This window comes from Rutidosis leptorrhynchoides, chromosome 4, assembly GCF_046630445.1.
Source record: "Rutidosis leptorrhynchoides isolate AG116_Rl617_1_P2 chromosome 4, CSIRO_AGI_Rlap_v1, whole genome shotgun sequence".
Taxonomy (NCBI): Eukaryota; Viridiplantae; Streptophyta; class Magnoliopsida; order Asterales; family Asteraceae; genus Rutidosis; species Rutidosis leptorrhynchoides.
In genome coordinates, this window is record NC_092336.1 from 25,955,052 (window position 1) to 26,027,140 (window position 72,089).

The 72,089-nt window shown below is 33.8% G+C and overlaps 3 protein-coding genes across 3 annotated transcripts; 1 reads left to right on the forward strand and 2 right to left on the reverse strand.

Moving 5' to 3' along the window:
- Window positions 1-21,165: 21,165 nt before the first annotated feature.
- LOC139840512 (uncharacterized) lies at window positions 21,166-21,528 on the reverse strand. Its single transcript, XM_071830776.1, has one exon. It carries the CDS (start codon window positions 21,526-21,528, stop codon window positions 21,166-21,168), a length of 363 nt encoding a protein of 120 aa, XP_071686877.1.
- An 11,779-nt stretch (window positions 21,529-33,307) lies between these two features.
- LOC139840013 (uncharacterized) lies at window positions 33,308-35,998 on the reverse strand. The gene is made up of 2 exons (XM_071830234.1): window positions 34,849-35,998; window positions 33,308-34,083 (listed from the first exon to the last, which is right to left on the reverse strand). Exons 1-2 carry the CDS (start codon window positions 35,840-35,842, stop codon window positions 33,584-33,586), a joined length of 1,494 nt encoding a protein of 497 aa, XP_071686335.1. The 5' UTR covers window positions 35,843-35,998; the 3' UTR covers window positions 33,308-33,583.
- Window positions 35,999-37,916: 1,918 nt separating this feature from the next.
- On the forward strand, window positions 37,917-43,838 carry LOC139904611 (polyadenylate-binding protein 2-like). Its single transcript, XM_071886537.1, has 9 exons — window positions 37,917-38,402; window positions 39,260-39,378; window positions 39,462-40,118; window positions 40,296-40,373; window positions 40,451-40,540; window positions 40,648-40,788; window positions 40,877-41,053; window positions 41,725-41,937; window positions 43,368-43,838. The coding sequence occupies exons 1-9, from the start codon at window positions 38,102-38,104 to the stop codon at window positions 43,605-43,607; spliced, it is 2,016 nt and encodes a 671-aa protein (XP_071742638.1). The 5' UTR covers window positions 37,917-38,101; the 3' UTR covers window positions 43,608-43,838.
- The last annotated feature ends 28,251 nt before the right edge of the window (window positions 43,839-72,089 follow it).

Sequence of the window (72,089 nt, forward strand, 5' to 3'; positions counted from 1 at the left end):
ATATATATATATATATATATATATATATATATATATATATATATATATATATATATATATATATATATATATATTTATTTATTTTAATTTTAATTTTAAATCCTAATAATAAGGGTATGTTAGCGAATGTTGTAAGGGTGTAAGTCAAAATTCTGTCCGTGTAACGCTACGCTATTTTTAATCATTTTAAGTTATGTTCAACCTTTTTAATTTAATGTCTCGTATAAAAGAACGACACTTGTGGAAATTAGACTATGGGCTATTAATGGGCTTTATATTTGTTTAACTAAATGATAGTTTGTTAATTTTAATATAAAGATTTACAATTGGACGTCCCTATAAATAACCATATATACTCGATCGGACACGATGGACGGGGTATTTATATGTACGAATAATCGTTCATTTAACCGGACACGGGAATGGATTAATAGTCACTAGAATTATTAAAACAGGGGTGAAATTATGTACAAGGACACTTGGCATAATTGATAACAAAGTATTAAAACCTTGGGTTACACGCAGTCGATAACCTGGTGTAATTATTAAACAAAGTATTAAAATCTTGTTACAGTTTAAGTCCCCAATTAATTGGAATATTTGACTTCGGGAATAAGGATAATTTGACGAGGATACTCGCACTTTATATTTATGACTGATGGACTGTTATGGACAAAAACCGGACGGACATATTAAATAATCCAGGACAAAGGACAATTAACCCATGGGCATAAAACTAAAATCAACACGTCAAACATCATGATTACGGAAGTTTAAATAAGCATAATTCTTTTATTTCATATTTAATTTCCTTTATTTTATATTTAATTGCACTTTTAATTATCGTACTTTTATTTATTGTCATTGTATTTAATTGTACTTTTAATTATTGTACACTTTTTAATTATCGCAATTTTATTTCATCGCACTTTTATTTATCGCAATTTCATTATCGTTATTTACTTTACGCTTTAAATTAAGTTATATTTATTTTTAATATTTTACATTAGGTTTTAACTGCGACTAAAGTTTTAAAAATCGACAAACCGGTCATTAAACGGTAAAAACCCCCATTTATAATAATAATATTACTTATATATATATTTGTATTTTTATAAATTAAAACTAATATAGCGTTAAGCTTTGTTTAAAAGATTCCCTGTGGACGAACCGGACTTACTAAAAACTACACTACTGTACGATTAGGTACACTGCCTATAAGTGTTGTAGCAAGGTTTAAGTATATCCACTCGATAAATAAATAAATAACTTGTGTAAAATTGTAGCATATTTAATAGTATTTAGTTGTAAAAATAAAGTTATTTCATATACACCTCGCATAACATCAAGTATTTTTGGCGCCGCTGCCGGGGAACTTAAACGCCGAAAGCGCAATGCTAATGATATAAAAAATAATAATATAATTTTATAAAAGTTTTTATTAAGTCCTTCGTATAAAAATATAAGTTTTAAAAATATAAAAATATAAAAATACAAAAAGAGTTTGTTAAAAAAACATATAAATTTAAAAAGTATTTTTATTTTTGAGTTTAAATATAAGTATTTTATTGTTTTATAGAAATATTTATTTATATATATATATATATATATATATTATATTTTAGAAAAACAGAAAAAAAAAAAACTGAACCTGTGCAAAATCGACCCCTTTCTCAGCTGAAATTTAACCCTCCGCGACTCGCGGAGGTTTTGAACCGGGACCAACTGCACTCGCGGAGGTCCACTGACAGGCTAGGGTTTGACTCTGCAAACTGTAATAATTACGGAGTATTATTAATTATTACTATTAAACCTAATTAGGTTATTAATTATTTATTATTTAGTTTAGTTTTAATTATTTAATTTGTATTTTTAAGTTTTAATTAATTTTATAAATATATAAAAATTAATACTTTTATAAAATAAATAATATAAAAATAATATTTTTATAAAAATTGTACTTTTTACAACTTTTAGTATATTTTTATATTTTGTCTCTTTTCAATTGTTTTTAGCGTAATTTTTGTATTTTTCGCTCATTTTTACTTTTAAGATATAGTTTTTATCATAGTTATTTTTATTTCTAGATTTTTAGGCTTTGCCGTAAAATCCCTTAAGTGCTTTCTCTTTAGACTAAGATCTAGGTGCTTTAGAATTTTGCGACGCCTTTTTAAGTTTTAGTACCTTTTTAAGTTATTGCCATTTGGGATATAGTTTTTCTTTTAAGCTTTAATATTTTTAGACGCAACTTTTAATTTTTTTAGTTTTTAGTTCCTTTTTAAGTTTTAACGCGCTACTTTCTTATTTTTATTTTTCGACGACTTTTACCTATGTATCAATTATCACTCCAATTAGTAATCTCAATTTGCAAATTTAATTTTAAGTTAGTGATAATAATAAGGTTGGGTTAGTCGAGTGTTTTAACGTTTTATAAGTCACTCTTTTTCTTTCTTATTTCTCGACATTCTAGTTTTAGGACTTAGAATTTTTCTACTTCTTCTCTAAATTTCTTAAAATTACGAAAATTTATTTTAAGTGGTTAAATTGATAGACATCAAAATTTTCTGGTCCGTAGTAATAGTTGGATTTGTACGTGGACCGGGTTATTGGAGCCAAACAGTACTCAATTATATTGAGACCAAACGAATCCTGCCCCTCTGCTGCATCTTTTGGCTATTCGAAACGTGGGCAAAATCAGAAAAGTCTATTAATTGGATAACTTATATAATTTTTTTTTTCCTTTTAAAAACTAATAGGATATTCAGTGAATGCACCGAGCAAGACGTTCACCACCTTTTATACGTTCACCACCTGTAACTCGATCAAGACATCTAGCAAATATTGTCGCCGTTGATTTTTCTTTAGAATCGTCATCCAGTCGACCAAGTACTCCAATTCAAATTTCCGATAATCCATTTTTTGAACCCGACCTCACAATTGAGAATCCGGAGAATATTCAGGGACAATTCATAGATCCTGAACCATTAATTTTTCCTCCGGAATCACCAATCATTCAAACAGAGATTGTTGAGGAACGAACCATTAAATCAGAATCCTCTAGTGATTCAGATTCAACAAATTTAATCATGGAAAATCTGGAACCTCTAAGTATGGAAGACCGAATGAGAGCTAAACGCACTGGCCAAGGTCACGCAATTACTCATCCAGACATTAATGCGCCAGATTATGAAATCAAAGGACAAATTCTACACATGGTGACTAATCAATGCCAATTTAGTGGTGCGCCGAAGGAAGATCCAAATGAACATCTTCGTACCTTTAATAGGATCTGCACACTATTTAAAATCCGAGAAGTTGAGGATGAACAGATATATCTCATGTTATTTCCCTGGACTTTAAAGGGAGAAGCCAAAGATTGGTTGGAATCGTTACCTGAAGGGGCGATTGATACATGGGACGTTTTAGTTGAAAAATTTCTTAAACAATTCTTTCCGGTATCTAAAGCCGTAAGACTTTAAGGAGAAATTGTTACGTTCACACAGAAACTAAATGAAACTCTATATGAGGCATGGACCAGATTTGGAAAGTTATTGAGAGGATGTCCGCAACATGGTTTAGACACCTGTCAAATAGTACAAATATTCTACCAAGGATGCGACATCACTACAAGGAAAGACATCAATATAGCAGCTGGTGGTTCTATTATGAAGAAAACCGAAATTGATGCTTATAAAATTATTGATAACACTGCTTCCCACTCACATGAGTGGCACCAAGAAAAAGATATCGTTAGATCATCTAAAGCAGCTAGAGCCGATTCTAGCCATGACTTAGATTCCATTTCCGCAAAGATAGATGTTGTCGAGAGACGAATGGAAAAGATGACTAAAGATATACACTCAATACGAATTAGTTGTGAGCAGTGTGGAGGACCACATTTGACAAAAGATTGTCTCAGTATTGAACTAACAATGGAACAAAGAGAGAATGTTTCATACATAAACCAAAGGCCAGGAAATAATTATCAGAATAATTATCAACCGCCAAGACCAATTTACAATCAAAACCAGAATTATAACCGAAATGTTCCATACAACAATCAACAAGGTCCTAGCAATCAACAAGTATCCAATAATACTTACAATCAGCAAAGACCTAATTTTCAAAACAAACCACCACAAACCGATGATAAAAAGCCAAATTTAGAAGATATGATGACGAAGCTAGTTGAAACTCAAACGCAGTTTTTCACATCTCAGAAACAAACTAATGAACAAAATGCTCAAGCATTTAGAAATCAACAAGCTTCTATTCAAAATTTGGAACAAGAAGTAAGTAACCTAGCAAGGTTAATAGGTGAAAGAAAACCGGAAAGTTTACCTAGTGATACAAATGCTAACCCCCGGAATGAAACAGCTAAAGCCATTACCACAAGAAGTGGTACAACACTTAAACCACCTGAAATACCTGTAATTTCTGATGAAGCTATTCCTACTCCACAAGAACCACAACCTGAACAAGATAAGGAAAAAGAACCGGTAGTTGAAAAGGTTAATGAAGATAACACAGTTAAGGCTAAACCTTATGTTAAACCATACCAACCACCACTTCCTTACCTGAGTAAAATGAAAAAAGAGAAACTTGAAGCCGAGCAATACAAATTCTTGGATATGTTTAAACAAATAAATGTCAATCTTCCTTTCATTGATGTGATTTCAGGAATGCCTAGATATGCTAAATTTCTGAAAGATCTAATCTCGAATAGAAAGAAAATGGAAGAACTCTCAGTTGTTACTATGAATGCTAATTGTTCAGTAGTGCTGTTGAATAAGATACCAGAAAAACTATCCGATCCAGGAAGTTTCACAATTCCATGTTTTCTGGGTAGTCTTAGTTCAATAGAAGCATTGGCAGATTTAGGTGCTAGTATAAATTTAATGTCGTATTCACTATACGCTAAACTAGACCTTGGAGAATTGAAACCAAAAAGAATAAGCATACAACTAGCCGATAGATCAATAAAATATCCTAGAGGGATAATGGAGAACATGCTAGTTAAAGTTGGTACTTTAGTATTTCCAGTAGATTTTGTTATTCTGGACATGGAAGAAGATTCACAAGTTCCTGTCATATTAGGAAGACCATTCTTAAACACGGCTAAAGCAATGATAGACGTGTTCGGTAAGAAACTAACCCTAAGTATAGAGGACGAGAGTGTTACCTTTTCAGTTGATAGAGCTATGCAACAACCGCAATCTGCAGATGATACATGTTATTATATTCAAACTATAGAATCACATGCAGAATTGTTAGAAGAATTTCCAGAATTACAAGGAACAGGAGAATGTTCTTTAGGAGAAGGTAATGAACCAATTGATGAAACTGAAATGTTAGCTACACTAATGGCTAATGGATATGAACCAACAACAGAAGAAATTCAAATGCTAAAAGAAGAAGACAGATATCGATACAAATCATCGATAGAAGAACCTCCGACATTAGAGTTAAAGCCACTTCCAAACCATTTGGAATACGCTTATTTACATGGTGAATCTGAATTACCTGTAATAATATCGTCTTCTCTTACTGAAAATGAGAAATCACAACTCATTTCTGTGTTAAAAGCTCATAAACCAGCTATTGCGTGGAAGATTCATGATATTAAAGGAATAAGTCCTTCGTATTGCACACATAAAATCCTTATGGAAGAAGGTCATAAAACGTATGTGCAACACCAACGAAGACTAAATCCTAATATGCAAGATGTTGTTAAAAAAGAAATTATTAAACTGCTAGATGCAGGTTTAATTTATCCAATCTCTGATAGTCCATGGGTAAGCCCAGTTCAATGCGTACCTAAGAAGGGTGACATGACTGTCATTACAAATGAAAAAAATGAGCTTATTCCTACTAGGACTGTAACAGGATGGCGTGTTTGTATTGATTATAGAAAATTAAATGACGCCACCAGAAAAGATCACTTTCCCTTACCTTTCATTGATCAAATGTTAGAAAGATTAGCCGGAAATAGTTACTATTGTTTTCTTGATGGATTTTCCGGATATTTTCAAATTCCAATAGCACCCGAAGACCAAGAGAAAACCACATTCACATGCCCTTATGGTACTTTTACTTACAAATGTATGCCATTTGGACTTTGCAACGCCTCTGCAACCTTTCAAAGGTGCATGATAGCGATTTTTCACGACATGATAGAAGAATGCATGGAAGTTTTCATGGATGACTTTTCATTCTTCGGTGATACATTTGAATCATGTCTAGTTAATCTGGAACGAATGCTTATTAGATGCGAACAATCAAATCTAGTTCTTAATTGGGAGAAATGCCATTTCATGGTTAAAGAAGGCATCGTTCTTGGTCATAAAATCTCAAAGGAAGGAATTGAAGTGGATAGAGCTAAAGTAGATGTAATTGCTAAACTTCCACATCCCACCAATGTTAGAGGAGTTAGGAGTTTTCTAGGGCATGCCGGTTTTTACTGACGTTTCATTAAAGATTTTTTTAAAATTGCCACTCCTATGAATAAACTCCTAGAAAAGGATGCTCCATTCATCTTTTCAGAGGAATGTATCAAATCTTTTAATATTCTTAAAGAGAAACTCACTAATGCACCGATCATGATAACACCAAATTGGAATCTACCATTTGAACTAATGTGCGATGCAAGTGATTTTGCAATGGGAGCCGTTTTAGGACAAAGGATTGAAAAACGATTTCAACCTATTTATTACGCTAATAAGACGTTACAAGGAGCACAAACAAATTATACAACTACTGAAAAAGAACTCCTTGCTATTGTCTTTGCTTTTGACAAATTTCGTTCATATCTCGTTCTAGCTAAAACGGTGGTCTATACCGACCATTCTGCTCTTAGATACCTATTTTCGAAACAAAATGCCAAACCACGATTAATCCGTTGGATCTTACTATTACAAGAGTTTGATATTGAAATCCGAGATAAAAAGGGAGCAGAAAATCTCACAGCCGATCATCTTTCTCGTCTTGAAAATCCTGAATTAGAAGTTCTAAATGAATCGGCCATACAAGACAACTTTCCTGATGAATATCTATTGAAGATAGATTATAATGAAATTCCATGGTTTGCAGACTATGCAAACTATTTAGTATGTGGATTCCTTGAAAAAGGGTTGTCGTACCAAAAACGAAAAAAATTCTTCAGTGATATAAAACACTATTTCTGGGAAGATCCACATTTGTTTAAAAGTTGTCCTGATGAAATAATATGCCCCTTTTTATTAAGTCTGGTAATCTAAGAATTAGGGAACAGACACCCTAATTAACGCGAATCCTAAAGATAGATCTATTGGGCCTAACAAACCCCATCCAAAGTACCGGATGCTTTAGTACTTCGAAATTTATATCATATCCGAAGTCTAATGACCCGTCCTAATCCATCCGGACGAAGTCCATATTGATTATAAACGATTCACAACAGTTGATTACATCGCGAGGTACTTGACCTCTATATGATACATTTTACAAACATTGCATTCGTTTTTGAAAAGACAATCTTTCATTACATCGAAAGTTGACGGCATGCATACCATTTCATAATATGTCTAACTATAATTGACTTAATGATAATCTTCATGAACTCAATGACTCGAATGCAACGTCTTTTGAAATATGTCATGAATGACTCCAAGTAATATTCCTAAAATGAGCAAATGCACAGCGGAAGATTTCTTTCATACTTGAGAATAAACATGCTTTAAAGTGTCAACCAAAAGGTTGGTGAGTTCATTAGTTTAACATAAATAATTATTTCCAACATTTTAATAGACCACAAGATTTTCATATTTCCATTTCTCATAAACATACGTCCCATGCATAGAGACAAAAATATCATTCATATGGATTGAACACCTGGTAACCGACATTCACAATATGCATATAAGAATATCCCCATCATTTCGGGATCCTCCTTCAGACATGATATAAATTTCGAAGTACTAAAGCATTCGGTACTTTGGATGGGGCTCGTTGGGCCCGATAGATCTATCTTTAGGATTCGCGTCAATTAGGTTGTCTGTTCCCTAATTCTTATATTAACAGACTAAAAAAGGGGCATATTCAGTTTCGATCATTCAACCATAGAACGTAATTTCGATTACTTGTGTCTATTTCATAAAACAGTTATAAAAGTTGCGCATGTATTCTCAGCCCAAAAATATAAAGGGTAAAAAAGGCAAATGAAACTCACCTAATGTATTTTGTAGTAAAAATACATATGACTATATTGAACAATGCAGGGTTGGCCTCGGATTCACGAACCTATATCATTTGTATATACATTAATACATATAATGGAATCACATGATTTCCTTTATTAGAATGTATCAACTTTTATATTTTTAGTTATATAGGATTTATGCTAAACTCCACTAAAACAAATACTTATATAATATTTTAAATTATAGGTTATATGCTTTTATGTTGTATATATATAATTAAAATGATTAATATCTATATATTTAGTTATATTAATATATCTATACATATATGCTTAGTATTATATTTAAAAATCATTAGTTTGTTATATATAAGTTCTTATATACATATGTTAATAATAATAATAATAATGATATTAATGATAATAACTTATAAAAATATTGATTTTATTGTTAATGATAGTTATGAGAATGATTTTTCGTAATTGCATAATAATAATACTCATGATAATATAAATGATATTACTTTTAATCGTATTTGTGGTAATAATAATCTTAAAATTAATATTAATGATGATATTAATATTTATAGTCATGTTAATAATACTCATTTTAATGATAATAATATGAAATGGTATTCTTATAGTATTATTAATGATGATAATAATAATAATAATTGTATTGCTAATACTAACGCTTATAATAATAATAATAATAATGATTGTAATGATAATAAAAATTGTAAATATGATGATAACGCTAATTTTAATGCTAGTAATAATAATTTTAATCATATTAATAATAATAATAATAATACTTATAAGAATAATAATTATGATAATGGTTATAACACTTTTAGTTATGATAATGATAATAATAATAGTTACAATACTTGTAATAATTATAATACATAGCAATAATAGTAACAATTAATAATAACAATAATAATAATAACAATAATAATGATAATATAAATTTAAAAAAAAAGGCTACCTTTTAAAAAGCCATTAAAACAAAAACAGCCCAAAGCCGGGCTCGAACCCCCGACCTCTCGAATACTCGCAAACACATAAACCATTCAGCTGCTACACCTTTCTCTGTTTATTTATGTAATTTAATTTTATTTAAACCGTATGGCCATTACCATCTTCTTCTCATTAAACTGTAATCGACCAAAACTTTTATCAATCTATACCAGCTATATATCGATTTTAATTTAGAATAAAGAATATGAATTTTAACAAATTGAATATAGTTGAATTGATAAAAAATAAAAATAAAAGACTGTAGTAGCAGTCTGTTCTAAAAAAAATTAAACTTATAATCAAATCAATTGGAGACAAATCGAATATATAACAACTAAATAAAGTTTTCTTTAGAATGTAAAAATAAAACAGAAACGATCCATAATCAGTATTTGAATTAATTCATTCGGGAAAAAAATGTAACAGGTTCATAAATACATTCATGAACTTGAAATCAAACTTGGAATTTTAGAACGTTTTAGTCTTCGATTAAAACATGAAAGATGTTCTGAATCTATCATAGAAACTTTATGGACTGTCAATTTAATTTAAAACATTACACAGATTACGAATTTCTTCAAGAACATATTCTTTGACTTTTGTTTTTGAATGTTTGACTCTTAAATTCGTGGTGATATAAAGAATTGAAAGGTGAGATTTTAGATAACGCTTACATGAACGATTCCTAACACTTATGCATTATTGGATTTTGCTAATTGGTTTGATTTTAATTGTTGGCCAAAAAGTAGATTACAGGGGAAACCGTCAGGGTTTTTTTTTTAAAAAAAATGTTTCTGTTCTTGCATTGTGATTTTCAGAATGGTGAGAGTAAGTAGGTGATTAGTTGATTTTAGTGCAGTAACAAGAATTGATTGTCTCTTGGTTGTATCCTGAATTGGCTCGACATAAATCCACGAGGAAACAGAAGCAGAAAAAATAAAATAAATAAATAGATTGATAAATAATAACTGATAAAGGTGAAAAAGTCTGTTGTTATCTGAATCTATCTGACTTATCTGTATTTATATTTATATACGCCAGCAATTATATATTTAAATTTCTGTATTTATACTTTATAGTTAATCTATTAATTAATACATATAATAATAATAATAATACTCTTAATATTGTAAATAATAAATATAAAAGTTTATAATAATTTATTAGTAATAATAATAATATTACTATTATTGATAATGGTAATAATAACTATAAAACTTATATCAATAATATTATTAATGATAATAATAATAATACTAATTATAATGATACTAATATTATTAATGATAATAATAATATTAGTAATAATAATAATACTATATCAACTTATATATATATATATATATATATATATATATATATATATATATATATATATATATATATATATATATATATATATATATATATAAATCGTACCTAATATTAATAACACTAGTATTGATATTAATATTGAAGGTAATAACTATATTATTATAACAACTATATTTATACTTGTAATATTTAATAATCATATGATTTTATATCATAACTTTTATTGATTTATTATTACTTATAAACTATAATATACATGAACTGATTATGAAATCATATATATTTATATATAAATTTACTTTAAACTACACTTAATTAATTGTATCTTAATTCACATATTTGTTCTTATTATATCTTATTTCTTTCAATTATTATTTATACATTTACATTTATTTTCATATATATAAATATTTTATTTACAAACAATGGTTCGTGAATCGTCGGGAATAGTCAAGGTCAAATGTATTTATGATAAATAGTTCTAACATTTTGAGACTCGGTTTAATAGACATTGCTTTTTGTGTCGAAACTATATAAGATTTAAGTTTAAATTTGGTCAAAAATTCCCGGGTCATCACAGTACCTACCCGTTAAAGAAATTTCGTCCCGAAATTTGAGTGAGGTGGTCATGGCTAATAATAAAAATGTTTTCATGACGAATGTGAGTTGATAAGTAGAGTTTTATCATCATTGAGTAATATGGGTAAATTCGATTATTCGAAGAGCACGAATGAAGCTATCACAAAAGAGTGAAATGAATAGATAAAGTTTCATCTTAAGTTTTGACGTTGTCTTGGTTGAATTCCGAAATTCAAGGGATTTAAAGAAAATCTTCTAAATCTAACAGATTTGATTCTTCAGCGAATTAGGAAATTAAGATCTCTATAATTAAATACGGTGATCTGCCTCAATTACTTTGTCTGTTATTTCCATTATAAATTGAACTTTTTTCGTTCCATTAATCTCACCATTCCTATACTTTCTTTCTTAGCGCATACATCCAAAAGATTGTGAAAATGCTTAATCCCGTTCTAATCCTTGACAATTTTCTAACTATCATTTCTATCATCCTTCTTTTCAATTTTCCACCAGAAATCTGTTTACTTCTATTATGCTCTAGGGATTATTGTATTTATAATCCTCCCGTGTCTTTATATTGCTATACGTACCGATATCCACGGTTTGTAATTTCGGTGTTGTCATTGGGCTTTATATTTTCTCTTATATTTTGGATCTCTTTGCCTTTTTATTATCCTCTCGACCTCTAGTAAAGTGAGCAACGGTCCAGAATTCATAGATATGAATTTCGAAATGCATATAGTTAATGTTCTAAGAAAGAGATGGTAATAGCACGATCTTAATTCGTCAAATTACCAGAATATCCGGGAAAGATAGAACTATCAAGAAAATATGTTCTTGATATATTTATATATCAGATAAAATGTAAGAGTCGTGTAACATGGCACATGATGGCGTTATAATCTGTGTATCATCATGTCCCATTTAGAAACTCAGCATGACTTACTGTAATATAATCACGTTGATCAAGTGTCATTATATTATACTAACTCATGCATCAGTTCCGAACATTACTTCAATAACATTCATATTTGAGGCTCGAAGATTTACAGAATATAGAAACTAACAGTTTCTATATGATGTAACACTGATATCACGAAGAGATTAATGATTTCAGATAAGAATAGTTATGAAAATATCTTCAGAAATATGGAGGATATTTATAATGAAAGATACGATGATATCTTGGAATTTCTAATATCGGAGGATGGTGAAGAAAATTTTTCCTCAAGAGTTTGGAGTCAGAAGCAAGGTATTCGCTAAAGATTTCATCAGAAACAGAATCATCAGGATTCTTAATGTACAAGTTTAGTCCTTGTGATTTGTTCAGAGACTCCTTCGTAGTTGCTCAATCAGTTTTTCAGTTTCAAACTTTTTCTGAGCTTTGCCAACCTACAATTCTTTATCATCAACTTTTGGCTGTTGAGGTCGTTTATAGTTTTTGTTGCTTCATTTAACATTTTCAAAATTCAGAGCATTAATTTGCAGACTGGATGTTTTTCAGAATTTCAGAATTGGAATTTGTAAATCCAGGAGATAGAAGTTATATATATATATATATATATATATATATATATATATATATATATATATATATATATATATATATATATATATATATATATATATATATAAATTGTTGTCGTAGAATCACTGAGAATTTCGAGATTATCGATTGATGCCTTCTGGTACTTGGTATGGTAATTATCGTTGCAAGATACTGATGAGTTCATGATAAGACTTTAATAGATAAATATATTGATTTGTCGTAGAGATTTGAGTCAAGGAGCAGCGAGGTTGCTGGTACGTCTGTTGGTAATATAGTGGAATATAAAAGAATTCTCCGGTATCAAAAGGGTAATAGTATATATCAGGATTATAGTAAGGCTACTTCAAATGAAAAGTCAAAGTTGACTTGCTGGAGCTGTGACAAAATTGGCTACTTTGAAAACGGATCGCAAAGTTATTTTTGCTAATAAATGCCAAAGAATCTGACGCGGCTACGTGTTAAACTTTTACTCAGTTGCCGAGAGTTTCTCAGGTGCAATACTATATACATAAATCTTTCCTTCCGTAGATGAATTGCGGTTGGTTCATCCTCTCGATTGAGGTGTTTTCAAGAATCATGAAAGGTTTGAACGCAGATTGTAATTGACAAAATACAATGAGGTTTAAGATGAAATCAAGTGGCAAGCTTGAAGAATTGTTTAGTTTCATATGTTATAATCAATATTTTAATTCATTTTTAATTGTCCAATCTTGATAGTCCACAGTTAGCAATTCAACAATTCATATATAATTATATATATAATATTCAAATTAATACGTATCGTGACCCGTGTACATGTCTCAGACTCGATCACAACTCAAAATATATATATTATTATAGAATCAACCTCAACCCTGTATAGAGAACTCGATCATTACTGCATATAGAGTGTCTATGGTTATTCCAAATAATATATATATATATATATATATATATATATATATATATATATATATATATATATATATATATATATATATATATATATATATATATATATATATATATATGCGTCGATATGATATGTCAAAACCTTGTATACGTGTCCCGATATTTAAAGTGCGTAAAATAAATAACAAAAAAATAAATGACGATAATTAAAGTGCGTAAAGTAATTAACAGATGTTAAATGACAATAAATAAAATTGCAAGAATGTAAATTGCGATAATTAAATTACGATAAATAAAATGTAATTAGTTAGCTATGAACAATTAGCTAGGAACAGTTAGTGTGGATTCTTAACAAAATTTCTCATAGTTAATTTGTTTCTAACAAATTTTATTTCGTCAAATGTTTTCTTCATTATGCCACTTGTTGGATTTTGATTGGTCAAAATCCAAATATGAAATTGAATAAAAATAGTTATTCTGCGGTAAACGGATACGTATATCTTGTGGGTGTAAGTAGGATAGTAATTGACTGTCGAATCAGATTCGAAGATTGTACAGTGTAACTTATTAACGTGAAGTCTAAATATTCCTCGGGTATTACCTACCCGTTAAAATATTTTCACCATTATCAGTTTGTACAAAAGAATTTTAATTACAATCTTTATGAAAATATACTTACATATATATTTTCTTCATATGTAATCATGGATTTAATGAGTTAATGTGATATTAAACTCATCAGATTTACGGCTAGAACTAGAGTACCTAATCTCCAAAACATTAGAGATTACATAATCGCCATGAAGGACGAAGATAGTTTATCTAGAACGATTCGTAGAACGATGATTATGCTTGAGGTATAGATTGCGAGGTTGAGACGTGTGATGATGTTGTTGTTGTTGGTACTGGTTATGCTGCTGGTGCTACTGATGGTGGTACTGTTGCTGTCGGTGCTACAAGTGTTGTTGGTGCTGAGGTTGATGATGATGTTGGTGTAGTAAGTATAGCTTGTAAATCACGCACCATTCTTGTCAGGGTTTCTATCCTACCCTCTATCATTTCTATCCATCCACTCATCTGATTCGATTGATCTTGATTATCAATTCGAAGTTCCCTAACTTCTTCTAATATTCCCCTTCGATTGGTATTCGGAAGTAGAGGTTGAATATTTTCTGAGATTGCAGTAACGCGACATTCGAGGTGGAAAACTTTAGCAAGAAGGGTGAATACAGTGTTGCGCATAGGTTCACCGGTAAGTACATCATTTTCTCCGATGTTAGGAGGTAAGTTTGGTTCGCGGTAGGGCTCGCCTTCTTCATTTCTCCATCGAGTGAGTAAGTCTCGGACCCACCCCCATCTCCTTCAGAAAGAAAAATAACTAAATGGTTGAGGCACTTATGGTTCATTGACTTCGGAGTCTGCTTCAATATACATCTCGAAATCGCTTCCGGAACTAATGGAATTCAAGCTAAGTGTAGGATCCATCTCTCACGATTAGTTAAAGGGTTTTGATATGAAATGATTTTTGAATATCGAATGATATTCTAATTATATATAGAATATCTATACATACTTCCAAAGATCCCGTGAATTACGGAGAAAATTAAGGAAACGTGTCAGATAAAGTCTACAGTGATAGATACGTTAAGATATAGATTAGTAGATATGCTAAGATATGAATTTTGTCTATACACTATTCATGCAATCATTACAGTAAGATGTGTCTAGACTAAGAATGATAAGCAGGTAATTTCCTAAGGATGATAAGCAGATGATTTCTGACTAGAAATGATAAGCAAAACTTTTGACATGCAGACACGGTCGAAGTCCAGACTCACTAATGCATCCTATCGACTTATCAGTTAGACACATTAATGCATACCTGGTTCGCTAAGACCACCGCTCTGATACCAACTCTAATGACCCGTCCTAATCAATCCGGACGAAGTCCATATTGATTATAAACGATTCACAACAGTTGATTACATCGCGAGGTACTTGACCTCTATATGATACATTTTACAAACATTGCATTCGTTTTTGAAAAGACAATCTTTCATTACATCGAAAGTTGACGGCATGCATACCATTTCATAATATGTCTAACTATAATTGACTTAATGATAATCTTCATGAACTCAATGACTCGAATGCAACGTCTTTTGAAATATGCCATGAATGACTCCAAGTAATATTCCTAAAATGAGCAAATGCACAGCGGAAGATTTCTTTCGTACTTGAGAATAAACATGCTTTAAAGTGTCAACCAAAAGGTTGGTGAGTTCATTAGTTTAACATAAATAATCATTTCCAACATTTTAATAGACCACAAGATTTTCATATTTCCATTTCTCATAAACATACGTCCCATGCATAGAGACAAAAATATCATTCATATGGATTGAACACCTGGTAACCGACATTCACAATATGCATATAAGAATATCCCCATCATTCCAGGATCCTCCTTCGGACATGATATAAATTTCAAAGTACTAAAGCATCCGGTACTTTGGATGGGGCTCGTTGGGCCCGATAGATCTATCTTTAGGATTCGCGTCAATTAGGTTGTCTGTTCCCTAATTCTTAGATTAACAGACTAAAAAAGGGGCATATTCTGTTTTGATCATTCAACCATAGAACGTAATTTCGATTACTTGTGTCTATTTCGTAAAACAGTTATAAAAGTTGCGCATATATTCTCAGCCCAAAAATATAAAGGGTAAAAAAGGCAAATGAAACTCACCTAATGTATTTTGTAGTAAAAATACATATGACTATATTGAACAATGCAGGGTTGACCTCGGATTCACGAACCTATATCATTTGTATATACATTAACACATATAATGGAATCACATGATTTCCTTTATTAGAATGTATCAACTTTTATATTTTTAGTAATATAGGATTTATACTAAACTCCACTAAAACAAATACTTATATAATATTTTAAATTATAGGTTATATGCTTTTATGTTGTATATATATAATTAAAATGATTAATATCTATATATTTAGTTATATTAATATATCTATACATATATGCTTAGTATTATATTTAAAAATCATTAGTTTGTTATATATAAGTTCTTATATACATATGTTAATAATAATAATAATAATGATATTAATGATAATAACTTATAAAAATATTGATTTTATTGTTAATGATAGTTATGAGAATGATTTTTCGTAATTGCATAATAATAATACTCATGATAATATAAATGATATTACTTTTAATCGTATTTGTGGTAATAATAATCTTAAAATTAATATTAATGATGATATTAATATTTATAGTCATGTTAATAATACTCATTTTAATGATAATAATATGAAATGGTATTCTTATAGTATTATTAATAATAATAATTAACTTAACTATAATAATAATATTAACCATATTGATAATGATAATCATTTTAATAATAATAATTGTATTACTAATACTAACGCTTATAATAATAATAATAATAATGATTGTAATGATAATAAAAATTGTAAATATGATGATAACGCTAATTTTAATGCTAGTAATAATAATTTTAATCATATTAATAATAATAATAATAATAATACTTATAAGAATAATAATTATGATAATGGTTATAATACTTTTAGTTATGATAATGATAATAATAATAGTTACAATACTTGTAATAATTATAATACATAGCAATAATAGCAACAATTAATAATAACAATAATAATAATAACAATAATAATGATAATATAAATTTAAAAAAAAAGGCTACCTTTTAAAAAGCCATTAAAACAAAAACAGCCCAAAGCCGGGCTCGAACCCCCGACCTCTCGAATACTCGCAAACACATAAACCATTCAGCTGCTACACCTTTCTCTGTTTATTTATGTAATTTAATTTTATTTAAACCGTATGGCCATTACCATCTTCTTCTCATTAAACTGTAATCGACCAAAACTTTTATCAATCTATACCAGCTATATATCGATTTTAATTTAGAATAAAGAATATGAATTTTAACAAATTGAATATAGTTGAATTGATAAAAAATAAAAATAAAAGACTGCAGTAGCAGTCTGTTCTAAAAAAAATTAAACTTATAATCAAATCAATTGGAGACAAATCGAATATATAACAACTAAATCAAGTTTTCTTTAGAATGTAAAAACAAAACAGAAACGATCCATAATCAGTATTTGAATTAATTCATTCGGAAAAAAAAATGTAACAGGTTCATAAATACATTCATGAACTTGAAATCAAACTTGGAATTTTAGAACGTTTTAGTCTTCGATTAAAACATGAAAGATGTTCTAAATCTATCATAGAAACTTTATGGACCGTCAATTTAATTTAAAACATTACACAGATTACGAATTTCTTCAAGAACATATTCTTTGACTTTTGTTTTTGAATGTTTGACTCTTAAATTCGTGAGTGATATAAAGAATTGAAAGGTGAGATTTTAGATAACGCTTACATGAACGATTCCTAACACTTATGCATTATTGGATTTTGCTAATTGGTTTGATTTTAATTGTTGGCCAAAAAGTAGATTACAGGGGAAACCGTCGGGGTTTTTTTAAAAAAAAAATGTTTCTGTTCTTGCATTGTGATTTTCAGAATGGTGAGAGTAAGTAGGTGATTAGTTGATTTTAGTGCAGTAACAAGAATTGATTGTCTCTTGGTTGTATCCTGAATTGGCTCGACATAAATCCACGAGGAAACAGAAGCAGAAAAAATAAAATAAATAAATAGATAGATAAATAATAACTGATAAAGGTGAAAAAGTCTGTTGTTATCTGAATCTATCTGACTTATTTGTATTTATATTTATATACGCCAGCAATTATATATTTAAATTTCTGTATTTATACTTTATAGTTAATCTATTAATTAATACATATAATAATAATAATACTCTTAATATTGTAAATAATAAATATAAAAGTTTATAATAATTTATTAGTAATAATAATAATATTACTATTATTGATAATGGTAATAATAACTATAAAACTTATATCAATAATATTATTAATGATAATAATAATAATAATACTAATTATAATGATACTAATATTATTAATGATAATAATAATATTAATAATAATAATAATAATACTATATCAACTTATATATATATATATATATATATATATATATATATATATATATATATATATATATATATATATATATATATATATATAAATCGTACCTAATATTAATAACACTAGTATTGATATTAATATTGAAGGTAATAACTATATTATTATAACAACTATATTTATACTTGTAATATTTAATAATCATATGATTTTATATCATAACTTTTATTGATTTATTATTACTTATAAACTATAATATACATGAACTGATTATGAAATCATATATATTTATATATAAATTTACTTTAAACTACACTTAATTAATTGTATCTTAATTCACATATTTGTTCTTATTATATCTTATTTCTTTCAATTATTATTTATACATTTACATTTATTTTCATATATATAAATATTTTATTTACAAACAATGGTTCGTGAATCGTCGGGAATAGTCAAGGTCAAATGTATTTATGATAAATAGTTCTAACATTTTGAGACTCGATTTAATAGACTTTGCTTATCGTGTCGAAACTATATAAGATTTAAGTTTAAATTTGGTCAAAAATTCCCGGGTCATCACACGAAGGGTGTCCCGGAATGATGGGGATATTCTTATATATGCATCTTGTTAATGTCGGTTACCAGGTGTTCACCATATGAATGATTTTTATCTCTAGGTATGGGATGTGTATTGAAATATGAAATCTTGTGGTCTATTGTTACGATTTGATATATATAGGTTAAACCTATAACTCACCAACATTTTTGTTGACGTTTAAAGCATGTTTATTCTCAGGTGAATACTAAGATCTTCCGCTGTTACATACTAAAATAAGGAGAAGATTTGGAGTCCATGTTTGTATGATATTGTGTAAAAACTGCATTCAAGAAACATATGTCGATGTAATATATTTCTATTGTAAACCATTATGTAATGGTCGTGTGTAAATAGTATATTTTAGATTATCATTATTTGATAATCTACGTAATGTTTTTAAAACCTTTATTGATAAAATAAAGGTTATGGTTGTTTTAAAAATGAATGCAGTCTTTGAAAAACGTCTCATATAGAGGTCAAAACCTCGCAACGAAATCAATTAATATGGAACGTTTATAATCAATATGAACGGGACATTTCACCAATTGGGTCCCAATTTGCCAGTATCCTCGACCCGGCTGGTATTGTTGTTACGCCACACAAAGTCACCTGGCAGAAAGTACGTTCCTTCACACGTTGGTTGTTGTATTTAGCAATTTTCTGTTTGTTTGACGCTTCCCTGATAGCGGCGATGTCACGCCTTTCCTCCAAAAAGTCCAAATTTTCTTTCAAGCTAATGACATTGGACTCATCATTGAATTCCAGTACACGTTGGGTTGGGACAGCAATTTTAGCTGGTATCACCGCCTCCGTACCATAAACAAGGCTGAATGGCATTTCTCTATTGCTCCCTTTTGGTGTGGTCCGGAACGCCCATAAGACTTGTGGAAGCTCATCTGCCCAACCCTTCCTATCTGTGTCCAACCTTGCCCTTATCTTGGCAACGATATCTCTGTTGGTAACTTCGACCTGCCCATTTGCCTGCGGATGGGCAACAGAACTGAAGGTTTGTTTGATATTCAACCCGTCACACCATGACCGAAACGGATCGTGAGCGAACTTTTTACCGTTATCACTTACAATTTCATGTGGTATTCCAAAACGGCATACGATTTCCTCGCAAACAAAATACACAATCTGTTTACCGTTATGCTTTTCAATGGTTTGGCTTCAACCCACTTGGTTAAAAAGTCAATTGCAACGACCAAGTGTTTTCCATCCGGGAAGAGTCCCACCAAATCGATTGCCCACTTGTAAAAGGGCCAAGCAGACGTGACGGGAATTAGCTCATGCATCGGCATGTGAATTTGTGGAGCGTGACGTTGGCATGAAGCACAAGCTTTGATGATTTCTTTCGTGTCATGGTACATAGACGGCCAAAAATACCCTAGCCGCATTATGTTTCCCACAATGGTCCTAAATCCTGCATGCATGCCACAAGTCCCTTCATGCATCTCCCTTAATATTGTTTCCGCCTCGCTTGGACCGACACACCTTAAAAGTTGTGCCGTAAAGGATTTCTTGAACAGAACTCCATCCCTTAACATGTACAAAGGTGCTTTCATACAAATCTTACGGGTCGTTGCCCCGTCGACTGGCAACGTCCCGGTCTTAAGATACGTAATGATGGGACTCATCCATGTCTCGGCCTCCTCTACGGGGGCCACTTCCTGTAACATTATTTTGCAAGAAAATCAGTACATAATAGTGTACGTTGTGTTTTAAGCAGATTATGCGTATAGCGTATTTGTTATCGAAGCCAGTCGATACCTATACCACGTCAGTGGATTTTTGACTAACGACCTCCACCCAAACATCCTTGGCGAAGTGGCTGAACACGCTTGACGCGAGTTTGCTGAGTGCGTCGGCCTTTTTATTCAAGGATCGCGGCACTTGCGTTATCGAGAAAAGCTCAAATTTGTTGGCCATTTCTTACGCCAACCTCAAATAATTTTGCATGGCCGGATCTCTAGCTTCAAACATCCCGTTCATCTGATTCGCCACAAGTTGGGAATCAACCGACACCTTCAGGTTTTTAATTCCCATTTTCTCGACCATTCTTAAACCAGACAGGAATGCCTCATATTCTGCTTCATTATTGGAGGCAGGGAACTCGAAACGCAACGCGTAGGTATGTTCCTCACCGTCCGGGCCAATTAAAATTAGACCTGCACCCGCTCCGTTAGAACTTGACGCTCCGTCAGTAAATAGTTCCCACGTGACAGTATTTGGTACTTCTTCGACAACCGGCTTTGGTGGCGCGGCGCATATAAATTCAACCATAAAATTTGCCATGATCTGGCATTTGAAAGCGGTACGGGGGGCCTAATGGATTTCATGTTCTCCCAATTCGATTGCCCACTTAGCTAGCCTGCCAGAAACCTCCGGTTTTCTCAATACCTGCATAAAAAATCTGTTAGAATAAATTTCCTCCAACGTGCTCTGGTCTCAATCGTCGTACCGTACCTATTTAATAAGTGAATCAGTTAGCACCAACATTGGGTGTGCTTGAAAGTACCGTCTCAACCGTCTTGCGGTGGGGACTAATGCGAAAATAAGCTTCTCGATTGGCTTGTAATTAACTTCGCCATGTTGTAGCACTTTGCTCACAAAATAAACTGGCATTTGCGTTCCACCGCGTTTCGCGACGAGCATTGAGCTGATAGCCTCGGTTCCTGCCGCCAGATAAATTGTCAAAGTTTCCCCTGAAACCTTGACATGTTAGTATCACAAGATTTATAAATTCGTAAAAAATAATCACGGAACAATTATTTTACCCGGTACCAGTGCCATCAGTGTCGGCAACGTCCTGATCAAGGCCTTCATTTCCTGGAAAGTGTGATCCGCTTCAGGAGTCCAATCGAAATTCCGTCCGATGTTTTCCTTCAACACTTTGAAGAAGGGAAGTGACCGTTCTGCCGCCTTTGACAGGAATCTGGACAACGCTGCCAGCTTTCCGTTCAGACTTTGCACCTCCTTTCTAGTTCCCGACGCTGCCATCTCATCAATAGCTTGAATTTTCTTAGGATTTGCCCGGATACCACGCATCGTGACAACGTGCCCCAAGAATTTTATTAGGATTTGCCCGGATACCACACGTCGTGACACTTCTCCGGATTCAGCTTCATGTTGATTTTTCATAGCGAGTTGAATGTTTCCTGAATGTCTTTCAAAAGGTCCATTTCGGTGTGACTTTTGATTACTATATCATCGACGTATGCTTCCACGTTTCGACCGATCTGTGCTTTGAACGCAGCGTCGATGACCCGTTGGTACGTTGCATCGGCGTTTTTCAAACCAAAGGGCATCTTTTTGTAACAAAAAATGCCTTGATCTGTGTGGAACGCTATTTTGTTTTCGTCGCGTTCTGCCATTTAGATCTGGTGATAACCCTTATAAGCATCAAGGAAACATTTGAAACGAAAACCAGCCAACGACTCTACCTTCCAGTCTATCTCTGGTAACGGATAATTGTCCTTGGGATAAGTCTTATTGATGTCTTTGAAGTCAACACGCATCCGCCACGAGCCATTCGCCTTTTTAACCAGCACCGGATTAGCAACCCATGTTTGGTATTTAACTTCTCGTAGTATATCTGCTTGTACCAACTTTTCCACTTCATTCCTTAGGAAGGCGCTACGTTCTGGCGCCATGCCTCGTTTCTTTTGCCGTACCGGAGTCAAACTTGGGTTGGCATTTAAATGATGTTCTGCGACAGCATGAGGTACTCCCGTCATATCCGACTCCTGCCACACAAATGCGTCAGCGTTATTTGCCAAAAGTTCACATAAAGCACTTTTCGTCGCGTCGGTGAGTGTGTGCCCAATCTGTACCGTTTTTTCAGGAAAGGAATGGTTGATGATAACGCTTCCCCCTGCTCAATCGGCGCCGCCGGTTGTAGCGGCTGTTCAACCTGGCCTACAACCGGGACCCGATCGAAGAAAATAGTTGCGACGCCTAACGGGGTTGGGAATTTCATCATTCCATGCACAGTGGAAACTATCGCGCCGAATTCGCATAACGCTTCCCGTCCCATAATATTGTTATACTTCGACTGACTTCTAACGACTACGAAATTTAAAGCCACTGTTCGTCGCTTCTCATTTTCCTCTAACGTAACGTCAATACTTACTCGGCCTAGAGGCCAAGTAGTTTCACTTGTGAATCCAGCGACGGGATGAAGTGGTGGTTTTAACCTATCATGCACGTCTTGTGGTAGTTGTAAGAAGCAATGTTCGTACAAGACATCAACGGCACTTCCTGTATCTACATAAATTCTGGAGACCTTGCATCGTCCTACCATTGCGGTTATCGTCATGGGCAGGTCGGTAGGACAAACTCTCCAGAAGGCAGGAAACGTGATAGGGGCGCATTCACATTCCTCCAAAACTTCCGCCTTTCGAACGTGACCCGCATGCCACATTTGAATCATGTGGATGTGCTTTTCTGGAGCCTTTTCCTTTCCCCGCTGCCAAGCGAATTTTTTCGCTCCGGGGGTTTTGACACGTGACGGCTTCAGATGGTCAAATTCCCCGAGTTTCAACCATTCGACTATCACCTTCTTGAGTTCCCTGCAGTCGTCCGCGTCGTGCCCCTTATCTTCATGAAAAATGCACCACTTACTTTCATCTACAGCGAAATGTGGCTGCATCGGCTTTGGCGGCGGGAAATCTTTGCTTATCTCCTCCGTTGCCAAAATTTCTTTAGGCGTTTTCGACAACGACTTCACCAAACTTTCCTCTTCTGGTGACAACCTCTTGGCAACGTACCGTTCATACAGACGATAGCTGCTACGATGGTCAGACTTGTGACTGGAGCATCTGTAGCCCCTGCTTCCGCCGCCGCCGCTTCCTTTATACTTATTACCTGTATTGCCTTTGCCGTTACCCTTGTCTTCTTTATCGTTCCTGTCCGTTGTGCCTTGAATGGCAACGTCAGCAAACTCCTCGGAACGTACATAGTCCTTTACCATTTTTACCGCTTTGACATACGTTTTCGGCAGCTTACGCCGCATCGCTTTCACCAGCGATAAATGACGAGTTTGACAGATTCCCATGATGTACGCGGAGATCTGTTGCGATTCAGGCAGATCAAGGATCTTTTGGCACTCCACGATGAAGCGGGAAGTAAAATTCATTAGGGATTCACGCGGCATCATCTTGATGCTGTGCGCATCCAAATGGGTCAGTTCAGTGCGCTTAAAGTTCTGGAAACGTTGCACGAACTTAGTTCTGAGGTCCGTGAAGCCGGTTATGCTCAAGGCAGGTAATTTGGCGAACCACTCCCTCGCGACAGCTTAGAGCTGTCCCGGGAACATGTGGCACGCTGTGGGATTATCCCAGTGCTGCGTCTTGACAGCATGTTCGAATTATTGCAGGAAATATTCTGGATCCGTGCTGCCATCATACATCCCTAGCGTGAGGGGAGTAGTGAGGACCGCGGGCAGCGGGTGGGTAGCTATCTCCCGAGTAAACTTCTCAGACGTCGCTGAAACCTCAAACGTCCGCTTAACGTTGTCTCCCATCGTAGCGTACCAATTATTCAACATGTTATCCGCTACGCCAGGCTGCTAGACCTGAGCACTCATGGATTCTAGTGCGGCTAGAATCAAATTCTCAATTAAGTCCTTTCGCGCCTACTCTTAGGTTTTTCAAGAACTCTTACCAGTGTCAGACAACGAGCGCGTTGCGCCACGGGTCGGAGCTTTTGACATGACAGTAGGCTTCTCGCCTCCTTTAGCTATGAGCGAAGGCAAGACAAAACCTCCTTTAGCCAGGAAACGTATGGCTTCCTCACCGTTGATGGGCATGAGTTGACTAACGTAGGTCTCTTGGGTCTCTGTCTCCTCCATGTCTCGTTGCTCAGATTCATCTCAATCAGCATCAAACTGCAGTCTGACGCCTTTGATAGTTTCGTTAGGGGTTTCATGAGCGTTATCGTCATTAGGTTTGAAAGGGTCATACGGTTCTTTGCCAGCATTGTTAGTTGGCGGTGGGTTGGAACCTCCTGTCATCTCGTATGAGTTGATCAAATCGGTCCCACGGATGGCGCCAAATGATCAAGCCAAAATTGACCTGAGTGCAAAGGTGTGAAGTGAATAACCTTCAGAAGGGGTTCCTCCGGTTAACGTGATGGATATGAAGGGTGTTGTGGTGGTTGACTTTTGCCGAGCCACCAAGGTGAGCTTAGAGGAGTGATCAGCGGTGGAAAGTGTTTGTTGATTGTCCCCTGAATGTGTGATTATGAGTAGTATTTATAGGCATAAGATGACGGTTACCAAGGATAACCACCATTAGCCCACTAACCAACGATTACCACTCCTGGAATCCTCTAATCATGCCCACTACCTACTCCACGTTCTCCTAATTTTTTGGATGGGCGAGCAGCCGAGCTAACCAAGTTAAATGATTAACAGTACGCTACGGGTAGCGTAGCGTAGAAATAATCGTGGCTTGAGATATAAAGTTGACTTAGCAGTAATCTAGGCAGGAGCTGAAGCCAAGTGTCCAGCTAGGAGATACGTCATGCGTCGCACGTGACGGCTATGGCGGGACGTACGTCATTATATTTAATTTTAATCAAACTAATTATTATTTTTTCCTTTGTTATCCTCTATGGTAAATTTAAGTCACGTTCGAGTGTTTAAACCACCTGCATGGCTATAGAGACACAATACCTCTTTTTTAGTTTGTTTTTCTATTGGAGTTGTATATATGTTTATGTTAATGCCTCTAATTAATTCACAAAAGGTGTAATATGTTGGTGAAATTAGCATACCTCACCATAATACATTTTTATGTTACCGTTTGAATAAATAATATATTATCTCACCATATTCGTATCCATGGCAATGGTTTCAAATGATTCTAATAGAAGACTATGGCAGAGTAGAAATTGATATACCCCATTATGTTTGATTTTGATTTAACAAGCATAATAAAATGAAATTTAATATTATAAGCTAACATTATTCGAGGTATTAAGGTCGGTAAGGATAAAATTCCTCTTTCTCACTTTATTTGTGCGGATGATGTTATTATTTTCTCTGAATGGAGTGCTCATGAATTGAACCGTATTTTGCTTTTATTGGAAATCTTACATCGTGCCTCGGGTTTAAGATTAAATGTTGCCAAATCCCATGTGTTTGGCATTGGTGTTGATGATACGGAGATTATAGATATCGCTAATGCTTCCGGTGCTCGGGTAGGTTCTTTTCCAACAACTTATCTTGGTGTGCCTATTGGCTCCAATATGAAAATTTGTTCGAATTGGGAAGGGTTGATTAATAAGTTTCGTTCTAAGTTATCCGCTTGGAAAGCTAGTTTAATATCCTCGGGAGGTAGACTCACACTTGTGAAATCTGTTATGGGAAGTCTTGGAATTTACCTTATGTCCCTGTTTAAATGTCCCGAGACGGTTTCGAAGCGCCTTGAATCTATACGTGCTAAAAAATTTTGGGGTGACAATGCCACCGAAAGGAAGATGTCGTGGGTTAAGTGGAATAGAGTTTTAGCTCCTTTTGATAGAGGCGGGCTTAATGTTGGTAGTCTTAAGGCTTTCAACATAGCTTTACTTGTTAAATGGAGATGGATGTATCTTACTAAGCCTAATGATATGTGGGTTTCGGTTATGAATTCTATACATGGTAATCTGTTTGATAACAGTTCGGTCCCGAACTCGAGCATAAGGTCCGGAATTGTGTCTACCTGTCGTAATTACACCTCAGCCGAGGTGTTACCTAATGATTTGTTTCGCATGACTGTAGGAAACAGGCGTTCCATTCGCTTCTGGCACGACATTTGGTGTGGCTCGTCTCCATTGGCTTCACGCTTTAACAGACTAATGAATCTCGATTTAAACAGAAATGATTCGGTTGCCGATAAGTTTCTTAATGGTCGATGGATTTTTACGTGGACTAGAGAGATTCGCGCTGGTAGAACCGAAGCTGAGCTGAATCGCTTGCTTCAAGAATTAACCAGCTTCTCTACTAGTGATTGTGACGATGCGTGGGTCTTTTCCCTATCGAAAGATTCTGTTTTCACGGTTAAAGAGATCAGGGAGCATATCGATTATCGCACTCTTCCTACGTCGGACATCAAAACGGTATGGTTCAAGTTCATCCCTCGTAAAGTTAATGTTTTCATTTGGCGTTTTCGTTTGGATTCTCTTCCTGTTCTTTGGATTCTTTCAGCTAGAGGTATTGATGTTTCTTCAGTTGTTTGTCCAATATGCAATAACGGGATAGAATCTATAGATCACTTATTCTTTGATTGTGATTTGGCGAAAGATTTATGGCTCAAGACTCGTGTTTGGTTAGATTGCAACATGCCTACATTTCGAAATTGGGACTCTTTCATTGTTTGCCTTGAAGGTACCCGGTTACAAGTTTCTTCAAAGTATTGAATTGTTGCGGTTGTTACTACTTTACTATGGGCGATTTGGCGGTTTCGAAACGGAATTGTTTTTAATAATTCTTTTTGTAGTAAATGTAGTCTTTTCGATTGTATTAGATTATTTTCTTTTCGTTGGGCAAAAAATAGAGGCCGCATTGTTTCCAATTGGAACTTGTGGTTATCTATGCCTTTGTAATTCTCTTAGCGTCTTGCTAGGGAACGCTTGATTTTTTCAATATATTTATCATACTTTGACCGTTAAAAAAAATTAAATTTAATATAAGAAATTATGACTTTAAAATTCCTTTCAGGACTATATTAAAAACAAAAGTTTTCAACCTTAAACTGAAGATTCGTGTTGGGAATATTTGTTGTTATTTTCTAAATAACCCGATATTTTATGTTTTGATAGTGGATTAATGATTACAATGGTGTAATAATGTTATGTATACTTATGTCTATGGCCCTTCTTTTTGGTGCTCATACAAATTTCAAAGTGAAATCCAACTATTTAACTTTTATCTTTTCTTTTCATCATTCATTATTTTATATTCAATGATCTAATTAGTTTTACGTTTTATGGCAAAATACACTCTGAAATAATCAAACTACAAAAATATTAATATTTCGACTATCATAAACATGTTTGGCAAAAATAACTAATAAGTGTAACTTTTTCCGATGCCGTAATCTTTTTTCGAAGTTGTAATTGTAAAAAAAGGAAGAGGAAAATGTAAAAAAAAGAAAATACCATGAAAGTTAGGGTTATTTACCATTATACCGTCGTGAATTCTAAACCCAATTCTCCACATTTAGTATAAACTAGTGTACGAACCCTCGCTTCGCGCCGGGGGTTCGATTTTCAATGTATTTTGTTGCGTTTAGTTTGTAAAATTATTTCGTGGCTAACGATGATGTCGTTGAAGCGCAACTCGAGTCGAACTAAAAGGTATAACCCGTGAAAGATTTAAATGTTATTTTAAGTTAACAATATATGTGCATCTCCGCGTTTCGCTATGGAATTGCCGACTTTTAAAAATTTAACGCAAAATCAACGTGTATGAAACGTACCCCAAATATTTAGCGTTTTTTAAAATGCGTCCGTTTTGCGTATAGCTAGTGACATTGTGTTCCTAAAATTATTTCGAGTTTAACGATGGCGTCAGAAAAATTTGACTCGTTGCGAGCGAGAAGATATGGCCCGTTGAATATTTGGGTGGAGTTTATTTAAGATTTTTTATGAAAATGGTAATTTGACACTTTTATCCCCCTGTATGAGGGGCCGATTTGATTTTTCAAAGAAAGTGTGGGGGGTTTTATTGTGCAAATGAAATTTAGTTAAGTTAAAAAAATATGAAAAGTCAAAAATGCCATTGAGCACTATTCATTACCCCACTCTCTTTTAGATATAGCTAGTGTTCGAACTCTCGCTTAGCGCCGGGTGTTCGATATTCAATGTATTTTATTGCGTTTAGTTTAGTTTGTAAAATTATTTCGTGGCTAACGATGATGTCGTTGAAGCGCAACTCGAGTCGAACTAAAATGTATAACCCGTGAAAGATTTAAATGTTATTTTAAATTAACAATATGTGTGCATCTCTGCGTTTCGCTATGGAATTTTCGATTTTTAAAAATTTAACGCAAAATAAACGTGTATGAAAAGTACCCCAAATATTTAGCGTTTTTTAAAAAGCGTCCGTTTTGCGTATAGCTAGTGACATTTTGTTCCTAAAATTATTTCGAGTTTAACGATGGTGTCGGAAAAATTTGACTCGATGCGAGCGAGAAGATATGAACCGTTGAATATTTGGGTGGAATTTACTTAAGATTTTTTATGAAAATAATAATTTGACAGTTTATACCCCTGTATGAGGGGGCGATTTGTGCAAATAAAAGTGTAGGGGGCTTTGTTGTGCAAATGAAATTTTGTTAAGTGTTTAAAAAATAAAAAAAAATGAGAAAGTCGAAAATACCCTTACTATTCATGTGGACTCTCTCTTTTAGATATAGGTATAATATAATGTATAAATAAATAGTAAACCAATCATCTACATTTAGTATATATGCATGTATCATGATTCATACAAGTTGGTATTAGAAAACAGTATTACTGAAAAATAAAACCACTCTAACAAGTCGTTAGAAGGCTAGGGCTTACAATCCAATCGTTCCAAAGATACATTATATTATATCATCCTCTATAATTAACTCAAAAAATGAAATATTCACTAAGACCACTCCCAACAGTATTAAAAATGCCCCGTCCTCGACTCCCTTCCTCGGCCGCCCTCGAGGGCGCCGTTGGCATTTTACCCGCCCTCGGTGCTCTTTCCCTCTTCCGTGCTGGTTTCATTCTTGTGGATAACATTTCGAGTACGCAATTGAGCCGTTGCCCACCATTTTCTAACCGTTGCACTGCAACGGTTTTTTTTTTTTTTTTTTTTTTTTTTTTTTTTTTTTTTTTCTCCTTCTCCTCCTATATAAATACACTCCAATACACTCCATCTCAACACCATTCTTAATATATCAAATTACTCCTAAATCAAACAATCTTCAAACACTCACTCAAAATGGCACCCACTCTCGTCCCTATTTACGTTTACTTCAACTGTGAGTTTTCGGATGATTGGAAATCGTGTACTCAAAGTGGCGAAAGAAGAACGTTCGAAAACATTGACGTTAGTGAAATGGATTTTTCGAAGTTGTTGAAGTTTGTCAAAGAAAATGTGGAGTTCAAACACTCGGACTTCTTGTATTACAATGACGATGACAAAATATACAAGTTTCTTGATACGGATGAAGATTGGGATGCCGTTAAAAATAAAGCAATTACGGCAAATGAACCCATAAAAGTGCATCTTCTTTTCATTGATTACGATTATCGTCCACCGAGAGAGAGTAGCGATGAGGAAGGATGGGTTAGCGATGATACGATTGACAAAAGATATTGATAGTCTTAATATTATGTGTTCGCATTTATATGCTTAATTGTGTAATTTAAAAAAAAATGTAATCGTATCTTTGTTTATCAATAAAAGTGTTGTTTAAAAAATAATAATAATAAAAATAAAAATAATAATAGTAGTAGTAGTAGTAATAAATATTAATAAAAAAAATGTGGGGCCATGTGATGGGGAGGGAGGATGTCATGGTTGGTAGTGGTGTGTGATGGAGAGGAAGTGAAAAATAAATGGAGAGAGAAAGCTGATGTGGCGCTGATGTGGCGGTGTGTCCTGGAGAGGAAGTACGTCATGGTTGGGAGTGGTCTAATAGAACAAAAACATGAGAAAGAAAAGATGACACCATCTATGAACTTCCAAAGAAGCCACACTGTTACTGCAACAATAGCCCACATCTTGTCTTTATGTCGGTCGCATGACCTCCAATCGTCCACCCAACTTAGCCTTTCGGACCAGGACAAAAACATGGGAAGATTAATGTCGACCCAAATACAAACTTATCTCCAAACTTCATCTGCTATTGTACAAGGTATAATGGAGTGGTTAATCGATTCCACTTTGGCATTGCAAAAAGGACACGCAATATCCAGGATCTCTAACCCCCACCCCCCGAGAAAGATTCAATATAGAAGGTGAGATGTCAAGAATCAAACGCCAAATAAACACACTAACTTTTTGAGAAAGATGGCAAGGCAATATCATCAATGTATTAACGAGTGCTGCTATCATAAAGCTAGCCATCAACAACTACCGACCATAACTTCGAGTCAGGGGCATCGACCAAAACACTCCTCATTTGAATCCAACTGATAGAGTTTGTTAACACGGTTCGCGAGAATATCATTACTAAGCCAATAATCTTTTCACAAACAGTTGAATAACCCTTTACCAACTCTACTCTTGATGAATGATGATAGAAGAAGGAATTTACCCTTTTGAGTCGGCATGTTTAAAACAAGCACCCAAATACGCCCACAAACCACTACATGTTCGGCTAACTAGAACACCGGCCATCACCTTGGCACCCACGAATTGCTAAAATAACTTTAGCCCACCATTCAGAGGAGCGCCAACTCCACTTACGCTTTGTTTTCGAGTTTTATTTTTGATAGAAAGGATTGGAACTAGTAAGAAATTAAAAATAATTAGTGTTCCCGAATTTTGATAGTGAGGAAAGGAAAGGAAAGGAAGTGAGTAAATTATTATAGTGTATTTTCCTTCCAATCTTTCCTTCTAGATTGAAAAGATCTCACTTGCTTTGCTTTCATTTCTGTTCACTTCCTTTCATTTCATTTATAATTAAACTCCGAAACAAATCCTTAAGGAGAAGAGCTAGGTTAAGTATAATTGAATGAAAGCTGAAATACTAAAACTGCGTATAGCTTAGATATCTAAAAGAGATAACAAGAAAGTAACAAAGAAACAATGTGATTTAACATAAAATAGGGTCGTTTAGATTTTTGTTTTATTGTTTTATAACTGGTAGAGACCTTTAAAAAACTGTTAGATAAATAACAAAGATTATTCGAACGACAACCCTTTATTATTAACATGCATAATTGTATTGTATTGTATTGTATATATCGATTAATATTGACTTTTATGTGAAAGTTATTCAAATGTACAAACAACCTAAAGGGAAGTTACAAATATTCAAATAACAATTGTAACGTTTTATTTAACTAACGATGTAGGTTTAACAATTTCAAGATGCGATGTATTGTACACTTTCACAAAAAAGCGCCGGTATAAACCACTCATTAGTATAGCTGTCAAATACTCGAATGTGATCCACAGACTCACTGGTTTGGTAGATGAAATAAAAGGTTAACAAACATAGGGCCCAAAAGCAAGAAGCTGGACAAACTGTTTTGTGTCGCATGGGCCAGTATATATCTACTAGCCTAGTTAAACAATTTGAAACTTTAACAAGCCAACATTACTTAACATAAGTCCATTAGCAACCCAATTTGTACCTTATTTATGCCCTTTGCATAAATCATAAAATTAATAACCCATCAATTGTGACATTATCACAAATTCATATTATCAAGTGTTACTAATTATTATTATTACTCGTAATAAATTTAGAGTATCAATTCATGAGAAGTCTGTCTTACAAATGCAAGACATTGCAAAAACTCCTTTGGAAATAAAAGAATATAACAAGAGCATTCGAATATCAACTTACAAACACGAAACACTTGTTTAAAACATACTGAAAATTATTAAATAAAATGAAAGAAAAAGGTAGAAATTTGGGGGGAAAATATTAAGAATTGGTAAAAAAAAAAAAAATGGGCTTTTTACTATGTAAGCTTCATTTTTATGTGTGTTTTTTTCTTTTTATATTATATTATATATTATATTATATATTATATATTATATATTATATATTATATATTATATATTATATCGTTCAGAGGTCCTTTGAAACAATTTCGCTATCCTCGGGTAGGGATGGCTTTCTACTTCTAGCTCAAAGTAAACAGATTGATTAATGAGTTAATTTCTGCGACAGCTTCTAAATTTTTTCTTCAATCATCATAACATATTTATCCATCAAGATTTGAATAGGAAGTTATAAAACTTTGAATACATACAATTTACTCCGTAATTACCACTACTTAGTCTAAAGATATTCGACAAAGCAACCAGACAAATTTCTATTTCTATTTCTATTCAGATAATTGAAAATTGATAATGATAGAAGATTCTGGGTAGCAATTGAATGTCAACATTATACCGTATATGTTTTCAAGCCTAATCAACATTTAACACGTTTAACAAGAATTTCTATTAATTTTATCCTGTCACCATGAAATGGGATTAGTAGCTTTACATCCATTACACAACGTCAAAAAAAGCATCTTCATTTGTCGTTCATCCACTTGTTTTTGCATCCATCTCATGCCTACAATTTACATCTACATCTAACAAACAAAAGAAGGCAAAAAAAGAATATTTTTTTTTTTTTTTGTATATATATATCTTTTGCTAAAAATGTGTGCTTGGTGATCTTCCACGACTATTACTATCTAACACAATTTCAAACAAATCGCCTTCAGAAGACTCGTCATAATCAGATACTCCTCTATTAACACTCCCGAAATATTGTGCATTTCGTTTTGTAGATCGATCTAACCAATGTGCGTCTATTCTTCCCATCGAAAAAAGCTCTTTACTATCTTCGAACCCCAAAATTGGAGAATTCGCAAGTTGTCCAATGAAGCAAGGATTCGGGGTCCTATGTAAATTCGCTTGTGCATATTTAAAGACGCTTTGTCCAAAATTTACTAGTAGGGTAACATCACTATTTGCTCCCAAAGTCGGATATAGAGGTGTTCCAAATTCTTCGGTTGTGCATTGTACTTCACGTACGAGTTGACCGTCTATTGTGAAGTAAACTTTCTTTTGGCTCGGGTTGTATCCGCAACCGATCACCTTATCGGGTTTTACCCATTCGTTAAATTCCACGTCAGCCTTCAGTTTAACTCCTATAAAATTGAATACCACAAGTTAAATAAAAGTTAAAATGTAAACGCTAACTTGATGACAAGATACAAGGACAAAAAAACAACCAAATTATTATTTAAGTTACAATATCATAATATGTGCACTTGTGGGTCACATGTGTCAATTGAGTAAAGTTCTAAATGTTGCTTTTTGTCATTATACGACTTGTATTTTGCTCTTACATAGCATAAATTTTAACAAACAATAACAGTAATTCCTGTTTCCAAACGCAACTTGATTAACAATCACTTAAATTATATCTTAGAAATCATATTCATATTCATATTTTACATTAAAGAAGTAGTGTCGAATTCTTTATATAGTTCCATTGGAAATGTGTAGAGCCGTAGAGGTTTTATTTATAAAAAAAAAAAAAAAAATCTTAGCAGGTAAATATAATATATAAATGGTAAAAATTACAAAGATAGTGATAAAATATTCTTAGGAATACTAATCACTTTACTAAATTAATTATTAAATTTAGGAGAATGAAATGTTCAAGAATACCATATATATGTACTCCATAATATTTTATTTATTTCCTGATTGTAAAAATGTACGCAAAAATGTCCTTGCTTTAATAATAACTATGACTATTTTTTTTTTTTTTTTTTTCTGAAAGCAACTACTGACTATTTCTATAGAAATACTCGTAATATTTATGGGTCACAATAACCGTTCTTGAATAATATAATATCTAGAAGCAATCAGCTTTTGAAAATAGCCTTTTGACTTATAAAACATACCTTCTAGAAAAACGGAGCCGTCGGAATTGAATCCAACCGATCCCGGATAACTTCCCGGAACTTTTAACGGCAACGACCCACCTCCGGCAAGTCCTACCGACAACACAATACTCATTTCCATTTTCCCCTCAACTATATCTTTCCCCCCATTTCGACCCTTCAACTCTTCAATTTTACCATTCACACCCCTAGTATTTATTCCATTATTACTATTCACACTCGTTACATGAACCAATGATTCCGATGAAATCTTTTCACCAACATGGTTTTCTTGAATCAATTTAATCTTCTCACCTTCTTCCTTATAAACCCTCACAATTTCATCTTCATACGTGGACAAAATAGTAATTTCGAAATAAGCTTCTTGTGGGAAAGGAGATGAGTTCCCTAAATCCGGACCGGGTAATGGTAAAGCCGATTTAATCACAGATAAAGCCGTTATTGAAAAACCGGATGATGTCATAACTTTATTGAATCCTGGATTTAGACGAATTTTTTGCATGAAATCTGCAGATCCCCGACAAACTTCCCAACTTATTTCCACCGGTTCTAATTCTTTTCTGGTCCCGGTTCCGCTGGTGCAGTCTGCACGAATTGCTGCACCAGCGGAACCACAATAGCCCAGAAAGGATTTGTTAGAACCGATTGAAGGTGAAGAATTGAAATTTGTGAAAGCGAATCTTGACCATCCATTTTCAATTGCGTCCGTTACTAAAGAAGGGTTGTCGGACCAACTAAACAAAGGTTTTGAGTTAATTCCACGTCGGAGAATATAGTAATTTGTTCGTCGTTTATTGTTATTGCTGTTGAAGATGTTATCTGTTTGGTGTAGTTTCATTATTCCGTTTTGTAACGAGGTTGCACGATGGATCGGTTGTTGTTGTTGTTCTTGTTGGGTGGGATTGTAGCAAAAGCGGCGCGTGAGGTAGACGAAGAGGAAAAGGAATATTCCAGAGGCGATTATGGATAAGGTGATGATAGCCCAATCGTGCATCGTTTCCGGTTAAGGATTGACTATGGTGGTCGTTGAGTGATCGGAGGGTTTTATTTATTATGATAAAAGAGAGGGTGGACTAGATCAAGAAAAGTAAGCATTGAACAAGAAGTAACTGAGAACGATGGGTGGAATATATATTTTTTGTATTTATATTTATATACTCCTGTATTATATATACTCCATACTTATATTGTATACGGAGTATCTATTATGTGCAAATATATACTCCGTATAAAATAATGGGATATGGAAAGGTGGTATTTTTTAGACTATTTCTACTTTGGCTTGTACTTTTTGACCGATGTTAGCCTTTAAAATTTTTAAGGACCTTCCATTCGATATGAAGATTTTATTATTAAGTATGTTAACGTAAAAAGGACGTTTTTTTTTTTTTTTGGGAATAGTCGTGACTGTTAAGCTCATGATTTTTAACGTTAAATTATACGAGTACGTGTTAGTTTGGTAACAATTTGGGTGATGAATATTGATTAAGTCGGTGATTAAAAATCTGGTTAGCAGAATACGATGTTCATCGGTCGATTAGTAAATAAATGTTTGTTAATATGTTAAGCAAAGTTTTTAGAATAGTTAAGCAGATCATTGATATTAAATTTTGGACCTTTCGCACGTACACCTTTGTAACTTTTTGTTTATCCGTCTTTGCTATTGTGGCTTTGAGATCGTTGAACGGGTCGAAGGAGTTGGGACGTCTTATTTTCATAGGATGGTCTTTCCTTTAGCGGCGTGGTGTGAGATCTTTCCAGGGGTGGAGCTACTTAAAGGTTATGGGGTCAAGTGACCTAACTCAAATTTTGATAGAATATATATATAATATATATGTTACAATGTTACAATTGTGAAGATAGGTCATGCTAGCCAACTGGTAAGTAATTGTCAAAATGAATGAATTTAAGGTACCAAGTTCGAGTCTTTTTCTTTTTAGCTAGTTTTTGTCAAGTCTTTTTTTTTAATATTATTAATAATTACTTTACAATTTCATGTAAAAGTATATTAATGTGTATTTTAATTTTGTTTTATATTTTCATTCATTCACTTAAGATAATTAGCTATAGATTTTGTGTTTATCAATAAAAAAAAAAAATCGTACGGACATTTATATGATAACTTATTTTCCTATGTGTTTGTACCTAGTGACACCATTCGTCTAATATCCCGGCTCCGCCCCTGGATCTTTCTCCATTCAAAATCTCTTTCAACCTCTCACTCTTTATTGTTGTAATCTCAAGCCTAACCGCACCGTGGTTGATGGTCTCGAGTTTAGTGTACTTACTGTTGATGATGTTTCGGGGAGAAAATTGAAACCATTCTTTTGTTCAACCGAAGAGCTCTCGTATGTCATTTGCGTAAATCGAGCGTTTTTAGTTGTGTGAGTAAATGCCTGAATTTGGAGTCACTGGAAGGTCCGTGCTTCCCCTGCGAATTTGGATGATTTCGTTATTGGTTCGTCGTTTTTTCACAAGGCCAGAGAAGTTTGTTAGATTTATTTGGTTTGAGATTCGGGCAATTCCGACAAACTTTGTCTCAGTTGACAGCATTAACAGGATTGCCAGTTTTTTAAAGACGTAGCTTATCAAATTCGGGCTCTAGATCAGGTCCCAACGCGAGTATGTGAATACGCCTTCTGTTTTCGAGCAAGGAAGAAATCAACAATTTCATCGCATCATAAAAAAACTCACAAAATTACAACAAACTCATGTAAACAAATCAGTTTAACTAGGCCCATCCTGCAACATTGCCCACCAAACCCACAGATGCAACATTGCCCCACCAAACCCACAGATGCAACATTGCCCCCTGCACCACGGGACACCTGATCACAATTCACAACACCATCATTTAACCCGTCATCCTAACCGTACACATGAATCCATTTTTAATCTAACCGTTTAGGCCTGGTCCTAACATTTACTTACATCAAATCACAAACAAAAAATTAACGGCCAGGATCACTCCAAAACCACATTGTAAAAACTAGGGTTTTCTATTTCTAATTTTAATTTACATATAAAAACCACCACAATCCGCCATCTCTATTTGCAGCGCAGGTCTGTCTGCCCTCCAAAAAAATATAAAAATTCTCACTCTCTGATCTATACTTACACATTAGACATTTATCTATATCTATCGATACATTTATTTTTTATTTATTTAATTTTCGCCATTTCCTGAAAAAGCCTAAAAAATTCTCAGAATTAGATACTAATTTAATTCAATTTATTTATAAATAGAGAAAAAATGGCGCAGATTCAGATACAACCGCCGACAGTATCTGGTGCAGCAGCGGTGGTTGCGGCAGCGACGGCCACTGCGAGTGGTGTGGCTGGTGCAGCGGTGGTTGCGGCGGCGGCTGGTGGAAATCAGCCGTTTTCAACGACGTCGCTTTACGTTGGAGACCTTGAATTTAATGTTACTGATTCGCAATTGTATGATTTGTTTAATCAAGTTGGACAGGTCGTGTCAGTTAGGGTTTGTAGGGATTTGAGCACTCGCAGATCGCTTGGTTATGGTTATGTTAATTACAGTAGCCCTAATGATGGTCTGTCTTTCTATCTACATTTCCCAATTCAAATTTCTTTTCTGATTTGTACATTTTTTTTTCTCATAGTATTTTTATAACATTTGTTTATATAATTACATATCGTATTGGAGTATATATTATTCATGGTAAAGTTTCTATTTTATCAACTTTACTTGTATATTTTTACTTCACATATCGGAATTCATGGTTCTTTCTGGTTGGAGGTCCCTATGAAGCAGCCTCTCTGCTCTACAGAATAGGGAGGGACGATTTCCTCTACCTGGGGACCGTTAGGTATCCGTCGGTGGAGGAATGACTTCCCTTTTACTTTAGGGTAGAGGAAAGGACTGTCTACATCTAACCTCCCCATACTCCACCTTAGTGGAATTGGGTATTGTTGTTGTTGTTTATATAATTAATGAAATTCAATGATATTAACGATAGATTTTAATAATGTGTGAAACAGATTGTTAATGGTATACAAATTGGTGCATTGTTTACTTAAAACACTTTTCTACTATATATTGCATAACTAAGGATATCAATGCTTTTATCAACCTTTAAGATGGTTGGACTACTTATTGTTATCATCTTATGTATTATTAATCAATATTGTTATTCTAAAGTCTTTGATTTCTTAGACAAGTTTGTATTTTAATTTTATTTTATTTTATTTTTTTGTTTGTGCCCTCAACTTAAGAATGAACTAATATACAGGCTATGCAATTTCTTGTTGACAATGTTCATTTTTGTTCGCTGCACTCTATAGTTTAATGTGTTTGCAAGTGATGGAAGTAATTTATATGTTTTTCTTGCTTTGAACAGTTTAAAATGGTGTTTCTGTTATTGACATGTTACACTAACTTGTATTGCAGCTGCAAGAGCTATTGATGTGCTGAATTTTACTGCGGTTAATGGAAAGGCCATTCGCATCTGTTATTCTATCAGGGACCCGAGCATTCGTAAAAGTGGAACTGGGAATATATTCATTAAGGTATCTTGATTATTAAAGTATCATTGGTGTATTAATTTCATTAATCCACATATTTACAAGTTACCCTTTTTATGTGCTTTCAGAACTTGGATAAGTCAATTGACAACAAAGCATTGCATGACACATTTTCTAGCTTTGGTAATATCTTATCTTGCAAGATTGTGACTGATGGTACTGGTCAATCGAAAGGGTATGGCTTTGTGCAGTTTGAAACCGAAGAAGCTTCTCAAAATGCAATTGATAAACTAAATGGTATGTTGATCAACGACAAACAAGTGTACGTTGGTCATTTTCTTCGTAAGCAAGAACGGGACTCATCTTTAAGCAGAACAAAGTTCAATAACGTGTATGTGAAAAACCTTTCTGACTCCATTACTGACGATGATTTGAAAAGAACATTTGGTGAATACGGAACAATCACAAGTGCTGTTGTTATGAAAGATGGAGATGGGAAATCGAAAGGTTTTGGATTTGTTAATTTTGAGGGTCCTGATGATGCTGCTAACGCTGTTGAGGCGTTAAATGGAAAGAAGATTGATGATAAGGAGTGGTACGTTGGGAAGGCTCAGAAGAAGTCCGAAAGAGAGCTTGAACTTAAGAGTCGATTTGAGCAGACTGCAAAAGAAACTGTTAACAAGTTTCAAGGTGTTAATTTGTATGTCAAGAACTTGGATGACACTATCGATGATGATAAGCTTAAGGAACTCTTTTCTGAGTATGGTACCATCACTTCGTGCAAGGTTTGCTTCTAGTTGATTGATTAATAAATTAATTAGCATTAATTAGTTACTATTCACTCGTTAGCTTTTAGGTCAAGTTTCAGAGATAAACTAAATAAGTTTTTTGGCTTGGTTACCATATTTTAATTGCATTTTTATGTTGCATTGAATTGAATATTTCTGTTTGTGTGTAATCAGGTTATGCGCGATCCAAGTGGAATCAGTAGAGGTTCCGGATTTGTTGCATTTTCGTCTTCTGAGGAGGCTTCTCGAGCTGTAAGAAATTTGTTGGACTATATTTATAATATTTTACTACAAGTATACTAGCATACATTTTTCTGTCACAATTACAGCTTTCTGAGATGAACGGGAAGATGATAGTGAGCAAACCCCTGTATGTCGCACTTGCACAACGTAAGGAAGAGAGGAGGGCAAGGTTGCAGGTAAAATGATTGGTCTATTAGGCTATATATCTCTTATTAGTACCATGTATGTATGTAGGATGAACTATTGTGTTAAATGAACCTAGTTGCAATTTTGTTGCATTTAGGCACAGTTTTCACAAATGAGGCCAGTTGCAATGGCACCTTCAATGATGGCTCCTCGTATGCCAATGTATCCTCCTGGTGCTCCAGGTATGGGCCAGCCTCTATTCTATGGTCAAGCTCCCCATACTATGCTTCCTCCACAGGTACTTTTTACTAAACTTCTCAAATCAACATGCATTATTATTAATTATTAATTAAATTAATTAATATTATTACTTTTCTGTAATTTAGGCTGGATTTGGTTACCAGCAGCAGCTGATACCTGGTATGAGGCCAGGTGGGAGTCCCATGCAAAACTACTTTGTACCAGTTGTACAACAAGGCCAGCAGGGTCAACGCATTAATGGGAGACGTGGAGCAGGTCCCGTGCAACAAAATCAGCAGCCCATTCCAATGATGCAGCAGCAGGTATGTGATGCGAATCCAATAATATTTCTATCTCGGGCAGTTAATATTTGAACAAAATAGAAGTTTTAGTCTGTTTTGCTTTTGAAGAGGTAGGGCATCTATCTAAACTGACATACTTTGGGAGGTAGGTTCTTTTCAAAGATGCTTCAGTTAACCCTATTTAACAAATTATTAGTTGTATAGTTGAATAGGTATGGAAACCATGTGTTCAATAAAGTATATCTAATAAACCCAAGATGGAATGTATATGTTCGTCTGCTTTTGTCTTAAAAGTATGATTTCTGCACAAAAAAAAGTTTGTTATCGAAACTCATGAAGTTTTGAAATTGAAGTCTGTCATAAAGTTAATTAAGTTGAAATCTGTAACCGATCATTTTTATATAAAATGATTCCTTGTTTGTCTTAGAGTCTCTATTTCCTAATTTAAGCATCCCATTTACCCCTTCTATAATACTCCGTAACTACTATTCTCAATTATTATTGGTTGATTTTAAGTAATTTTTAAAGTAATCAATTACATATTTATGATCTAGGAGTGCAATAGCGCATACCATCAGTATTTCTGTTAAGTGTAGTTTTATAAATGTAACATTAGAATCATCGTTTTCGCGAGTATGATGCTTGTATATTTTAACTAGTTTTGACAGTTGTAAGCTTTTGATGTTATTTAGATGGTTCCAAGAGCACGCATGTACCGTTATCCTGTTAGGAATGATGCAAATATGGGAGGTGTTGGTGGAGGAGGAGGAGGGATGCTTCCTGTGCCCTACGACATGGGTAGCATGCTTCCACGAGATACTGCTGCTGCTGCTATGCAACAGCCAATGCCTATTACAGCATTGGCTTCTGCACTTGCTAATGCACCACCTGATCAGCAGAGGACGGTATTGTCTCTCTAACCATGTTCTACACATTACTATAATACCATGTTATAGGCTGGGGCGGATCCACCTTGGTGCAACTGAGGTCATCTGCCCCCGACGACCGAAATTCAATATTTTTAACCTACTTTCCAATATTAGGGTGCGTGGCTATATATAGGATAAGAATCCTCTCCAGTTATATTTTAATATGATTGGTCATGTTACTATGTTTGTGAGTAGAAAAAATAAGGGGGCTACAAATTAAATATGAGGTATTCTATAGTTACAAAAATTTTACTAAAAAATGCTTACGAAATATAGTGGACCAATTATATTAGGGGAGAGAAACAAAGTGGGGACAAAAGAGATCATGTGATTGGTTGATGTTTCATCCCACCTCATTTTGTATAAAAGTTTTTTTTTTTTTTTTTTAGTTTTTTTTTTTTTTTAGTTTTTTGAAGAGTAAAGTAACTTGACTAGGCAAGTTATATGAGGGAATCCTAACCCCTATATATATGCTTACATAAAGAGAGAATTTACAAATGTTCTTTTTAGTTGGAGTGGTAAACTCCCTCTCCTTTAAGTTATTGGTCACAAGTTCAAACCTTGAGGCGCATATTATTTTGTTTATTTTTTCCATTTGTTTTCTCTACTTTCTTTTTCTTCTTTATCTACCTTCATTTCAAAAAATTTATATGCAACGTTTTTACTTTTTAAAATTATAGTGTAAAAAATGTGAGTTTATTAATTATCTTTATCTCTGATATTGTTAATGTTACTCGTTTTTTACAATTTTCTAACGTTACAACGTTGTTTTGTACTCGTACAACCTTAATAATTCAAAAGATGTAAGCAAAATATTTGCTTCCGTCAAAAATTAATTTCGGATCCGCCACTGGCTAGGCGTGTCTTGTGGGTTTGACTAAAAGCATTTTTTGTCCAAAAAGTTACATATATTGTTGGTGTTAAACTAATGTACAATAAAACATTTTTCAGTGGTGATCAAGTGCTATGAATAGAGAGAGTATTAATGTTATCTAAGAAGCTTTCCTAAGAGTAAATATCACGGATGGTCCCTGTGGTTTGCATAAGAAATTTTTGGTTATCCCTATACTTTTTCTCCGTCATGGATGGTCTCCGTGGTTTGTTTTTTGATTCACCGATGGTCCATATGGTGCATATCCATAGGGACTATCCTTGGCGAAAAAATGCAAACCACAGGGATCACCGGTGATTCAAATGCAAATCACAAGGACCATCCTTGACGGAAAAAGTATAGGAACCGTATTGGGGAGGTGATTTCTAATACAAACCACATGGACCATTCGTGATATTTTGTCCTAATAAAATACAGAATTGGTTATCCTGGTAGCCAGTGGAGTATTTAATTTGACTAGTTAGTCCTATTAGAAATACAACCTTGTTAATTCATAATGTCAAATTATTTTCAGATGCTGGGTGAGAATCTTTACCCATTGGTTGATCAGCTGGAGCATGAACATGCGGCTAAGGTGACAGGTATGCTTCTTGAGATGGACCAGACAGAGGTATTGCACTTGCTCGAGTCTCCAGATGCGTTGAAGGGAAAGGTTGCAGAGGCTATGGAAGTTCTTCGTAATGTCCAGCAAGCCAACAACAGCCCATCTGCCCAGCTCACTTCACTATCGTTAAACGAAAACCTAGTTGCTTGAGTGTTTTCTTGGTCAAAGATGATGATTGTCTAGGCTCTAGAGGATGATGTTTGTTTGGTTTTTGATAGAATTAAAGCAGTAGATGTCTAGATGATGAGGTTAATTTTCATTTTATTTGTTTGGAGTATTTTTGAAGTTTATAAACATCATTAGGATGCCTTGGTTCTTATGGGTTGTGGTATTGCTTTTTGATGTCTGGTTTTGTTCTAATTCAGGCGTTGGTCTTTGCTAGCTGATTTGCAATATTTAACCATATCACTTAATATTTAGGTTACCAGAGTTTGAGATATACGCAAACTATAACTATAACCAGTAAAATTCTCTCACATACGTTCCCTAGGTCTTCGTGCAAGTCTCCTTTTCATCCGGCCTATTATTGCTTTTTTGCGATTTCTATTGCTGATCTCCCTCTATCACTTGCATCTCTCATCAACTACTCTCTAGCGCTCTCTTACTTTGCTCTGAAGGTAACCCTGTTTCGTCGTCCGGTAACCCTGTTTCGTCGTCAGGTTTCAAGTTTGTAGTTTCAGGTTTGTAGCCTCTTGTCTGTTACTTTTCCAGCCACCGGCATCTCGCCGGTGGCTTGGACTTTTTTCATCTTCTTTTTTTTTGGTGAGTGAAGGGTGTTCTCTGGCCGGCCTCTTTTCTCTAGCTGCCGTTCTCATGGCTGGATCAAAAGGTTGGCTGGAATTCATGGAGCTTGTCGGTTTCGTTTTCTTCTTTTGGCCGCCTCCTATGCCTTCTCCGGTTGCCTTATGAACTGCCTGAATCTTGCCAGAGAAGCTCTTGGTCGCTGTTAGTTGACGTTCTCTCAACTTTGGTGATCTCAGACGCTTCCTTTTCGAGGTTGTAGGGTCGTTTGTTGCTCCGGTGGTTTTTTTCATTCGCCGGAATTTATGTTTCCTTAGCCGGAGTTCAGTTTCACCGACGTGTTCTCTCCTCTGCAACCAGACGACGAATACCCTGTTGGTATTCTGGTTTCGGTCGGACTGATCTGTTGGTGCTTTTGGTTCCTGAGCTCCTGATTTTGTAGGCGTTCGAGCTTGGGTTGGTGGCTACTTGTTTTCTTCTGGCCGGTCCTTTAGGCTGGAGTGCTGCTGTTTTGTCAAGTTTACTTCGCTGGCTGTTTTTCCTTCGTTCTCTTGCGCAGAGACGGTCGCGGATTAAGTTTGATGTTGTCGGCTCTAATCTCTGCTGGTTGTTTTACCGGCAGCCTCCGGTGGGTTGCAGGCAGTTTATTTGCTGCGATAGGCATCATCCCGCCTGTTGTTGCTAGTTTTATTTCGTTTTAGCGATTTTAGGCTTTCTTATCTCCATGTAAATTGAGTTCCGCCCTGTTGGTAGGTTCTTTTAATGGCGTGTAGTTTGCCGCTTGTTAGCTAGGTTCGGATTTCCTTTTATTTCGATTGTACTTGTTGATCTTCGGATCCGTTATAATGTTATCGTTATTTTTACCAAAAAAAAAAAAAAAAACAAAAAAAATAGATAGATAATAACTACGAGTAACTAATGTCCTTAACAAAGACTAGGGCCTGCAATCAAGATTGCATTTATTTTAAATGGAAATGATGGTAGGTTAAAAAATCATTTTGCATTATATGGATGTATTTTTGCACCGTATTAGATTCGTTCTACTCTATATCGTTCCAACTTGATAACAAGTAATTCATTAACTTCTTATTCATATTCATATTCATATTCATATTCATATTCAACTACATTTGTTTTTTAAGAAATCGGCCTCTTTACTTATTTCCTAGAATCGGGTTTTCTTAAATGCATGTTTAATTTAACTTAAAGATCTGTTTTCTTAAATTGTTGTCTTATTGTTACTAATCTGAAGAATAGTCTATTTGTGAGAGACATATGGAAACAAAATTTAATATGAACCACAAGTAGACAAGTCCGTTAAGAAAAGAGACTGGTTATATTATCTTCCATTTTTTATACCCTGTGACGACCCGGAAATTTTCGAACAAATTTAAACTTAATCTTTATATGTTTCCGATACGATAAGCAAAGTCTGTAATATTGATTCTCAAATTTTTTGAACTAATATTATATATTCAGTTAACCTTTGACTATTGACCGACGATTCACGAACATCTATTTGTATATATATATATATATATATATATATATATACACACACACACACACACACACACAATAAGATGGAATATTAAGTATTCATAAATAACTTGCAATGCGTACTTAAAAACTGATTTATGTATATTAAATAAAGATATATACATATATATAATTTCAAGTTATTTAGTAAACGATAGTAACATTCGTTTATTGATTCAATTGATATTTAGATAAGTTAACTAAAACGTTTAAGATGAACAAGTAAAACACTATTTGTTACAGTAAAACACTATTTGTTACAGTAAAACACTATTTGCTACACTAAAACACTATTTGCTACAGCAAAATTCTATTTGCTACAGTAAAAACGACTTTGCTACAGTAAAACACTATTTGCTACAGTGAATAATATGTCGCCAAACAAGAAAACAAAACATATTGGGTGCGTACCAGCTGGCCATGCGATCGCATGGCAAATGGGCATGAAACCCATGCGATCGCATGAGGATCAATCTCAGCAAACATCTATAAAGCTCGCACATTTCTGCTTCGACACACACACACAAATTACTCTGTATTATATTTATATTTATATTTATATTTATTATTATTATTATTATTATTATTATTAGTATTATTATTTTTATTATTAAGATTAATATTATTATTAATCTTATTATTATTATCAGTCGTATTAATATTATTATTAGTATTATACATAAAATACTACGACGAAGTACTGCTCAAATAATTTCAAACCGATTTTTCAAATGAGTCAAAGCTAAGGAAACTATAAGTTATAGTTATGGAGGTTATGGGTAATGTTCATGGGTATTGTTCGCAAGTCAAACTAGTGTTATCATCTCCGTTGCGTCTACGTACTTTCCTGCAATATTGAATCTCAATATTGATACGTGAGCATTCATATCTTATCTTATATATATTAATAGTGTATCCATGTCTAGTGTTCGAGTATATATGTTTATGCATGTTGTATGCTTTAATTTTGTCGTTAGATAGTTTATGATGAATCACGAATTTGATACATATGCTACTGATATAAAGTATATGATATGCATGTTTTTGGAAAACTGGCGAAAAATTATTAACTTTTCATTTAGAAATCGCGTGATTTCGATGAATGAATTAAAAGATATGGTCAACTGAATTATGTTTGGCGTTAATTGAAATTGTGTTTGAAATTGTAAATTAATATTTAAACAACTTGTCTATGAGATTGATAAATTGGATTTTTAGATATTACTAATCGAGTAAATGAATTTCTATATAAGGCATGTCTCGTTTTGGTAAACAATTGTCAAAATTGACTGTCTTATCAGGCTTTAAAGCTTTATAAACACCATAATCTGATTTTACAAGTATTGGAAAACTATGTGAAATAATAAAATATTTTCGATTGCCATGATAATTCAAATATAATATAGCTCATGAAATAAATAATATTTTGAGTTTGATAAACTATAAATTCGTTTAATTATCAAGACTTAACTATGATAATAAACATGTATAGATTTAAAGATCATATTGGGTCAGGTTGACTTTTGAGATGACTTTTGTTAATTTTTGCATGTATGTTAAAACATGGGTACTTATTATAACGTTAAAGCTTAGTTACCAGAGTGCTCAATCTTGTAGAATAATTTGATAAACGTTTCTGGATGAAACAACTGAAATCTTGTGATCCACCTTTATATACCGATTATGCGCAACATTAAAACTATGAACTCACCAACCTTTGTGTTGACACTTTTAAGCATGTTTATTCTCAGGTTACTAGAAGTCTTTCGCTGTTTGCTTATACGTTATACAAGCTATGTGCATGGAGTCATACATGCTTTATTCAAGAAAACGTTGCATTCACAAAATCGTTACCATGTATCTTATTTTGACTGCATTATCAACGGATGTAGTATTGTAAACTATTATTTACGGTGACTGTCTATATGTAGAAATCATCAAACGTCAAAAACCTTGGAATTTGATATTCAATTATGGTGTGCCTTTTCAAAAGAATGCAATGTTTACAAAACGTATCATGTAGAGGTCAGTACCTCACTGTGAAATCGATGAATGATGTGTTCGTCCAAATAGATTTGGACGGGTCATCACAGTTGGCATCAGAGCTTGAGGTCATAGAGAACCAGAATTTGCATTAGTGTGTTTAACTGGTAATTGTTAGGATGCATTAGTGAGTCTGGACTATGACCGTATCTGTTTTTACCGAGTTTTACTTATCATTTCTTGTCAGAAATTACTTGCTTATCGTTCCTAAGTCTAGAAGCGTTTTCTTGCATTTATTGCATAGATAGTGTACAGACAAATTCATATCTTGGCATATCTGTTACTGTAAACTTTACCTGACATCTTCCGAAGATTCCTCCGTGATTTATGGGATCTTGGTATTATATATACATATGTAAATTATGTATTGAAGAATACCAATCTAAAACCTATAATCTATCTCATATCAAAAAGTCTTCTCCCTAATTATACAAGATGGATCCCGCATCAAGTTCGAATTCCTCAGATTCTGACAGCTATTCCGATATGGAATTCGACCTGAGCTCCGAAAGCAGCGTAACCGGAACGGATCAACCAATTAGTCATCATCTATTCTGGATGAATTGGGGATGGGTTCGTAGCTTACTTAATCATTGGAGACAAGAAGAAGGTGATCCCTTCCATCCACCACATTGCCCTATTGGCGAAGAACATGAAGCACTTACCGGTGAACCTGTTCGTAATACCATTTTCTCTCTCATTTCCAGAGTATCTCGTCATGATTATATACTATCTTAAATTCTAGATCTTATTCTTCCACTCGTCCGAACCGACAATCATCCCGGTGTAATAGAAGAAGTCAACGAGCTTCGCGTTCGGGTAGTGGCTTTGGAGAATATGGTGCAAAGATTACAAGCACCAGCAGCATCACTGGCATCAACAGTACCACCATCATCAACACCAATAGTATCATTACCACCCCCAACAACAACATCCGCATCCCACACCTCAACATCACAGTCTGTACCTCGAACATCAACGTCATACGCACCATAGATACCAAGGAATACCAACAACAACAAACGATGAAGTATTGATTCATAACTTCATCGAAGAAATATTCTGCAGAGAATATGAAGTTTCTAAAAGTTTTAGTTTAACGCCCTTAAATGATAATTTTTATTTTTTTTAAATGACCGCCCAGATCAAGTGATATGCCGCGGCGCGGCAAACCTTGGTTACGACGCTGCCTTTCAAAGGATTTTAGATCTGCTTAACAGCCCTCCTGAAATCAAAACATTTGTTATGTCGTGGCGCGACATATAGTGTCGCGGCATGACCTTACACAGTTGCTGATACTGAGCTGCAACATGTTACAAAAACCACATTTTCAACATTTTACAATCACCCAACATATTTTAACAACATAATACATAAACAAACTTAATTAAAACAGTTTCTTACATCGTCAAACATTACGGGAATCTTTTAATCATGAGCGATGTGTTTACACTTCTAAAATATGACATTTGGTCCCAAAACTTAAAGGAAACGTAGTTTACGAGTACAAAATACTTGGCATTGATAAGCGGAATCATTAGAACTAGATTCAAAATAGGGACTTACACTACCACTTACTAAAACCCAAAGCTCTGCTATCCTCACATAGGCTCCTTACCTTCACGGTGTCCCTTCGTTCCTATAAAACATAAAACAACATGGGGGTAAGCTTTCATGCTTAGTGAGTTATAGGTGAATAATATAACATATATCATTGAGCATAATCATTACATTACTTTATCTTTCCAACCCAAATGGTTTCTTACTTACTTTCGGATCCGATCCATTACTTACCATAGACACAACTTACTAAGGCCAACCCTAGTAATCATGTCTAAGCTAAACACGACCATAGACATACACATATGCCTAAGCTACCTTGATCACATTACATTCATGCACACATACATAGACACCCAAAGTGTCTAAGCTAAGTCATACCATAGACAAGATTACTAAGCAAGCTTAATAACCTTGCCTAAGCTAATCATCAACCATAGATACAATTATTAGGTGAACCTAATAATTCTATCTAAGTTATTCATCTAGTGCACTTAGTCGTTACTCTCTTGCACGGATGCAATCCGAGAACACTAAGCCACTCTTGACCCGCCCAATTTACCCCCTATAAACTCAGCTTGAATAAACGAGACTCCTTGATCACTTGAAGCTCCTTTGCCTTGATTAGCACCTATACATGAGCTAATCTCATTATTAACATAATTCAATGAAAATACATCTTTCAAAGCTTACAACATTTTCATATGCTTACTCATTTGACTATATCCTCTTTTTACTTCTTCAATCACATGAACACTCACATACATGACATTTTTTTTAGTTTATCTTTTCACTTTTCCAATCTAGCAACATTATCATTTCCCTAAATGCACAATTTCTCAAGTTTATCTCTTACAAACATGAACTTGTGAATCTTTCAAGTATTTCATCAAACATCAACATGTACATAACCCATTTCTACTACTTGCAACCCTAAAATCATAATAATTCCAAATACTATTACTTACAACAATATCAACAATTCACACATAAACTTTCTTCTTTACAAAATTCACTACATCTCATAAACATCTTCATTGAGGCATTTCATCAAACACCTAGTGTGCATGACTTGATTCTAGACTATAAACATTACCAAATTCACAATATTCATATCATACCCTCAATTAGCAAGTTTATTCATGAACTTAAATCTAACATCAATTAAAATTCGTTTTTAATCATAAAAATGTGCACATTCACAACCTACTACAACTTATAAGCTTGAGATTCATCTAAAACACCCAATTCTAGTGATACTTAGACGTAGAAGTTCATACCTTGTCTTTAGGGATTTAAGAACCCTAATTATGCACAATGGAGAAGAAATGGAAGATTTACAACTTGCTATAGTGATTAAGGCACACTAGATTTCATAAATTCCCAATTGCATGCACTAAATTCTTCCAATTGAAGGTTCTCCTTCTTCCTCTTGCTTGGGTCGCCACTTACACACACACACACACACACACACACACACACACACACACACCTTCTGTATTTTTTTTTAAATTTTGCAACTGATAATAAGATTTCTGCATTTTACTTCTTTTATTAAATTAACTTTGCTTTATTTGCACTTTCTACCCTCCCCACCAAAACTCTATTATGAGAGGTCCTTAAATTTAACTTGCATCTCTAGTCCCTTCCAACTTAACTAACAACCATTAAATATTAACCACTTATTTATACAAAATCATACCATCTATAACAATTTTAAATTACATAAAATATTACCTTAAATAATTGGGATGTTACAACTCTCCCCCCGTTGGATTGTTCGCGTCCTCGCGAGCCACTCTTGGTGCAACGATGGATAATACTTCATAAGCCATTCCTCGGGTTCCCACGTATATTCGGAACCCTTTCTAAATTGCCATAACACCTTCAATAATGTCACCGACTTATTTCTTAATTTCTTAACTTTTTGATCCACAATCTTTATTGGCTTTTCCGCATATCTTAACTTATCATCCACCTCAATCTCGTTTAATGGAACATATGTTGATTCATCCGCCAAACATTTCCTTAATTGTGACACGTGAAACGTGTCATGTATGTTACTCAATTCATCGGGCAAGGCTAAACGATAAGCTACTTTCCCGACTTTCGCAACTATCTCGAATGGTCCCACAAATCTTGGACCCAATTTTCCCCTTTTTCTAAAACGAATTATACCCTTCCACGGGAAAACTTTAAGCATTACCCTATCTCCCACTTTAAATTCTATCGGCTTTCTTCTTTTATCCGTATATGACTTTTGTTGATCTTGTGCCTCTTTCATTCTTTCACGAATTTGATTAATCATTTCGGTTATTTGTTGCACTACCTCCGTGCTTCCTAGTTCTCTTTGACCCACTTCACCCCAACATATTGGAGTCCTACACCTTCTCCCATACAGCATCTCATAAGGTGCCATTTCGATGGTAGAATGATAACTATTATTGTATGAAAATTCAACTAAAGGTAGGTGAGTATCCCAACTACCACCAAAATCAATGACGCACGCCCTCAACATATCCTCAAGAGTTTGGATGGTTCGCTCACTTTGACCATCCGTTTGTGGGTGAAACATGGTACTTATATGCAACTTGGTGCCCATCTCTTCTTGAAACTTCCTCCAATATCGGGAGGTAAAACGGGTGTCACGGTCCAAAACAATGGATACCGGTACTCCATGCCTTGCAACAACCTCCTTCATATATAATTTAGACATTGCTTACGATGATGAAGCTTCTCTTATTGCCAAAAATAACGCACTCTTAGTCAATCTATCAACAATAACCCAAATGGTGTCATGTTGCCGTGGGGTCTTAGGCAACTTAGTCACTAAATCCATCGTGATGTGCTCCCATTTTCATACCGGTACCTCTAGTGGTTGAAGTTTACCATACGACATTTGATGATCGGCTTTCACTTGGAGGCAAGTAAGACACTTATGAACATACTTTACTATATCTCTCTTCATTCCCGACCACCAATAGTCTTTCCTTAAGTCTCTATACATTTTCGTAGCACCGGGGTGAATCGAATACTTAGATTTGTGAGCTAAGTCAAGGAGCTCACTTCTAACACCACTTTGTAAAGGTACCCAAATTCTTCCATATCTAAGCCTTAGACCACGAGAATCTACTATAAAATCATTAACTTGCCCTTTGATCCTTTCTTTCCTCACGTTTTCGGGGGTTAAAGCTTCATCTTGCGCTACTCGGATACTATCGAATATTTGTGGTGATATTACCATGACCAAACTCGTTACCTTAATCGGTTGGTGGCTCGACTTCCTACTAAGAGCTTCCGCCACCACATTAGCCTTTCCGGAGTGATACAAAATTTCACAATCGTAATCTTTCACCAAGTCGAGCCCTCTCCTTTGCCTATCATTCAAATCCCTTTGATCGAACAAATACTTTAAGTTCTTATGATCGGTATAAATAGAGAACTTTACACCATAAAGATAATGACGCCATATTTTCAAAGCAAAAACCACGGCCGTTAATTCTAAATCATGGGTGGGATAACGTTTTTCATGCGTTTTCAATTGACGAGAAGCATAAGCTATGACCTTCCCATTTTGCATTAGCACACACCCCAAGCCTTTCTTAGAAGCATCGCAATAAACCATCATATTCTCATTCCCTTCCGGTAAAACTAGTATAGGAGCTTGAACAAGTTTCTCCTTAAGGAGTTGAAACGCTTGTTCTTGCTTTTCTTTCCATTTCCATTGCACATTCTTACGGGTTAACTTTATGGATGGGGTGGCTATTGTAAGACCCAAATATTTATTGTACATAATATATTTATGGTGTACGATGCGTGTATGAAGTGTACGAAGCACGTACGTGTTGCTTGCTCGAACGTCGAAGGAAACTGGACGTTGTCTGAAGTGACAAGGTGTGTATGTATCTTTTAAACCCCAAATAAAGTTTGAGTTGATGTTTCAAAGCCTTACCATTGGAAATAAAATCTTATTACGTTTCCAACGATATTTGATTCATCGAAAACGGAGCTACAGTCAAAAAGTTATGGCCAAAACAAGTTACTGAAAACTGACCTGAAGGGTGGAGCAGCGCGCCACCTTTTGGAGCGGTGCTCCGATTGCTGCTGATGCAATTTTTAGCATTTTTAAAGGGTTTAAATGAGGGGTACTTTGGTTTTTTCACTAGGGGTCGGTTTGGGGTCATCAAAACTGATCCATTGATCATTTTGGATCACATTTCACTCATCAAACACTCTCATCAAACCCTAGAGTGAGAAACCCACTTTTAGTGAGAGAGAGCTTGATTTGGAGAAGGAGGAGTTGGATTCTCACCAAAGCTCGGGTTTTAAAGTTGTTTTACTCGTCAACGGCATCATTATGGCGGTATTGGTAAGTTCAAACTCCGAATTACATTTGTTAGATTTGATATTCAAGTTAGGGTTTGAGTTTGATTTGTTGTGAAACCCTCTTAGATGATGAAATGGGTTTATGGTGACTAGTTATTCTTGTCACTTGGCGGGTTTTGGGTTGGTTGACGATTTGGTCTTGATTAGGCTTTAATCTTGAGTTTAATCACTAGGTTTAGTGATTATGGAAGTGTTGGAACCACTTTAGGTGAATTTGGGTTGACTAATTTTGACTAGAGTCAAAATTAGGGTTTGGTGATGATTATGACCTAATTTTCGATCTAATAAGGTTTATAAACTTAAAATGGATTAAGTTGAAGTATAAAACCGAGTTAAATATGTTTTGGTGTCAAAACTCGCTAACGGCGCGATGTTGACTCCTTTGGGTCAAAATTAGGGTTTAAGTGTCATTATGGGCAAGATAGGTGTTTAACACCTATGATTGGGTATAATTGGCGTATTAGGACCATTCTCACTTGTGTTAGTGATTATTGGTTAATTTGGGCGCGATTGGTGCTTGGAAGTGCATTTGGGTCGAAATTGCACTAGTTGTCAATTTGGGTTGATTTGTATATCCACCCTAATTGTGTTACTTGTTATGTGATAAATGGAATAGGTACATTCCATCGGCGATTGCGGATTATTCGGTGGCATTCTTCAAGGCGACTGTAGTGACCCGAACTTTTCCATGTTTATATATATTAATTGAGATTGATATTTACATGATTAAATGTTTCCAACATGTTAAGCAATCAAACTTGTTAAGACTTGATTAATTGAAATATGTTTCATATAGACAATTGACCACCCAAGTTGACCGGCGATTCACGAACGTTAAAACTTGTAAAAACGACATGACGATATATATATGGATATACATATGGTTAACATGAGATTATGATAAGTAAGTATCTCCATAAGTATATTAACAATGAGTTATATACATATAAACAAGACTACTAACTTAAGGATTTCGAAACGAGACATATATGTAACGATTATCGTTGTAACGACATTTAAATGTATATATATCATATTAAGATATATTAATATATCATAATATCATGATAATATAATAATTTAACATCTCATTAGATATAATAAACAATGGGTTAACAACATTAATTGAGATCGTTAACTTAAAGGTTTCAAAACAATACTTACATGTAACGACTAACGATGACTTAACGACTCAGTTAAAATGTATATACATGTAGTGTATTTAGATGTATTAAAATACTTTTGGAAGACTTCAAGACATATATCAAAACACTCATATTTAACGAAAATGGTTACAGTTACTTTTCCATTCTTTTCTTTCATCAAGAATTCTAGTCGTATTCTTACCCGTATTATACACAGCTTCAAAACGTACTTACTATGAGTATATACCAATAGTAACTAGCATGGAATTCCACTCTTGATTATGTCATGTATGACTAATCAATTTTAACTTCTACCATGAGCTAGTCAACTAACTAGAACTCCTTTTAACCCCACTCACCACTCACCAATTACCACTCATCATTCACTCCATTTCACTTCCAATTCTCTTTCTAATTCTCTCTCAACACACACACACACACTATTATGAACGTATTTTTCCAGTAGTTAATCATCATCTTCATCAAAAATCACTTCAAGAATCAAGCTATAATCATCATAGGAAGAACACTTCAAGAACACTTCAAAAATCCCTTCAAGTTTACTAATTTACTTCCAAGCTTTCTAATCCATTCCAAGTAATCATCTAAGATCAAGAAACCTTTGTTATATATAGTAGGTTATCTTTCTTATTCAAGGTAATATTCATATTCAAACTTTGATTCAATTTCTATAACTATAAACTATCTTAATTCGAGTAAAAATCTTACTTGAACTTGTTTTTGTGTCATGATCCTACTTCAAGAACTTTCAAGCCATCCAAGATCCTTTGAAGCTAGATCATTTCTTGTCACTTCCAGTAGGTTTACCTACTAAACTTGAGGTAGTAATGATGTTCATAACATCATTCGATTCATATATATAAAACTATCTTATTCGAAGGTTTAAACTCGTAATCACTAGAACATAGTTTAGTTAATTCTAAACTTGTTCGCAAACAAAAGTTAATCCTTCTAACTTGACTTTTAAAATTAACTACACACATGTTCTATATCTATATGATATGCTAACTTAATGATTTAAAACCCGGAAACACGAAAAACACCGTAAAACCGGATTTACGCCGTCGTAGTAACACCGCGGGCTGTTTTGGGTTAGTTAATTAAAAACTATGATAAACTTTGATTTAAAAGTTGTTATTCTGAGAAAATGATTTTTATTATGAACATGAAACTATATCCAAAAATTATGGTTAAACTCAAAGTGGAAGTATGTTTTCTAAAATGGTCATCTAGACGTCGTTCTTTCGACTGAAATGACTACCTTTACAAAAATGACTTGTAACTTATTTTTCCGACTATAAACCTATACTTTTCTGTTTAGATTCATAAAATAGAGTTCAATATGAAACCATAGCAATTTGATTCACTCAAAACGGATTTAAAATGAAGAAGTTATGGGTAAAACAAGATTGGATAATTTTTCTCATTTTAGCTACGTGAAAATTGGTAAAAAATTTATTCCAACCATAACTTAATCAACTTGTATTGTATATTATGTAATCTTGAGATACCATAGACACGTATACAATGTTTCGACCTATCATGTCGACACATCTATATCTATTTCGGAACAACCATAGACACTCTATATGTGAATGTTGGAGTTAGCTATACAGGGTTGAGGTTGATTCCAAAATATATATAGTTTGAGTTGTGATCAATACTGAGATACGTATACACTGGGTCGTGGATTGATTCAAGATAATATTTATCGATTTATTTCTGTACATCTAACTGTGGACAACTAGTTGTAGGTTACTAACGAGGACAGCTGACTTAATAAACTTAAAACATCAAAATATATTAAAAGTGTTGTAAATATATTTTAAACATACTTTGATATATATGTATATATTGTTATAGGTTCGTGAATCAACCAGTGGCCAAGTCTTACTTCCCGACGAAGTAAAAATCTGTGAAAGTGAGTTATAGTCCCACTTTTAAAATCTAATATTTTTGGAATGAGAATACATGCAGGTTTTATAAATGATTTACAAAATAGACACAAGTACGTGAAACTACATTCTATGGTTGAATTATCGAAATCGAATATGCCCCTTTTTATTAAGTCTGGTAATCTAAGAATTAGGGAACAGACACCCTAATTGACGCGAATCCTAAAGATAGATCTATTGGGCCTAACAAACCCCATCCAAAGTACCGGATGCTTTAGTACTTCGAAATTTATATCATATCCGAAGGGTGTCCCGGAATGATGGGGATATTCTTATATATATGCATCTTGTTAATGTCGGTTACCAGGTGTTCACCATATGAATGATTTTTATCTCTATGTATGGGATGTGTATTGAAATATGAAATCTTGTGGTCTATTGTTACGATTTGATATATATAGGTTAAACCTATAACTCACCAACATTTTTGTTGACGTTTAAAGCATATTTATTCTCAGGTGAATACTAAGAGCTTCCGCTGTTGCATACTAAAATAAGGACAAGATTTGGAGTCCATGTTTGTATGATATTGTGTAAAAACTGCATTCAAGAAACTGATTTCGATGCAACATATTTGTATTGTAAACCATTATGTAATGGTCGTGTGTAAACAGGATATTTTAGATTATCATTATTTGATAATCTACGTAAAGCTTTTTAAACCTTTATTTATGAAATAAAGGTTATGGTTTATTTTAAAAATGAATGCAGTCTTTGAAAAATGTCTCATATAGAGGTCAAAACCTCGCAACGAAATCAATTAATATGGAACGTTTTTAATCAATAAGAACGGGACATTTCAGCGACAAGGTGAGTGTCAATATCCTATGTGCATATGTATGTGTAGGATGGGTGTGGGTCGGGTGAAGTGGTTCTCGATCATAGAGCTCACTTCACAAATAGGTGGATTGATGGACTTGTGTATAGGTCCAATTGGCACGGTTGTGCGTTTTGGTTGACCACCTTTGACGAGGTGCACACTTTGTGTGTACGTTATCACATGGGCGGGTGATGTGGATTATATAACCCCAATGGCGAAGGGTTAATATTGTGAGTGGAATAATTATGCGTTCATGTTTATGGCGTATTTGTTTGTGGATGTTATGGTAGCATCGAGTGTGAACCACGAGCCGGTAGCACTATAAAAATAGATGTGAACCACGAGCCGGTAGCATCGAGTGTGAACCACGAGCCGGTAGCACTATAAAAATAGATGTGAACCACAAGCCGGTAGCATCGAGTGTCAACCACGAGCCGGTAGCACTATAAAAATAGATGTGAACCACGAGCCGGTAGCATCGAGTGTGAACCACGAGCCGGTAGCACTATAAAATGAGGCGTGAACCACGAGCCGGTAGCGTCGAAGTGTGAACCACGAGCCGGTAGTACTATAAAAGAGTATGACTCATATACGTATGGTGTGAACCACGAGCCGGTAGCACCATAGCGTTATGGTTAACCATATTGTGTTTGTGATTGTTTAGCATGTTAAATATTGTATACGTATAATGTTGTATTGTCGTTATGTAGCTAACCCTCCGAGTGTAGCTTATTGGCATTTGTTCACATTGTCGTTGGTGAACTTACTCATTGTTGATGTTGTTAGCTTGTTGCTTAGTGATCGTACGGTATGCTTAGATTAGCTTGCCTTTATGCTTGGATGCTTCGGTATGCGGTATTTGTTTATTTATGTGGCGTGTCCATTTTATGCATATATATGTATGTAGTATATTCTCACTCACTAAGCGTTAGCTTACCCTCTCGTTGTTTACCTTTTTATAGATTTGCATGGATGCGGTGGCTCGGGTAAGTGCGGGACTAGTGGACTTGCGTAGTTGCTTTAGAAGGCTTGCTTTTGGATTGATTAGGATTGGGTAGCGTATCCCCAATCGCCATGCTTCGCTTTATTTTGTGTTAAAAGTCGTGTGGTCGAAAACTTGAAATTGGTACTTAAAGGGTAATTTGGGCATATGTGGGTGTGACGACCCGGAAATTTCCGACTAAATTTAAACTTTATCTTTATATTATTCTGACACGATAAGCAATGTTTGCTAAGTTAAATCTTAAGGATTTTAAACTTTGTTTATACATTCATTTAAACCTCGACCAAATTCCAATGATTCACGAACCATTAAATGAACATATATGAATATGTATGTATATGTGTATATGTTATAAATTGAAAATTTCAACAAAGTATTTAAACGTATAATGCTTTATATGAACGTATTTGTTTCAATATGATTATCGACGAAATTAAAAAAAATATATTAAATGATTGAATTATCAGAAACATTGAATTATGATTACAAGTCTCTGTTGAGAGGTCCACTATGATTTGAGAAAATCTATTCCTCTTAATGATATTCGGAATAATTTGTAAAGCTATTTATAAATAAAAATAAAAAGTGTCATTTACGAAAGTTAGACAAAAGCTAGTGGAGAATTGGTTTCCATAATATTCTATTAATCTATTTTCAAACGTACAAAAACGTTTTCAGTTTAAAAAGAACTTTATTGTTAAAACGTATATAACTTTTATAAATATCTAGATTCACTTTTGATAACTCATTACTTAACCAGTATAATAAATATAACGATATTTATATTTTATTTCATTAAATATATATAACGATTTAAATTAATATTATATATATTTATACGCGTATTATACATACATAGTTTTTATACTTTTACTATACTTTAACTTTACCTTTACTTTACTTTTACTTTAATTTAACTTTAATAATTCACTTTAATAATTCATACTTTAATAATTCACTTTAATAATTCATACTTTAATAATTCACTTTAATAATTCATACTTTAATAATTCACTTTAATAATTCATACTTTAATAATTCACTTTAATAATTCATACTTTAATAATTCATTTTAATAATTCATACTTTAGTAATTTACTTTAATAATTCATACTTTAATAATTCACTTTAATAATTCAAAAATCTATTATAAATAGAATTCAATAGGTTTCATTATTTCATAGAAACTTGAAAATATATTTCTCTAAACTCTCTCAATCGATTTACATATATATATATATATATATATATATATATATATATATATATATATATATATATATATATATATATATATATTTGCTCTGTATTATTTCAAGATATTATTAGTATACATAAAATATTACGACGGAGTGATGTCCGAGTGATTTCAAAATAGTTTTTTTGAATGATTCGAAGCTAAGAAAATTATGGGTTATAGCTATGGAGGTGATGGGTATGGTTCATGGGTATGCTCGTGAGGTCAATCTAGTGTTTATCATCTCCGTTGCGTCTACGTACTTTCCTGCAATATTGAATCTCAATATTGATACGTGAGCACTCATAACTTAACTTTTATATATCAATAGTGTATCCCTGACTAGTGCTCGAGTATATAGGATTATGCATGCTTGTACATTCGATATTGTCCTTAGATAGGTTTGTTGAATCCTGAATTAGATACATATGCTACTGAGATAGGGTATATGATATGCATGTCATTGGAAAGCTAGCGAAAAATTAAGAACTTTTCATTTAGATATCGAATGGTTTCGATGAACGGATTAGAAGTTATAGTCAACTGAATTTTAGTATTATTATTAAAATGATTATTATTACTATCGTCGTTATTATTTTAATAGAAATATCATTGTTATTATAAAATATCATTATTACTATTATGTTAGTATTATCATTTTATCATAATACCATTTTTAGTAAATATAAATATTGTTATTTTTTTATAGAATAATAATTATTATTATTACAAAATAATACAACTTTTACTTATTATTATTATTATGATCAATATTATTTTATCAAATAAATAGGGGATACAAAGATATTTTTCACCACGCGTAATATAATTACATTAATAATACTTACCACTATAGTTTTACGATATTAAGTGAACTTTATAAATTTTACTACTTAAGATATATAAAAGTATATTTTATCATATATAAACGTTAATATAAATTTTTATTAATAAATGACTTTTATTATTATAAAATCTAATAAATATATTTAAATATATAAAACGACTATAGTTAAGTTATATAATAAACACGTATAAATTTTAGAAGTCATTTTGGGTCAAGTTGACTTTTGCATATTAGTCTCGAGCATTAGGATTGTGGTACACTATGACTTGACCAAAAATTGTTAGACAAATATTGACCAACATATAAATATATATAATTAATATAGGTTCGTGAATCCGAGGCCAACTTTGCACTTGTTAAATGACGTTATATGTATTTTTACTACGAAATACAGTATGGTGAGTTTCATTTGCTCCCTTTTATATATATTTTTGGGACTGAGAATACATGCGCTGTTTTTATAAATGTTTTACGAAATAGGAGCAAGTACTAAAACTAATTCTACGTGGGTTTAAACCAGAAATATACCCTTAGCTTGGTAACATTAAACTACTTGTCTATGTACGGTAGGCGCGAATCCTAAAGATAGATCTATTGGGCCTGACAAACCCCATCCTGACTATGGGATGCTTTAGTACTTCGAGGTTATTTTAAACACACCTGATCTGGTGTACTTCAGAGGGTAAAACATGAATGTTAAGGCTTGTTACCGGGTGCCTACAACTTATAGAATACTTTTATACACTTGCGAGTGTACATATATTTATAAACGGAAATCTTGTGGTCTATTAATATATTGAAATGATTGTTATGATAAACCTATGAACTCACCAACCTTTTGGTTGACACTTTAAAGCATGTTTCTTCTCAGGTATTAAAGAAATCTTTCGCTGTGCATTAGCTCATTTTAAGGATATTACTTGGAGTCATTCATGGCATATTTTAAAAGACGTTGCATTCGAGTCATTGAGTTCATCAAGATTATTATTATGTCAATTATAGTTGAATGTATTATTAAATGGTGTGCATGCCATCAACTTTCATTGTAAAGAAAGTTTGTCTTTTAAAAACGAATGCAATGTTTGTAAAATGTATCATATAGAGGTCAAATACCTCGCGATGTAATCAACTATTGTGAATCATTTATAATGTATATGAACGGGTCCTTTCAGTTGGTATCAGAGTAGTGGTCTTAGCGAACCAGGTCTGCATTAGTGTGTCTAACTGATAGTCTATAGGATGCATTAGTGAGCCTGGACTTCGACCGTGTCTGCATGTCAAAAGTTTTACTTATCATTTTTGTCGGAAATTGCCTGCTTGTCATTCTTAGTCTAGACACGTCTTACTGCATTGATTACATGAATAGTGTATAGACAAAATTCATATCTTAGCGTATCTGCTAATCCATATCTTAGCGTATCTGTTACTGTAAACTTTGCCTGACATATCCCGTAAATTCCTCCGTAATCTACGAAATCTTTTGCGCTATATATATAGATATTCTATGTAATTAGAATACCACCCGATAGCCGAAAAATCATTTCATATCGAAAAATCCTTTATTCAATCGAACGAAATAGAATTCGTCATTAGTTCAAGTCCCTCGAATTCCGATATGGAATCCCACTCAAGCTCCGAAAGTAGTGTGACCGGAATGGATCAACCAATTAGCCTTCATCTATTCTGGATGAATTGGGGATATGTTCGTAGCCTCCTCAATAATTGGAGACAAGAAGAAGGTGATCCCTTCCATCCACCACATTGCCCTCTTGGCGATGAACCTGAAGCACTTACCGGCGAAACGGTCCGAAACACCATTTTCTCTCTCATTTCCAGAGTATCTCGTCACGATTATATATATACATCAAATTCTAGATTTTATTTATCCGCTTGTCTGAACCGACAATCACCCCGGTGTAATAGAAGAAGTCAACGAGCTTCGCGCTCGAGTAGTGGCTTTAGAGAATATGGTGCAAGGGTTACAAACACCAACAAATAACGAAGTATTAATTCATAATTTCAATTTTATTGAATAAATACTCCGTAAAAGTTATGTAATTTCTAAAGTCTTTAGGGATTATTCAGTTCTAGTTTTAACCGTAAATCAAATGAGTTTAATTTAATATTAACTCATTAAATCTATGTTACATCTGAAGAAAATATGCACATATATATTTTCATAAAGACTGTAATAAAATTCTGTTGTACAAAATATTAATTGTGAAATTTTTTTTTAACGGGTAGGTAATACCCGAGAGATATATAAATTCACAATTAATATGTTACATTTTTCGAATCTGATTAAGCAAATCATCAACTATACTCCTAAAATCTCACAACAATATACATTCTTGTATAGTAACCAAAACAACCATTCTCACCCAAATTTGATTACGCATTCTGATTTTGACAAATCAAAATCCAAGTCTTGATTTAACAGAAGACATCACTCTTAGATTCCTACATCTTTCAAAGCTATACTTTGACTTCAAAACTGTGTTAGAACATCATATGTATATTAACGATTACAAACTGTGTTCAAACTCTCCGAAGTTTTCGAAGACACTTCAAACAATGAACAATCGAGATGATGATCCAACCACATATTACCCACATTTATGTACCTAAAAAGCTCTCGAAGCCAAAGTCATAGTTCGACGCGTATCCGTGTCAGACCCTTTGACATTTATTAGCTAAAATGACTTTTCAATTCCTTTTCAAAGTAGACAGTTTTGTCACAGCTCCAGCAAGTCAACTTCAACTTTTCAGTCGGACTAGTCTTATTATAACCTCGATAGATACGTTGCCCTTTCGTCATCGTTACTGGGGACCTTTCATATCTCGCCACCTTAGCAATAAACTTACCAACAACTTCAATTATCTTTGACTTTTCGAAAAATCATTATATTTATTGAAATCACATCATTTACTCATTCGCATCTTGTAACGAGAATTGTCATACGAATCATCAGAAAACAGTAACCAGTATTTTGAAATCTCGCAGCATGTCTACGCCAACAGTTATGTGTGTACGTAAAACGTCTATCTCCTGGACTTACATACTTTGAATGTGAAGTTCTGAAAAATATTTTGAACTGCAAACTAGTTCTTGAAATGCTGACGAAGCATCAAAAACTGTAAACGATCTTAACAGTAAAAAGTTTGATGATAAAGAATAGTAAGGTGGTAAAGCTGAGAAAAAGAGAAGGTTTGGAACTGGAAAACGAATTGAACAGACTATGAAGGAGGCTGTGGACAAATCACAAAGACTAAATCTGCCTTCAAAGAATCCAAAAGATTCACTGCCTGCTAAAGTCATTAACGAATACCTTACTCTTTATTCTAAACCTTTACAGAAAAATCTTCATCATCATCCATCAATATTATAAATTCTAAGATATTATCATATCTTTCATTATAAATATCCGCGATATTTCTGAAGATATTTTCACAACTAATCTTATCTGAAGTCATTTATCTCTTTGCGCTATCAGTGTTACATCATATAAAAAACTATTAGATTCTATATTCTATAAACTTTCGAGTTTAAATTATGAATGTTTTGAAGTAGTGTTGGGAACTGAAGCATGAGTTAGTATAATATAATGACACTTGATCAACGTGATTATATTACAGTAAGTCATGCTGAGTTTCTAATGGGACATGACGATTCACAGACCATGCCGTCATCATGTTCCATGTTACACGACTCTTGTATTCTATTTAATCTCTAAAAATACCAAGAATATATTTTCTTGATGATTCGGTCTTTTCAGGGTATTTTGGTAAATTAACAAATCAAGATCGTGCCATTATCATTTCCTTCTTAGAACATTAACTATGTTCAATCTGAAATTCATATCTGCGAATACTGGACCATTACAAACGTTGCTTAATCGCAAGAAGAAGAAACGAAAGGACAAAACTCCAAAATAGAAATTGGAGTATAAATCGCAGCAAATAGAAAGGAGCATTAACTGTGAATGTCAATGATTATAGAAGACAAAAGCAGGGGCTTTGAAATATTTGGGAAGATATAAAACCCAACAACCACCCAAAAATTATAAACCGTATATATCGATGCATATAGCAATATAAAGACACGGAAGAACTAAAAACACTATAAAACCGAGAGTATAGTAGAAGTAAATAGATTCTTCCGGAGGCAGATGAAAAAGAAGAACGATAGATATGAAAGTGAGGAGTATATCGAGAATCAGTACTGGATGAAGCATATTGACAAATACTTTAAAATATGAGTTGAGGGAGAAAGAATAGAAGGTGTGAGTTGTAAGAAAACGAAGGAGGTGGATTTATAGTGAAATACCCGACAGAGAAATCAAGATGGATTATCGTATTAATTCGAAGAGAATCATAATCTCCTTAATCACCGAAGCATCAAATCCAACATAGATTATAAAGATTTTCTTTAAATTCAGAGATCAATTGTGATGATGTCAAAAGATATGACGAACCACTATAATCTTATTTCCTTCATTTACGATAACTTCCCTCATACGCTTCGAGTAATCGAATTATTTTATCCATACTTCTTAGACATGATAAAACTTCATAATCGTTACGTCATAATAACATTCTCATTGTTAGCCATAACGACCTCTATCAAATTTCGGGGACGAAATTTCTTTAACGGGTAGGTATCGTGACGACCCGGAAATTTCCGACTAAATTTAAACTTTATCTTTATATTATTCTGACACGATAAGCAATGTTTGCTAAGTTAAATCTTAAGGATTTTAAACTTTGTTTATACATTCATTTAAACCTCGACCAAATTCCAATGATTCACGAACCATTAAATGAACATATATGAATATGTATGTATATGTGTATATGTTATAAATTGAAAATTTCAATAAAGTATTTAAACGTATAATGCTTTATATGAACGTATTTGTTTCAATATGATTATCGACGAAATTAAAAAAATATATTAAATGATTGAATTATCAGAAACATTGAATTATGATTACAAGTCTCTGTTGAGAGGTCCACTATGATTTGAGAAAATCTATTCCTCTTAATGATATTCGGAATAATTTGTAAAGCTATTTATAAATAAAAATAAAAAGTGTCATTTACGAAAGTTAGACAAAAGCTAGTGGAGAATTGGTTTCCATAATATTCTATTAATCTATTTTCAAACGTACAAAAACGTTTTCAGTTTAAAAAGAACTTTATTGTTAAAACGTATATAACTTTTATAAATATCTAGATTCACTTTTGATAACTCATTACTTAACCAGTATAATAAATATAACGATATTTATATTTTATTTCATTAAATATATATAACGATTTAAATTAATATTATATATATTTATACGCGTATTATACATACATAGTTTTTATACTTTTACTATACTTTAACTTTACCTTTACTTTACTTTTACTTTAATTTAACTTTAATAATTCACTTTAATAATTCATACTTTAATAATTCACTTTAATAATTCATACTTTAATAATTCACTTTAATAATTCATACTTTAATAATTCACTTTAATAATTCATACTTTAATAATTTATTTTAATAATTCATTTTAATAATTCATACTTTAATAATTCACTTTAATAATTCGTACTTTAATAATTCACTTTAATAATTCAAAAATCTATTATAAATAGAATTCAATAGGTTTCATTATTTCATAGAAACTTGAAAATATATTTCTCTAAACTCTCTCAATCGATTTATATATATATATATATATATATATATATATATATATATATATATATATATATATATATATATATATATATATATATATATATATATATATATATATATATATATATATATATATATATATATATATATATATATATATATATATATATTTGCTCTGTATTATTTCAAGATATTATTAGTATACATAAAATATTACGACGGAGTGATGTCCGAGTGATTTCAAAATAGTTTTTTTGAATGATTCGAAGCTAAGGAAATTATGGGTTATAGCTATGGAGGTGATGGGTATGGTTCATGGGTATGCTCGTGAGGTCAATCTAGTGTTTATCATCTCCGTTGCGTCTACGTACTTTCCTGCAATATTGAATCTCAATATTGATACGTGAGCACTCATAACTTAACTTTTATATATCAATAGTGTATCCCTGACTAGTGCTCGAGTATATAGGATTATGCATGCTTGTACATTCGATATTGTCCTTAGATAGGTTTGTTGAATCCTGAATTAGATACATATGCTACTGAGATAGGGTATATGATATGCATGTCATTGGAAAGCTAGCGAAAAATTAAGAACTTTTCATTTAGATATCGAATGGTTTCGATGAACGGATTAGAAGTTATAGTCAACTGAATTTTAGTATTATTATTAAAATGATTATTATTACTATCGTCGTTATTATTTTAATAGAAATATCATTGTTATTATAAAATATCATTATTACTATTATGTTAGTATTATCATTTTATCATAATACCATTTTTAGTAAATATAAATATTGTTATTTTTTTATAGAATAATAATTATTATTATTACAAAATAATACAACTTTTACTTATTATTATTATTATGATCAATATTATTTTATCAAATAAATAGGGGATACAAAGATATTTTTCACCACGCGTAATATAATTACATTAATAATACTTACCACTATAGTTTTACGATATTAAGTGAACTTTATAAATTTTACTACTTAAGATATATAAAAGTATATTTTATCATATATAAACGTTAATATAAATTTTTATTAATAAATGACTTTTATTATTATAAAATCTAATAAATATATTTAAATATATAAAACGACTATAGTTAAGTTATATAATAAACACGTATAAATTTTAGAAGTCATTTTGGGTCAAGTTGACTTTTGTTGACTTTTGCATATTAGTCTCGAGCATTAGGATTATGGTACACTATGACTTGACCAAAAATTGTAAGACAAATATTGACCAACATATAAATATATATAATTAATATAGGTTCGTGAATCCGAAGCCAACTTTGCACTTGTTAAATGACGTTATATGTATTTTTACTACGAAATACAGTATGGTGAGTTTCATTTGCTCCCTTTTATATATATTTTTGGGACTGAGAATACATGCGCCGTTTTTATAAATATTTTACGAAATAGGTACAAGTACTAAAACTAATTCTACGTGGGTTTAAACCAGAAATATACCCTTAGCTTGGTAACATTAAACTACTTGTCTATGTACGGTAGGCGCGAATCCTAAAGATAGATCTATTGGGCCTGACAAACCCCATCCTGACTATGGGATGCTTTAGTACTTCGAGGTTATTTTAAACACACCTGATCTGGTGTACTTCAGAGGGTAAAACATGAATGTTAAGGCTTGTTACCGGGTGCCTACAACTTATAGAATACTTTTATACACTTGCGAGTGTACATATATTTATAAACAGAAATCTTGTGGTCTATTAATATATTGAAATGATTGTTATGATAAACCTATGAACTCACCAACCTTTTGGTTGACACTTTAAAGCATGTTTATTCTCAGGTATTAAAGAAATCTTCCGCTGTGCATTAGCTCATTTTAAGGATATTACTTGGAGTCATTCATGGCATATTTTGAAAGACGTTGCATTAGAGTCATTGAGTTCATCAAGATTATTATTATGTCAATTATAGTTGGATGTATTATTAAATGGTGTGCATGCCATCAACTTTCGTTGTAAAGAAAGTTTGTCTTTTAAAAACGAATGCAATGTTTGTAAAATGTATCATATAGAGGTCAAATACCTCGCGATGTAATCAACTATTGTGAATCGTTTATAATGTATATGAACGGGTCCTTTTAGTGGGTCCGGTGTCGTAAAACTCCTTTTATTGATGGAACGTGTTAGTTTTAACTATTATAATATGTTTTGAAAACCGTTTAGTCTAAATGTGTCGGGAAGTGGTCAAGCATTTTTGCATTTGGGACTTTTTGGGATAACAGCCTGTCCAGGCCCTTTTGCGCGCCGCGCGGGGTCATGGCGCGCCGCGCCATTTGCTGCCCAAAGAAAATTTATTTTTTATTTCGCGTTATTGGTTGGTTAACGGGTTGGGTTGTTACAAGTGGTATCAGAGCATGGTCTAAGGGATTTAGGTGACTTGAGATAGGTGCCTAGACTTAGACTTTTGTGTGTGCTTAATTGTTGCGGGACTTGTAGGATTACGGGTCGAAATGGGTTCTAGCTAGTGCCTTGTTTATAGGTTGACTAACGTTTATATTAGTAATGCGGATATTATTAATATGCTATTATGATGTGATAATAATTCTCGCGTGTGTTTATATCGCGTAGAATTTTGTTTGTGTTTGCATATATCATCAAGCGAGGCGGTCGTTGTACTAACGATTCGATACAACGTGTATGCGTAATAAGGACTTGCAAACCTTATTACGGGTGCAAATCGTGTCTAACAAGTGATGTACGACGAATGTTTAGCAAGATGGGGCGGTGTTGTGCGTGTGATTTTATACGTTCGTGGTCTAGTCGCTTTGCAATCCTTAGAATGGCGCCGGGAAATGGGATCGAGACGAACGACGCTGAGATTAACGCTAGAGTTGTAGCCACCATTGCGGAGCAAATGAGTGCGTTTCGAGAAGAAATGGATAGAAAGTATTCCGAATTTCGAAGTAGTGGTGAAATGGAGCGTTGTCTTAAGAGCTTCATAAGGACTAAACCCCCGGTGTATGATGGGAAACCGGATCCTTTGGTAAGTACCACTTGGATCTCGGATGTCGAAGGGTGTTTTCGAACGATTGAATGTCCTCCCGAGAAGAGGACAAGGCTCGCTACGAGCTTGTTGCAGGGTAGAGCAAGGATTGGTTGGATGGTAAGATTGATCTTGTCGGTGGTGAACCGTTTATGGCGTTATCATGGGACGAGTTTAAGAAGGAATTCTTCGAGGAGTTCCGAACTTCAGCCGATTTGTCGGAAATGCGTAATGAGTTGCGAAATTTGCAACAGGGTTCTATGGATTTGAATACTCTCAAGACGACCTTTATGGCAAAGGCTCGTTTTTGCCCAGAATATTTGGGGAATGATCATTTGTTGATGCAAGATTTCTATCTGACCTTGAATGATGACTTGAAGAATAAAATTAGCCGGGGTCAAGCGAAATCGTTGCGGAGTTATTCGCCTTGGCTAGAGGTTTCGAGTCGTATACACGATCCAAGAAGAGTGAACCTGCAAGTGAGAGAAGGGTTGTTTCTTTTGGTGCTCCAAGTAAGAGGACTAAGGGTCCGAGTGAGAGCACGGGTGGTACACGGACGGGTATATCGGACTCGAGTGCGCCTAAGTGTTATAATTGTGGCGTGAGGGGTCACAAGTCTTGGGAATGTTCGGTGCCAAAGGGTGATGGCATGGTGTGCTTCGTTTTCCAAGAGGAAGGACATCGTAAGTCCGAATGTCCCGAGTTAGCGGGGACGGGGGTGGAAAGGAGCCGTTAAGGTACGTTTTGTTTTAATAAATATGTCCTTTGATTATTTATTATGTGCCGTTTCAGTTGGAGTATGTTAGATGCATCGTGTTGTGCATGTTATCGTCATGGGTGACGTTCCTAATGGAATACCCTATGGTGACGTTTTGATTGTTGGCCAAAGGGCGTAAGACTTGGCGTAACCAAGCATTCCTTAGTATTTGGGAAATGTTTCTACCAAGCCATGGAAATGAGTTTTGGTGTTCGGATGTTAGAGCGTGTTCGTTCTCGTGTTGAAGTTGATGAACCATGAGGTTCGACGGGTGGGATGAAACCCGAGAAATCGAGTGTTTTGGATCTCGATGTATGTTAGTAAAGGATTCTACGTGACGCGACATTAGGTGCCTCTTTTATACCTACTAGTGTGGTGTTCGACTCCGATTTGTTGCGGTTACATTATACTTAGGGTACCGAAGCGAAACCCTTAGTTACATGAGTGACTGGGTGAAGTTTGACAAGCTATAGCAATTGGATAATTGCGAGAGTAGAGCTGTGTAATTTGCGGTACACTTTTCGTTCGAAATGTTAAGGATTGGTTGAAATCCTTCGTGTGTCGAAGATTGGAGCGAGATGTAGTGATGGGTCGTGTAAACCCAATTGTTGGTAAAGTCTACCTTTGGTAGCATTGTACGGGTGTACTGTAACATCCCATTTTTCCCGTACATATTGAAAGGTACATACTTAATCATTGTACGTTTGTAACACACTAGATTATGCGCAATTGTATAGATATATATATATATATATACTTGATAATGGGTGCATATACAAGTTTATACATGGGTTTTGATAGCGTTAAGTCTCGTGAGACCATTGTTGAAGGTTAGGCGAATATAGGAAGCGGGATTTAAGTGTACGAATTAAATAAAATCAAAATTTGTTTAAGGTTGTCGAGGTGTCCAGGTGACGGCAGAAACTGGGCCGCGCCGCGACACATAAAGCAATTCCAGATCAGAAGTCAAGTTAACAGGGGTCGTTTTTCCTTCGATAAGCCACGCCGCGACAAATGGGCCGCGCCGCGGCATCTCTGCTGTTCTGACTCCGATTTCTACTCTATTTAAAAGGGGTTTTGGGGTAATTTGGTCTTTTTGCATGTAGATCAGATTGGAGCATTAAATCACAACAACTTATCCATTTATTTCATTTCCTTTTCTCTTTTCTTTCCAATTTCTCTCCCAAAACACAAAACCCACTTAGTTAATCTTGAGATTTGAAGGTGAAGATTTGTGAATCAAACCTAGGAGTAAGAATTAAAGTTGTTCTCTTTGTTGTTAGCTACAAGAAGATAGTCTTGGTAAGTTCTAACTCTATGTTTCGAGTTTTAATTAGTTATGCTAGGGTTTTGGTTCATTTGGAACTTATGTGACCCATTTGGGGTTAAAATGGGTGAACTTGGGTTGTGTTGATGAAAGGAAACCTTAAGTAACTATAATCTAGAGTTTGGACTTAAGATATGAAGTTGAAAGTGTTAAATGGGTTCTTTGTCACTAATACACTTGTTAATGATGATGAAAATAGTTAATGAACTAAGTATGACTAGTTTGTGAGTCAAAGTGTTAAAATGAGTCAAAATGGGTAATGTTGACCTAGTTTGGGTGAGATGGGTATGAATTACCCTAGGTTGTGCTAGTTAATGTTAATAGACTTTAAATCACTAGCTTTAGTGATTTAACATGAGTCTTGGCCTTTTATGGGCGGTTTTGGTGTAGTTGAGTCATTTAATGCAATCGGGTCATTAAATGCTCAAGGGTTAGATGTTGGCATTTAATTCAACTAGATTGTATGTTAATAAATGCATAATGTAATAGGTACGTTACATTGAAGGGTTGCAAGCTCG

Excerpts from the sequence above, each read along its gene's own strand:
- LOC139840512 (XM_071830776.1), bottom strand. The coding sequence starts at position 21,528 with ATGGCAAATTTTATGGTTGAATTTATATGCGCCGCGCCACCAAAGCCG.
- LOC139840013 (XM_071830234.1), bottom strand. The coding sequence starts at position 35,842 with ATGCACGATTGGGCTATCATCACCTTATCCATAATCGCCTCTGGAATA. Across the intron at positions 34,084-34,848 it reads CGGCTCCGTTTTTCTAGAAG|GAGTTAAACTGAAGGCTGAC; the intron begins GTATGTTTTATA and ends TCAATTTTATAG.
- LOC139904611 (XM_071886537.1), top strand. The coding sequence starts at position 38,102 with ATGGCGCAGATTCAGATACAACCGCCGACAGTATCTGGTGCAGCAGCG. Across the intron at positions 40,119-40,295 it reads GTACCATCACTTCGTGCAAG|GTTATGCGCGATCCAAGTGG; the intron begins GTTTGCTTCTAG and ends GTGTGTAATCAG. Across the intron at positions 40,789-40,876 it reads ATACTATGCTTCCTCCACAG|GCTGGATTTGGTTACCAGCA; the intron begins GTACTTTTTACT and ends TCTGTAATTTAG.